The sequence below is a fragment of the Martes martes genome (genome assembly GCF_963455335.1).
Source record: "Martes martes genome assembly, chromosome: 2".
Classification (NCBI taxonomy): Eukaryota; Metazoa; Chordata; class Mammalia; order Carnivora; family Mustelidae; genus Martes; species Martes martes.
In genome coordinates, this window is record NC_137889.1 from 69,802,884 (window position 1) to 69,874,972 (window position 72,089).

General features: G+C 43.4%; 1 protein-coding gene across 1 annotated transcript; it reads left to right on the top strand.

Moving 5' to 3' along the window:
• The first annotated feature begins 2,646 nt into the window (after window positions 1-2,646).
• TRIM2 (tripartite motif containing 2) lies at window positions 2,647-52,091 on the top strand. The gene is made up of 11 exons (XM_080796797.1): window positions 2,647-2,826; window positions 6,463-6,700; window positions 19,317-19,468; window positions 20,650-20,830; window positions 21,914-22,637; window positions 34,827-34,930; window positions 35,157-35,324; window positions 41,034-41,202; window positions 42,291-42,361; window positions 46,623-46,763; window positions 50,456-52,091. Exons 1-11 carry the CDS (start codon window positions 2,693-2,695, stop codon window positions 50,606-50,608), a joined length of 2,235 nt encoding a protein of 744 aa, XP_080652923.1. The 5' UTR covers window positions 2,647-2,692; the 3' UTR covers window positions 50,609-52,091.
• The last annotated feature ends 19,998 nt before the right edge of the window (window positions 52,092-72,089 follow it).

Sequence of the window (72,089 nt, forward strand, 5' to 3'; positions counted from 1 at the left end):
ATGACTGATGATTTCAAAGGGCAATATGAAACTCAAAGGGCGATATGAAACTTTTCAAAAGCTATTAAAATTAAAATTATTTTTAATTGATTTTAACTGAAAAGTTTATATGCTTTTTTTTTTTAAAATGTGAAATACTTCACAAATTTGGGCATCATCCTTGCTCAGGGGCCAAGCCAATCTTCTGTATCATTCCAGTTTTAGTGCTACTGCAGTGAGCACCCCATAATTTTTATCTCTCTCTCTCTCACACACACACACAAACACACACACACCATACTGGAAAGTGTTAAACTTGTTTAAGATTAGGTATCAGATAAGGCATAAGACTTGAAATCTGAGCTTCTGGATTCACTGATTTTACTGGATGAACTTGGGTAAGTCATTTAAACCCTCAGCTTGGGTTTCCTTATCTTAAAGACAGACAAATCCATTCCTTCCCTTTCTTATTCTTTTTTTTTTTTTTTAAGATTTTTATTTACTTATTTGACAGAGATACAGCGAGAGAGAGGGAACACAAACAGGGGGAGTGGGAAAGGGAGGAGTAGGCTTCCCTCTGAGCAGGGAGCCTGATGTGGGGCTCGATCCCAGGATCCCTGGATCATGACCTGAGCAAAAGGCAGACGCTTAATGCCCGAGTCACCCAGGTGCCCTCCCTTCCCTATTCTGATGTCACAGGGATGTGGTTAAAGAAAAGCAGATGATGTGTCAACATTTTGAGCTCCTGAGAGATGAGCCACATTTAATCCAATCAATGAATATCATTCTCTATGCTATTTCTTTAGGGAGACAGTTTATGAAAGAGCTAGCAGATAATGCAGGCTAATTAGATATGTCACACACTGTTTTAACAAATGCAGAGAGTTCTACTTGAACGTGACACTCTTGTATAGCAGGTGCTTTCACAAGGTTCTGTTTATTAATCATGCTCTTTAATGAGCTTATCTAGAAACATAGAGTTGGAAAATGGGTGTGTCGCACATGTAATTATACTCAAATACATATAAATAGTAGAATTTTCTTAATAAAAGTTGACATGCTTTTTAAAAAATTGGTGATTTGGTGGGGAGAAAGAACTACCACTCACATTTGAAAAGAGTTTCCATTAAAAAGTGTAGAATTGTTGATTCTGTAAATGTGATTGATGGATTGCCCAGTTTTAAACACAGGGTCCAGACCACACTTAAATTCTATCACTGAAGCCTGTGAATTAAACTGACAAAAAGACTATCAGGAGAAAAAGGTGTACACATTTTATTGGTAGTTCATTTTTCCAAAATAGCATATATACTGTATTCTATGGATGCTTATTAATTTAATATTTTTAATGTTACATGCATGCGGGCCTCACAGAAAGGAAGTGAAAACCCAAAGAGGCAGTTCGACCTGGGAGCTTATGTACTGTTTTAACAAAGGATGACAAATTGTGGAGAAGTGGCCAGACAAAGGGAAGGGGGGTTTAGGAGCAGTACATTGTGGGATAGCGACCAGGAAATGTATGGTACATAAGGGTGGTTTGGTAAGGTTTGTTACGCAGACTCCCCTCCCGTGCTATCTCTTGGGATGATTAGTCTCCTCTTTTTCATTTGCGAGAGTGGGGCTTCCTTTACAAATGGGAAGTCTATGCTCTGTTTTTAGGAAGATGGGAGAGGCAGAGTACCCCCCCTTCCCCCGCCCACCAACCCCTCCGGTCACCCCCTCATGTCCCCACCATGTCTGCTGATTTCCAATCGCTCTCAGCTCAAAATAATCCTTGTGTCAAGATGGCGTATTCCAGAGTGACATTTTGATCCTCTCTAAGCACAATAGTCGGGAAAACATTTTATCTTAATGAGACTATACTATTCAATATAGACCATATATTTTTTAACATTTTATTTATTTATTTATTTATTCATCAGGGAAAGTAGGAGAGTGAGCAAGCGCAAGCAAGGGGAATGGCAGGCAGAGGGAGAGGGAGAAGCAGGCTCCCTGCTTAGCGGGGAGCCTGATGTAGGAATCCAAGTGGGGCTGGATCCCAAGATATGACCTGAGCCAAAGGTAAACGCTTACAGGACTAAGCCACCCAGGTTTCCCTAATATAGAATATATATATAAGATTTTATTTATTTATTTGACACACACACACACACACACACAGAGAGAAGGAGAGAGCAAGCGCAAGCAGGGAGGGTGGCAGGCAGGGGAGAACCAGGCTCTCCACTGAGCAAGGAGATCGATGTTGGGCTCGATCCCGGGATCATGACCTGAGCCGAAGGCAGCCGCTTAATCAACTGAGCCACCCAGGTGCCTCACAGACTATATTTTAATAAGACTGTAGGCATATAGTCAAATATAGTCATGAATGAAGACATGAACCGGCAGAGCTATATAAGTATTTATCCCCTCAACTGTGTCTGCTTTGAAACCCGGCAAACATTCCTCTTTAGACAACACACTTCTTCTAATTTGTTTCCTTTGCATGGTGAGCATGTGACCATTTTACTGATTTACAAAATCAACAGGCATTGAGGGTTGGTTATGGTCATTTTGAGGTCACCGGCATGGACTTCTCCCTGTATTCATAGCACAACGCCTATAGGGAATGGACCAATGATTGATGTGTACTTACAAGTTATTATGTATATTTCCTGTCTGACAGCAGCAGCGTGCAGGGTCAAAGACAGCCGGCCTCCCATGTCAGTGGTCTAGGATGGCCAGTGAAGCCACCAACATCCCAAGTCCTGTGGTGCGCCAGATTGACAAGCAGTTTCTGATCTGCAGTATATGCCTGGAACGGTACAAGAATCCCAAGGTTCTCCCCTGTCTGCACACTTTCTGCGAGAGGTAAGCCTCCTTTGTACCCAGAGAAGAGAGGTTCACAGATCGATCTCTTACAACCCACTAAAGAGTTCTTTCCAGAATTCTCCTTTTACCTGGGGGCACAATAAGTCTTTTGTGCTTATGATAGACATCTAGAAACATAATCATGAGTTGCCAATAATTTACTCTATTTTAAATGATTATAAGTGAGAGAAAGTAATCCAGTAGCTATAGATTCATCTCCCCAGGACATGGAGCATTAAATATTTTAAGATTTAAAAATTTAAGATTTTTCCTTTGTTCTTTGTCAAACAATTTTTGCTGAGCACAGTTCCCTCACAGAGGATCTTTGGCGAGGGCCAACTAAAAATCTGTTATTTCCTTCCAAAGAACACATCAGTAAGATACCTAGGTATTGAGGAGTTAGTTAAAAGGGAGCACTTCGGGCGCCTGGGTGGCTCAGTGGGTTAAGCCACTGCCTTCGGCTCAGGTCATGATCTCAGGGTCCTGGGATCGAGTCCCGCATCGGGCTCTCTGCTCAGCAGGGAGCCTGCTTCCCTCTCTCTCTGCCTGCCTCTCTGTCTACTGTGATCTCTCTCTGTCAAATAAATAAATAAAATCTTTAAAAAAAAAAAAAGGGAGCACTTCCTCTCAAAGATACTTCAGAAGATATATACTAAGGAACATAGGATGTTTCGGATGAAGAAAAGACTGTGTGTATGAAATAATTGTAAATTACCTGAATATGCAATTTGCTATGTGTGAAAACACATTTCTTTATCCTTCTTGAATAGTTTTTTCCATTGAGTTACTCAGTTATCAAAATACATCTTTACCTTCTTATTTAACTTAGCATGTAAACAATTAAGCATATAAAGTTTGTAGGTAATAAGGTTGTATTTTTTTTCCTTAAAAACAAATATGGTAATTATGTTTATAGCATCTTGTTAAATACATTTTCTATTACTATTAAACAGACATAATTAAAACTCGTTAATTATTATTATAGAAGAGGAAATTGGCATTTCCAATGGCTTTAAATCACTGCTAATTACATTTGCCATCAATTTCATATACATTTGTTAAAGGTGATTTACTTTGGAAGATGTCAGTTGCAACAGAATAACCATACCTTCCAGGCCATGGATAGAGGGAGAAGGTGGATTTGTTCCTGGTCATTGTGGTTTTTTGTCTGTTTGCTTTTTAGAGGGTTATTTTGGTGTGTGTGTGTGTGTGTGTGTGTGTGTAGAGTTTTGTTTGTTTTAGTGGTGTTATTTAGGACACTAGCGCCTTTTACTTTATTCATTTTGTACTTTGATGTATGTATGTTGTAATTCATATTCCAAAATGACTAAATGGAGAGTGATTTTTCTCCTCCCCACTTAATGGGTATATGTAAAACATGAACACCAGCTAAATGTCCCTCTGCCCCTGGGCTTACTTGGTACGATCATTATTTGATGTGCAGCAGTCGGCCTCTTTCTATACAGCACTGAGGGCCACTCGGTCTGAGCTTGTCTGAGCTGCCTCTCTGCCCTTGCTCAATGCCCAGACAGGCAGTTGTTTGACTCCCATTTACTTGATCTGAGAGGTAAGAAGCAACACTTCTGGGCTGTCCTGGGTCTGCCCCCAGCCTTCTTGGTTGGGTCTAGCCCCATCCACTTCGGTTCCTCCATCTGATGGCCGGTGGTGGAGATTTTCAAGATCCTATCGCAAGTCCCTATGTAATATGCGGAATGAGTTTTGAGAAGGTCACTCTGGTTGCAATATGGAGAAAGGTTAGAGGATTTGAGGGTGGGTGACAGTACAGAACTATTCCAAAAACCCAGGAAAGGATGGTGTAAATCAGATGATAAGAACTGGAAACATTGGAAGGTATTTAGGCATTTCCAGCCCGGTAGGTTGGATGTGGAAAACGGACACTAAGGAAATGACTGTTTTCAGCTCGGCTCCCAGTACCTGCTTTGCCTAGTTGAATGGATGGAGGTACTGCTCATTGAGAGAGGAAGAGGACCTGGTTTGGGGGTAGAACATAGCTTTGGGTTTGGACATACCAAGTTTTAGGACCCGTGAGACATCTAAGAGGAAATGCCAAGAAAGCTGTTGGCGTAGAGATCAGGGGCTCAGAGGAGACGTCTGTGGAAGAAATAGAAATATGGGAGTGTTGTACGTATGGCCGTGGATATGATGTCCCTGCGAGACACACAGAGACTGTGTGGCTCAGCAGGAAAGACAGAGCACATCGGAGAACCAAGTACGTGAATTGTCACAAACAAGGGAAGATAAAGTTTCAAAAGAGAATAGCTGGGAGGCAGTGGTCAAGTTTTGATGAGCGCCACTGAGAAAGGAGTAAAAAATGTCTATTGTCTGGATGTAGATGCCCTCAGTGACCTTAGCAAAAGCTGTTTTGTTTCTGGTATTGATTCAGAGATAGCTACTTCTGGGACATAGGAAAGTCAATTAACCTCCTTGATGTCAGTTTCCTTATGTACATAGTAAGGGGAATGAGACTAGATCAGAGGATTTCAAATTCCACTTGGTGGAGCAACAGGGAAACATTGTGCACAGTAGTTATGGAGAGCGTAGGTTCTAATGCCCAGTTGCCTGGATTTGCACTGGGTTTGCCCAGTGCCCTTTTCCACTGGAGTTCTGAAAGCAACTTTGCTTCCCTCTGCCTGTGTTCCTTCATGCGTCTAAAGTACCTACTCCATGGGGTTATTGCAAGTACTTTGAATCTAGCAAGCAGCACATATGTAAGTCATTATTAACAATGCATTTTGCTAATTATATGATTGAGTTAATCAATTGCCTGTTGAGTAGAGGCAAGAAGAGATCATGTTGATGTGTCTCTGGGTGTCCTATCCCTGCTTCAAACACAATATTTTCCCCGGGATATGGTTTTCTTTTCTTTTCTTTCTTTTTTTTTTTTTTTAAAAGATTATTTATTTATTTATTTATTTGAGAGAGTGAGAGAGAGCATGAGAGGGGAGAGGTCAGAAGGAGAAGCAGACTCCCCGCTGAGCAGGGAGCCTGATGCAGGACTCGATCCTGGGACTCCAAGACCATGACCTGAGCAGAAGGCAGTCACTTAACTAACCGAGCCACCCAGGCGCCCCTCGGGATATGTTTTTAACATCTGAGATCTGCTTATGCATTTGTACGTAAAAAAACATTTCAACACTAATGAAAAACTTTGACCCATTTCTCCCCATTGTAAAAGTCCACAAGTCTGTGAACAGGACACTGGATATTCTTGAACAGTGCTTCCCAACCTTTAATTGTGCATAAACCCCCCCGGGGACCTGATTCAAGCAGGCCCGGAGTAGGACCTAAGATTCTGCACTTCTTCCAAACTCCCTGGAGAGGCCAGTGCTGCTTGAGCATGGCGAGGCTCCATGGAACACCACCAGAGTCAATGATATCTTTCTCCTTGAGCATCATCACTAACCGCATCAGCTGATGGTGCCCATGTGAGTACACCTTACCTCTTGGTTCAGGAAATCTTATTTTCCTAGAAAAGGAGACTCGAGTGGGAGTTTCTGCAAAGGAGCCCATACAGATGCAGAGAACATGTGTGCCACCTGTGAAAGGAGGTGGTCCCGTTCTAGCCCGTGAGCCCCTTGTGCTGACAGTCCCCCTGCTTCTGCCCCCCCCCCACAGGTGCCTGCAGAACTACATTCCCGCCCACAGCCTCACCCTCTCCTGCCCTGTGTGCCGTCAGACCTCCATCCTGCCCGAGAAGGGGGTGGCCGCGCTCCAGAACAACTTCTTCATCACGAACCTGATGGACGTGCTGCAGCGAACGCCGGGCAGCGACGCTGAGGAGTCCTCCATCCTGGAGACGGTCACCGCGGTGGCTGCGGGAAAGCCTCTCTCTTGCCCAAACCACGATGGGAATGTAAGTGAGTGCAGCTCGGGCATGGCCTGGCTTCCAGCTGGGTGGGCTTCAGGCGGTCAGAGATTAGGCGCTCAGAACTCCATCCTGAAAATGGGCAGTTAAAAGGTATTCTTCGCAACGCTCAGACTGTTTTGCCTGCTAATGTGCTCTGATCAAATGCATGTAAATAATAAAATCAGTCTTCGTTGGGTCTAATAGCACCCAGGAGACAGACCCATATTTGCGAAGTGGGTATTCTGAGACCCACATAAACATCTGTAGAGTAAATTATGGATAAAGACTCAATAATAGATAAATTCTCCAAATTGAGAATGATGATTAAAATGTTAATTAGTTAGAGTTCTTTGTTTTTCTTATGAGGGAAATGTTTCCCATGCTCCATGAAGCCCTAATCCTTCATAATACATAGAATCTGAAGACATGTGAATCCTTGATAATAGGTTATAGATGATGAATTTCAAACATATTTCCTGCTAGTAGCAAGCATAACTATTAGAAACCTAGGAGGACCCGTGTGTACCATCAAATAACTGATTCACAATAGCTCAGCCCCTTGAAGAGACTGCATTGCCTAAGCACTGGCTTTGGATTCTGATTGCCTGGTTCAAATCCCGCTCTTCGACTTCTTCTCTGTGTCAGTTCTGCCAGGTTTATTAAATTCTCTGTGTCTCACGTCCTCATCTGTAAAAAAGGAAGTAGTAGTAGTATTTACCGCATGGGATTACTTGGAGAATTAGATGTTTAAGGCACAGAAAGCATCATAGTAAGCTCTTGATAAATGTTACCTATTGAAATAATTTCTTATCAATGACTCTATTCCTTTTTTCTTTATAATGGCCACTTCAAAAGTATTAGAAACTGCTTATAATAGAAGGCCTAGAGATAATAAAATCACTATCAAGCAAGCTATCAATTATTATTGTTAGAGCAGAGCAATAATTATTAGCCATAACAATTACTTATTTACTTCATTTCATACCACTCTGTCTGCCCACTACACCCCAGCCTCATTGGCCTAGAACTTGCCAAGTAGTTTCCTATCTTGGGGCTTGACTGTTCTCTCAGCCTTCTGCCTACAGTGCTCCATGTTCCCTGTGTGGCTAGCTCACTCTCATCCTTCATATTTCAGCTCCGATTTCTTCTACACAGAGCAGTCTTCTCTAACTGCCTGTCTGAGGCAGACCACCTCTGACACCCAGTTCCTGGGCCTTACATCACTTTCTTGATTTCCTTCATGCCATTCACTGGGCTCTGCTTGCCTTCATCTGTGTATTTGCTGGCCAGTTGATCCACTGGTGTTACTTTTAGAAAGTGAAATCCAGGGGCGCCTGGGTGGCTCAGTCGGTTAGGTGCCTGCTTTTGGCTCAGGTCATGATGTCAGGGTCCTGGGATCGAGTCCCGCATCCGGCTCCCTGCTCAGTGGGGAGCCTGCTTCTCCCTCTCTTCTCCACCTGCACTGTCACTCTCTCTCTCTTTCTCAAATAAATAATTAAAATCTTGAAAAAATATTAAAAAAGAAAGTGAACTCCGGAAGGGCAGGGAACATGTTCACCGTTATATTCCTAGCACTAAGCACAGTGTCTTATACATGGAAATATAGAACTAAACAGAGGCCGTATATTCTGAACTTGCTATAGCAAAGAGTCAGCCACCACCGCTTGTGTTTTGGCAGAGACTCAAAGGCAGGCAGAGGAATGGGAAAGCTCTACAGTAGACAAAGGGGAAGGCTTTAGGGTTGCTCTGACTGGACTCTGTTGGCATGGGGAAGCTGGAGGCAGGCTAACTAGAAGTGGGGCATTGCATGTGACTGTTTAGGGGTATATATTTGGTTTTCTCTGGTTGATATTAAATGGAAGTGGGGACAAATTTACAGAAGCTCTCCATAATCCATTCCTAGCCATTTGGGGCCAACTGTCAGAGATGTTATTGTTTAGCTTTTTGGATTATTAGTGGAGATAGTATTCTGTAGGAAGTAGCAGGCTGGCTTCCCGGCTTGTTTATTGTAGGTTAAGGGGTCGCTTTCCTGGACAGGATGTGGGTTAGGGTTCTATTTTTTTTTTTTTTTTAAAGATTTTATTTATTTATTTGTCAGAGAGAGTGAGCACAGGCAGACAGAGAGGCAGGCAGAGGCAGAGGGAGAAGCAGGCTCCCTGCTGAGCAAGGAGCCCGATGTGGGACTCGATCCCAGGACGCTGGGATCATGACCTGAGCCGAAGGCAGCCGCTTAACCAACTGAGCCACCCAGGCGTCCCAAGGGTTCTATTTTTATATATGATCTGGCCTTTGTCCATGTGTGAATTCAGTCTCTTAGAAGTCAGTCGGTACATATTTGTTGAATGAATGTGCCAGATACCATGCTTGACTTTGTGCACACCCCTCGGCAAAGTAGGTATTAGTTACCTTCATTTTATTTATTTATTTATCTGGTTGTCTGTTTATTTCTTTTTATTTACCTCCATTTTATAGACCAAGAAACTGAAGTTTGAACAGTTTTAAGTCCCAAAGCTGATTGACACATCGTAAAAGCTAGACCAGGAAGCAATAAAATCCTGAGCTTTTAGGTACCCAGAATAAGAGAGACATTGCAGATTCCATATCTTTCATTATTTAATTGAAAGCACATCAGGCTGTCAATAACCGTGGTTTTCTATGCAATGTTCTCCAAGGGAGAATTACCATGTAAGTTTTGTAAAAGGAACTTTAAAAGGTGCCTTCAATTAGTTTGAGTATTTTTTTTTAAGATTTTATTTATTTATTTATTTGGCAGAGAGAGAGAGAGAGAGAGAGAAGGAACACAAGCAGGGGGAGTGGGAGAGGGAGAAGCAGGCTTCCCTCGGAGCAGGGAGCCCAATGCAGGGCTCAATCCCAGGACCCCAGGATCATGAGCTGAATTAAAGGCAGATGCTTAACGACTGAGCCACCCAGGTGCCCCTGTTTAAGTTTTCTTCTTATGACTGTCTCTCACAATGGCTCCTGCTGAAGCCGTCTCCTCCTAGAGCTCACATTCTAAATACTAGACTGTGAGGGCATTTCTACCAGGTACAAGAGTTGTCTTGAAGTTAGTCCAGGCATGAAGCTCTCTGGAAATCTGCTTTGATAGAGGAGCGAAGTTTTAGGACTATTAGGAGATCTACTCTAGACACGTCTAAATTTGGGATGTAGAGAGCAATTGTATAGAATGAGAAATATTGACAACTGTAAAGATTACATCAATAAGTGAAGGTAGGGGCGCCTGGGTGGCTCAGTGGGTTAAGTCTCTGCCTTCGGCTCATGTCATGATCCCAGGGTCCTGGGATTGAGCCCCGCATCGGGCTCTCTGCTCAGCAGGGAGCTTGCTTCCCCCTCTCCCTCTGCCTGCCTCTCTGCCTACTTGCGATCTCTCTCTCTCTCTGTCAAATAAATTAAAAAATAATAATAAAAATAAGTGAAGGTAAGAGGGTCATGAATTCAGGCAACAGCCTGTAGCTCCTTGCAGTGAGAGCATGGAGATGGGCGCTGGGGGTGGGAGCATAGGTGAGTTGAAGGATACTGGGAGGAGCCTAGAAAGACAACTGGGGAGAGATTGTGAAAGCTATGAATATCATGGAGGAAATGTTTGACCTAAATTTCGTATGCAATAGAGAAACATGAAAACCTTTTAAGTAGGAGATGGATATTTTCCTGGACTTATGGAGTAGCAGAGATGCAAGGCTGCAACAGCAATTTTGAGTTTATTGAGTGGTCCAGATAAGAGATGCTGAGGGGTGGGAGAATGACATCAATGGACCTGGAGAAGAGAGGATGAATTTCAGAGAAGACAGTACTCTTTCACTTGAGAATCTGCCTCCCACAAATAAAACGTCATATGCTAAAATCTGTTCAACTAAGCCGTTAAGACTATGAGAATTTGAGCCATTAAAATTGGTTGTAAACTAGGTCACCAAAATCCATCAGTATTTTTTCCCTTGTGTAGACCAAGTTCATATACCACAATGCACTGAAGTTGCATTAGTAACATACATTATAGAAAAACCCCAGACCTTTATTAAAAGCTCATAATTATTTAGTCAAAAAAACCTGCAAAATTAGACGATTTACAACATAGTGAAAGTGAAAACCTTATCTATTAAATGTATAGGGTAAAGTCCAATCTGTACTCAGGAAATTTTATAGGTTTATTTTCCTTTATTTAAAAAGTTCAATTCAAAGAATTAGGGAAAACAAAGTAAGTATATGGAACCAAAGAGCAAGAAAATAATAAAGATAAACTTAGTTTGAAGATAATAAAACAATTGAGTTAATAAATCGATGAGCTGTTTTTTTTTAATTAATGAAATAATTTGACACCTGATAAACCAACAAAAGGGAAATGTGCCTATATCAAATTAGGACTAATAAAGAGATACCAGTACAGCTAAAAGGATTTTTTAAAGAGTTATTTATTTATTTGAGAGAGAGAGCTAGTACATGAGAAGAAGGAGGGGCAGAGGGAGAGGGACAAGCAGACTCCCTGCTAAGTGGGAAGCCGAACCTGGGGCTTGACTCAGCACCCTGAGATCATGACCAGAGCCACCCAGGCACCCCAACAGTAACTGTAAAATTCTTAATTAAAATGCCCCAGCAAATTCATATTATGTAAGAATTAATAATTAAAGAAAATTATGAATATCACGAGAGAAAATGGGCAAAGAACTCAGAAAATTCGCAGAGGATAGAAAATGGCTAATTATCATATGAGAAAAATGTCAAACTTCACAAATAATCACATCTTTTCAAATTAGGTACAGGTTTTTAAAGATAATAGGTAGTGCTGATGAGGATAGGGGAGACATGTTCCTATGCCGTTGGGGGGAGCTCACATTCTAAGTACTAGACGGGAGCTCACATTGAATTGCTCTACAGAAAGTTTGTGTCAATTTGTCAAACTGCAATGAGTGTTTTATGCAACTTCCTATCCTTTCATTCAGTAATTCCACGAATAGAAATATTTCTGAGGAAACTGCTGGAGAAGAGAATGAAGATAGAAGAATGTTAATTGAAAATTTTATGTGATAGCAAAATTGGAAATAATCTGAACGTGCAATATTAGGGAAATGGTTACGTCATGGTTAAGTCCCTATAACTGGTTATTGGGTAGCCACTGAAATTGATGTTATGGTAACAAGTGACATTTTTCCAATATGTGAGTATGATCGTGTGTTTATATAGACCTTTGTTTTTAATTAGTAAGAACACCCTGTATATGCAGTATAGAAAGGAGAAGGATATTCTGTGCCGCCTGAGGTACAAACAGAATTTCTAAAGATGTATTTCCTGAGCACAGCTCAGCAAATGAGACCCTTGGATCCCGCAAGCTGCTAAGCAGAATCACTCTTAGAGATGCTGATTCCAGCAAAGTTAAAGAATCCTTTAGGTTAAAACTTTGTCTTGTCCCTCTACAAAAAACGCATCACATCAAATCCACTAAAAAATCTCTCTAGAGTTTGAACCTCCTTGAGGTAGATGATGCTATTTAAAGCATGTTTTGGCAGCGCCTGGGTGGCTCAGCTGGTTAAGCGTCTGCCTTTAGGTTTCGCCTCAGGTCAAGATCCCAGGGTCCCAAGATCAAGTCCCAGCAGACTCCCTGGAGTCTGCTTCTCCCTCTGGCCCTCTCCCCTCTCATGCTCTCTCTCATTCTCTCTCTCTCTCAAATAAATAAATAAAATCTTTTTTAAAAAGTTTAAAAAATAAATAAAGCATTGTTTGGGTGCTTTCTCTGTGCTGGAATCATGTAATTTATAAACCAGCAAGAGGCCTTGGAAATTAACAGCATGTGTCTTGAATCATTCTATTGTTTCATCAAAGATTGTAGGAGTTCACTGCTGCTGCTTTGAAACAGGGGTCCTCATTGCATATTCAAGTCAAATACATGCAGTATTGCAGATAAATTGCTGCAGCTAATTGCCATGGGTAAATCTTTAAAAACAATTCAAGCATCTGAAGGTTAATAAAATCAGGTAATTAACAATAAAGCAGGATGTTGCCCTCATAACTGCCTGGTGCTGATTAGCACACGTGGATGAAAGCCTGTCATTTGCTTTAAGTGCTGTGACACTATCTGTCTTCTAATTAAACTGTCATGGCTGTATTGTCCAATACAAAGAAGAATGGGAATAGTGGTCAGGGGTTTAAGAGGTTCTTTGCACGTAAAGCAGACATTTGCACTCATGCTCGTGGTCCCTGGAACACAAATGATCATTAAACCCTGTTATGGCTTGCTTAGGCACCTTACTAACGAGGATGTTAAGAGGTGCAAAGGAGAGAGCCTCATTAAGAATGCCGTGCCCACTAACAAGTCCCCACTTCCACAAGCCCCAGTGTGGCCATAAGGCCCTGACCACCCTTCCCAGTATGTTAGTAATGCATACTTCTTGCCTTGTCATTTTCACAAATGGTAACTACCTGTCAACAAAAATAAGCTAGTCCTAGTCTCTGGCCCATCCACCCTGGGAACACCAGCATCATATCACTCAAAATGGATGAGTTCCGCTGAGTCTCACACTTCAAACAGTGACCTCTCAGTCAAAGAGGTCAGAACGTGAGCACAAGCATTTGAGAATAACTGGTTGTTCACATTTCAGAATGATTCTAGGGCCTTTGTTTCCAAGAAACACTTAGGAGACCGAACGGGGGACAATTACCCAGGTACACTGCTGTCTCTTCAAAGATACGTTTCTTTTTTAATTAAGGGAAAATTCACATAACATAAGATTAAACAGCCACTTCAAGTTATACAACTCAGGCCGGCTCTTGATTTTGGCTCAGGTCATGATCTCAGGGTCCTGAGATCGAGCCCCACCCATGTCAGGATCTTCATTGGGCATGGAGCCTGCCTCTTCCCTCTGCCTCTTCTCCCCGCCCCGCTCCCACCCGCTTACTCTCCCTCTGTAAAAAAAAATAATTAAATAATTAAATAATAATAATAATAATAAATATTATATAATAAATAAAATTATATATTAATATATAATATATATTATATATTATATAACATGCATATAATATGTATTATATATAATTATATATAATAATAATAATAATTAAATAATAATTTAAAAAATTAAAATGTACAGTTCAGTGGTTTTTAGTATATTCATTCAACAGTTTGTGCAAATATCACCACTAATTCCAAAACTTTTTCATCAAGTCACTCCCCATTCTCTCTTTCCCCTAACCCCTGGCGACCACCAGTGTGCATTCTATCTCTATAGATGTGTCCGTTATAGACATTTGATATAAATCTGTCATAAGTTAAGGGCCCTTTTGAATCTGGATTCTGTCACTTAGCATAATGTTTCCAAAGTTCATCTACATTGTAGTATGTAGAACTTTGTGCCTTTTTTATGGATAAATAATATTTCATCATCTGGATATACCACAATTCATTTGTCCACTCATCAGTTGTTAGAGATTAGGGTTGTTCCCACTTTGGGGCTATTGTGAAAAATGCTTTGAACATTCATGTACAAGTTTTCGTGTGGATGTATGTTTTCAGTTTTCTTGGGTACATACCTAGGAGTGGAATTCCTGGGTCACATAATCATTCTGTACTTAGCTTTGAGGAGGCATCAAATTGTTTTCATAGTGACTTCTCCATTTTACATTCCCGCCAGCAAAGTAGGAGAGTTCTGATTTTTCCACATTTTCACCAACACTCGTTATTATCTGACTTTTTGAGTCTAGCCATCCTAGTTGGTATGGAGTATCTCTTCATGGTTTTGATTTGGATTTCCATAGTGATTAATAATGTTGAGCATATTTTTTTGTGCAAATTGGCCATTTGTATATTTTCTTTGGAGAAATGTCTCTCCAAGTCCTTTGCCAATTTTTGAATTGGGTTGTTGAGTTGTAGGGATTCTTTATGTGTTCTGGGTACTTCATCCTATCAGATATATGGCAAGCAAATATTTCTTCCTATTCTTTTCACTCTCTCTTTTTTTTTTAAAGCTTTTATTTTTAAGCAATCTCTGTACCCAATGTGGCGCTCAAACTCACAAGCCCGAGATGGAGAGTCACATCCTCTCTTGACTGAGCCAGCCAGGTGCCCCTCTTTTTACTTTCTTGATCGTATCTTAACAGTGCCCTTGATGCACCAGATTTTTTTTTTTATTAACATATAATGTATTATTAGCCCCAGGGGTACAGGTCTGTGAATCATCAGGCTTACACATTTCACAGCACTCACCATAGCACATCCCTCCCCAATGTGATGCACAAGATTTTTTGATGAGGTACAATTTATCAGCTTTTTGTTATTGTTACTTGTGCTGTTGGTGTCATATCTAGGAAACTGCTGCGAAATCGTAAGTCGTAAAGATTTACTCCTATTTTTTGTTCTAGGAGTTCTATAGTTTTAGCTTATATGTTTAGGCCATTAATCTATTTTGAGATAATTTTTGTAGATAGAGCAAAGTAAAGGTTCCACTTCATTCTTTTACCTGTGGATATCCAGTGGTCTTGGTATCATTTGCGGAAAAGGCTATTTTTTTCCTCCATCATGTGGTCTTGGCACCCTTGTCAAGAATCAGTTGACTATAAACACATGGTTTTATTTCTGGACTCACGGTTCTACTCCATTGTTCAATATGTCTAGCCTTATGTCAGTAACATAGTATTTTGATTATTCTAGGTTGGTACTAAGTTTTGAAATTGGGAAGTCTGAATCTTCCAAATTTTTTCCCCCAAGATTGTTTTGGCTGTTCAGGGTCCCATGTAATTCCATCTGAATTTTAGGAACAGCTTGTTCACTTCTGTGAAAAGAGATGCTTGAATTTTGATAGATATTTCACTAAATCAATAGATCAATTTGGGGCATGTTGCCCTCTTAACAATTTTAAGTCTTTGAGTTCATGAGCATGAATTATTTTTCCATTAATTTCCATTATTTAGGTATTCTTTCATTCTTTCAACAATGTTCTGTAGTTTTCAGTGTACAAGTCTTAAACCTTCTTGGTTAAATTTATTCTTAAGTATTTCCTGTTCCTTTGATGCTAGTATAAATGGAATTATTTTCTTGATTTCATTTTTGGATTGTTCATTGCAAAGTATTTAGAAATACAACTGATTTTTGTTTGTTGATCTTGTATCCTACAGCTTTGCTGAATTCATGTGTTAGTCCTAATAGTTTTGTGGGGGAGGGAGGCCTGGGTGGAGGGTGTATTCTTTAGGGCTTTCTATATATAAGATCAGATCATCTCGGAATGGAGAAATTCTTACTTCTTTCTTTCCAAAGTGTGTGCATTTTATTGCTTTTTCTTGCCTAAATGCCCTGGCTCGAACTTTTAGTACATTGCTGAGTAGAAATGGCAAGAGTGGTCATCCTTGCCTTGTTCCTTATCTTAGGGGATCACCATAAGGTATGATGTTAGTTGTAGGATTTTTGTAGAAACCTCTTATCAAGTTGAGAAGTATTCTTCTATTTCTAGTTTGGTAGGTGTTTTTAGCATGAAATGGTATTAGATATTGTCAATTTTTTTTTTCAGCATCAATTAAGATGACCATGTGGGTTCCCCCAACTTTATTCTATTAGTGTGGTGTATTACATAGACTAATTTTTGTATGTGAACCAACTTTGCAGTCCTGGGTTAAACTCCACTTGTTCATACTGTATAATCCTTTTAATATACAGCTTGATTCAGTTTACTGGTATTTAGTTAAGGATTTTTGCCTCTATATTCATAAGGGATATGAACTTTTCTTGTGATGTCTTTTGCTTTGGTGTTGGGGGTTGTTGGCCTAATAGAACAAGTTAGGGTATGTTCTCTCATCTTCTATTTTTTTAAGAGCTTGGAAAGATTGGTGTTAATTCTTCTTTAAATGTTTGGTAGAATTCATCAGTGAAGCCATCTGGACTTTTCTTTGTTGAAAGTTTTTTGAATACTGATTCAATATCCAATTATAGGTCTGTTCAAGTTTTCTATTTCTTCTTTGGGTCAGTTTTGGTAGTTTGTGTGTTTCTAAGAATTTATCCATTTTATCGATATTATTCAATTCGTTGGCATACAACTGTCCCTAGTATCCTGTTTGTCAATGTTGTTGATCTTTACAAAGAACCAACTTTTGGTTTCATTGATTCTCTCTATTGTATTTCCATTTTCTGTTTTATTTATCTCCACTTTCATCTTTTATTATTTTCTTTCTTCTTCTTGCTTTGGGTTTAATTTGTTCTTCTTTTACTAGTTCTTTAAGGTTGAAACTTAGATTATTGATTTGAGATCTTTCTTCTTTTTAAAGTAGGTATTTATAACTAACATTTTGCTCTGAGTGCTGTCTCGTAAGTTTCGGTATATTGGGTTTTCATTTTTACTCATCTCAAAGTATATTCTAATTTCCCTTGTGATTTCTTCTTTGACTCATTGTTCAAGAGTAAGTTATTTAATTTTCCAGGTTTCCTTCTGTTACAGATTTCTAATTTAATTCCATTGTGGCCAGAGAAGATACTTGTGTGATTTTAATCTTTTTAAATTTATCAAGACTTTTGTGACCTAATATATGGTCTATTCTGGAGAACCTTCCATGTGTACTTGACAAAAATGTGTGTTCTATTATTGAATAGAGCGTTCTATAGATGGCTGTTAGGCCTAGTTGCTTTATTGATCTTCCATCTAAGTGTTAGATCATTAATGAAAGTGGGTTATTGAAATCTCCAGCTATTGTTGGACTGTTCATTTCTCCCTTCAGTTCTGTCCATTTTTACTTCATGTATTTTGGGGCTCTGTTGTTGGGTACACATTTGCTTGTAATTGTCATATCTTCTTAATAAATTTATCATCTAATCATAATATAATGTCCTTCTTTATCTTTTGTAACAGCTTTTGTCTTAAAGTTTATTTTGTCTGATATTAGAATAGCCACTCCAGTTCCCTTTCTCTTTCTCTCTGTCTCTTTTTGGGGGAGGGGGAAGCGGGGAGAGGCAGAAGGAGAGGAAGAGAGAGAGAATCCTCAGCAGGCTCCACACCTAGGGCGGAGCTTACCGACCCAGGACTTCATCTCACAACCCTGAGTTCATGACCTGAGCTGAAATCAAGCATCCTGCGCTTAACTGAACCACCCAGGCACCCCACTCCTGCTCTCCTCTGATTACTCTTTGCATGGAATATTTTTTCACCCTTTTAATTTCAATCTATTTGTGTCTTTGACTCTAAAACGAGACTCTTATAGACAGCATACAGTTCATTCAAAGAGCAATTTTTGAATACTTACTTTGTGCAAGCAATTACTTAGGCTCTGGGTAAGAGACTTCCTGTGTTCAGGAACTTAATATCTTATAAATATTTCATAAAATGGGGTATAAATAAAGGTGCTTTGGTGGGAACATTCACTTTGTGAAAATCCACCAGTCTTTAGGAAGACTTTTGCCCTTTTCTGTATGTGTCTTATACTTTAAGAAAAAGTTCCCTCCAAGAAGCACTTCGAGAATTCAAAATTGGAAGAAGTTATTTTCAGCTGAGAGAATAGGGGAATGCCTTCACCCGGAAACTGACTTTTGAAAGGCTTTATGTTATATTGTTACTGAGAGTTCGTCATAATCAGGATAAGTGGCTTTATTTTCATGGAAGCAGATGATACCACCATCTTCATCTTCATCTTCATTATCATCATCATCATCATATCGTCAGTGCTGCTGCTTCATCATGCCAGTACCAAGCATCATCTACTTCTTCGTGCATATTAACCTACTGAATTCTCAAAGGAGCCCTAGGAAGTAGGTTACTATTATTGTCTTTATTTGACAGAGGAAAACTTGAGACACAGTGAAGTTACCTAAGTGGTAGAGCCAGAGTACAAATTGCTCCATACAGCTTATCTCTTATAGAAAGAGTATTAGTTCTCAAAGTATGGTTCAGGAACCCTTTGGGACTCAAGACCCTTTGTGGGGAGGGCAGTCCACAGATCAAAACTATATTTATAATAATACTAAGGCATTATATGCCTTTTTCACTCTCATTCTCTCAGGAGTGTACAGTGCAATTTTCCAGAGACAATATGATCTGTGCTATCACAAAAGATTGAATGCAGAAGCAGATATGAGAATCCAGTTGTCTTCTATTAAGCCAGACACTGAAGGAAATTTTACAAGTGGGAAACAATACCACTCTTCTCACATTTTTTTGTTTTGCCAAATAGAGTTATCTTTCATGAATTGTATTGTTCATGTTAACATTTAGTGGGCTTATAATATTGCTTTTAATAAATTAATAAATACTTAAAATTCTTGTTTCAGTTTTTCAGATAAATATCTATAGATACAATTCACATACATAAAAGCACTTTGGAATCCTCAGGCATTTATAAAGAGTGGGAAAGTGTCCTAAGATCACAGAGTTTGAGCATCACAGTCCCACGCTGTTCAGCTCTCAGGTAATAGCCACGGAAGAGCTGGTTTTGTGAGGACAGCAGCAGCTTTGGAGTCTGGCCCACCTCTGTTTGAGACCTGCACAGACAGTTTACCCTTCCTTTACTTCTGTGACACCGGACATACTGCCTACATCCTGGGGAAGCCATGAGCATTCCATGAGAAGGCCGACTAAAGGCCTAGCATATAGTAAGCACCCGATTAGTGGCATTGAACCAGACCTTGTTTTTGCGCTACCCACAGGTGATGGACTTCTACTGCCAGTCTTGCGAGACCGCCATGTGTCGGGAGTGCACTGAGGGGGAGCATGCGGAACACCCCACAGTCCCCCTCAAGGACGTGGTGGAGCAGCACAAGGCCTCGCTCCAGGTCCAGCTGGACGCCGTCAACAAAAGGTGCACACGCCTCCCCCAGACTCACGACTGGCTGAGCAGGAGGCTTGGCCTCTGGATCTCCGGCCTCAGTGGGATAATAGGTTCACGCTACCTAAATAAATTCTCCTTTGATGGTGGATCTGTAGTCATAAACTAGTGAGTGATAGGGTCATCCCCTGCCCCTTGGTAAAATTTCAACCTCCTTATGTTATGAGTGGTGGCATTTTTGTTTTAGTACCTTTGAATGACTAAATGAATAAAATACTTTCAGGGAAAATGCTCCCGGGAGATCCCTGAAATCTGTGCCTGAAATCAGGCTCTCTGAGTTTTTCTTAGTTGCTCTTTCTGACATATACTGGTATACTGGACCATTGTGTTGACTGTCACTAGCTTGTCTCTGTTTGAGCCCAGCAAAATAGTACCAACCAGTGATTGTTCAATTTTCCTTATGTTTCCCTGCTTCCAGCCTTACTCTTTGGCATGGAAATGAGGGGACAGGGTAGTTGTGCGATACATGAGAAAGACCAAAGAAAGGAAGTAAACAACCAGCTGAAAATCTGTCATCACCAACAGTTGTAGTGAGAAAAGTATGGTTATTCTATAATAATTAAAGGAACTTGGAAGCTTGCAAATGTTCCCAGGGAACTCAGAGTCTGGGTAAGTTTTTCATATGATTAGGTGAAAAGATACAGCTATATATTTAGAACAATGGTTCTCGATTGTGGGCAGTTATACCCTTGGAGGAATTTGGCAATGACCTGGAGACAGTTTGGTGTCACAGTTGCGTGTGGGGGTGCTGTTGGCATCTGGCAGAGGACAGGATGCTGTTAAACATCTTATAACACACAGGATAGTCCCCTGCAACAAAGAAGCACGTGGCCTACAATGTTATAGTGTCAAGTTGGAGAAGGCTTGCTTCAGAATGAGGAGAAGCCATGGTGTTTAGAGAGCCTCAAGACTTTGTACCATCAATTATTAAAATTAGATGATTGATTAGATAAAGTAGATGTGGACCCTCAAAGTCTCTTCTCTCAAAAGCAGTTAATTATGTCATGTCTTATTTATTCTGTTCTTCCGCTATTACTTTTTTGAAGATGATGAAAGGCAAAGAAAATGTTTTTTGACAAAACATAGTGTTTAGATAGATGTTTCTCTGTTTCTGGGTTGATGTTAAATAATGATCTTTAATGACTGTCCTCCAGGCTCCCAGAAATAGATTCTGCCCTTCAGTTCATCTCAGAAATCATTCATCAGTTAACCAACCAAAAGACCAGCATTGTGGATGACATCCATTCTACCTTTGATGAGCTCCAGAAGACTCTGAACGTGCGCAAAAGTGTGCTGCTTATGGAACTGGAAGTCAACTATGGCCTCAAACATAAAGTAAGATTCCAGCCATTCTCATAGATACACAGTAAGAGTCATGGTATCCTGGGCACCTCTCTGCACTAGCTTACTGTGTTCTAATAATAGCAAAGGGGACTCAGATGGGTCCTTAATGTCACTGTTGCATAGTAAACAGTAGTTTTCTTTTTTAAACAATTTACTTACTTATTTTAGAGAGCAAGAGAACGAGCAGAGCGGGGGAGGGACAGAGAGAGAAAGAGAGAAGGCTCTGTGTTGAGCTGGGAGCCTGAAGCCAGCTTGATCCTGGGATCCCAGGATCATGACCCCAGCTGAAGGCAGATACTTAATCAACTGAGCCACCCTGGTGCCCCAATAGTAGTTTTCATTTAATGGCACATCCAGCTCTTTTTATCTTCCTCTTTCAGGAAAGTTCTATGATTCTGTAACCATAAGGTCCAATTTATAATTTGACACAAGACAAGATTGAATATAAAGTCATGTTTTCAGGATTTAGGTTTAAGCTGGATTATTTTCCTTCCTTGATTATAACGTCTAATAGTCTCTTAATTGCTCTCTCATCTACACCAACCTGTTAGTCAACTTCCAAAAGAACCCTGACTGCGGCCTTTAACATGTCCAATCACAAAAACAGGGATCAAAAGCTTCTGCTATTAGGGTGTGGAGGGTTTTCATTAGTCTGGTTTCTGTTCCTTTAGGTGGCAACAAGGGATTTGGGGACTTCACGGAGAGATACTGAATAATGAATATTTCGGATGCCGGGCATAGCAATTTGTTTTCCCGGCTCCCAGTGGTGACGTTTCCGCTCGCCCCATCAAAAACACATGACCCAAGAAATATGTGTGTGGGAGAGTCTGGGAGAGGGGAAGGGAAAGAGGAGGTACCGGGAACGCAATTCAGAATCAGGCTTTAGAAGCCGGTTCGCTGGGCCGGATTAAGTACCCCCCGGGAGAGCCAGCGGCGCGGGCAGGTGCAGGACCCCGTGGTGGCCCGCGGAGGGCAGTGCCCCCGCGCGCCGGCGCGCAGCGTTCGATGTGCTGAGCTCGAGCGCCGCGGCAAGCGCTCACCCGACCTCGCTTCCCCCCACCCCCACCCCCGCAGGTCCTTCAGTCGCAGCTGGATACTCTGCTCGAGGGGCAGGAGAGTATAAAGAGCTGCAGCAACTTCACGGCGCAGGCCCTCAACCATGGCACGGAGACGGAGGTGCTGCTCGTGAAGAAGCAGATGAGCGAGAAGCTGAACGAACTGGCCGACCAGGACTTCCCGCTGCACCCGCGTGAAAACGATCAGCTGGATTTTATCGTGGAGACCGAGGGGCTCAAGAAGTCCATCCACAACCTCGGGACGATTTTAACCACCAACGCCGTCGCCTCCGAGACGGTGGCCACGGGCGAGGGGCTGCGGCAGACCATCATCGGGCAGCCCATGTCCGTTACCATAACGACCAAGGACAAAGACGGCGAGCTGTGCAAGACGGGCAACGCCTACATCACCGCCGAGCTGAGCACGCCCGACGGCAGCGTGGCGGACGGGGAGATCCTCGACAACAAGAACGGCACCTACGAGTTTTTGTACACTGTCCAGAAGGAAGGGGACTTCACCCTGTCGCTGCGGCTCTATGACCAGCACATCCGAGGCAGCCCGTTCAAGCTGAAAGTGATCCGGTCGGCCGACGTGTCTCCCACCACCGAGGGCGTGAAGAGGCGCGTGAAATCCCCGGGGAGCGGCCATGTAAAGCAGAAAGCGGTGAAGAGACCCGCCAGCATGTACAGCACTGGGAAACGAAAAGAGAATCCCATCGAAGACGATCTGATCTTTCGAGTGGGTAAGGAGAAGGCGCCGCCACGCCCCATTGTCTGAGCGCTGCTCTGGTTAAGGGGCGCCGGGGAAAGGGTTGCGGCAAATGGGAACCTTGCGGGTCGGGACTTGGACCTGTAGGCGCTGGGGGACACTGGGGTATTTTATTAGGTGAGTTTAGGCAGTCTTCTCCGGAAATTTTAGGATTTATTTCCCCCCTTTCCTCCCTCCTCCTCCTCCTTCCTTCTCCTCTTCCCTCCCTTCCTCTTCGCCCGTCAGCCTCTCTCCCCTCTGTCCTCCTCCTTCCCCCCAAGTCCTCCCCACCCTCCGCCCCCCATCTCTCCAATTCCCCTCTCTCTGGTTTCCATCCCTCCCTCCCTCTTTTCCCTTCTCTCCCCCCTTTCCCTTCCCCCCCCCACTTCTCCTTGTGCTCTCCTCTCTCCGCGTTTCCTCGCTGCCCCTTCCCCGCCTCCTCCTTTGTAACGCAAGTGCTGCATATTCATTGTGGAAAATTAGAAACGGAAAATAAGCAAAAAGAGAAAATAGAAAAAAATTACAGCACTCAACCCGAAATTTTGAAGGACATGTTGACCAACTCACCGCCCCCTGACCCCCCACTCCCGCCAAAGGAATGTCTTTAGCAGTAACTAAAGGCAGAGCGGTTGTTATTTGAGATCACTCCATTGTTTCTCTGAATCTGTCGGCTCCGGCTGCACTGTGGGCGGAGGGCCTAATGCCTCCCTCTCACCGCTTCTGTACCATAGGGCTGGGGATGGGGGACACGGAGCAGTACAAGTCGTGGTCACTTCCAGGTGTGTGTAGCTGGAGAGCAGCCCCAGAGAGGGGAGGGTGGGTGGAAAATACGGAGAATGGAATGGGGCTGGGGCGGAAACCCGGCGATGAGCCAATAGATTGGAGAATGCAAATCTCAAATTCCCTTGTCTGCTTTATTGCCTCTGATTTTAACTGTTTATTCTCTCAGTAGAAAGCAAACTAAAGGTAAATATCAATGGACTTTGTCTTCAGGACAAAGCCTGCCTTTTGGTTAAAGTTTCCAAAAGTACCTTTATCTTTATTATCCTGCATATCTTTCTGCCTCTTAAGTCCTGTGTTGCAGAATCTCTGAAAGGGCATTGCGTGGAGCCTGGGGTTCAAATAGATTGGGGAGACCTTAGCTTCAGTTAAGGAAAGTTGTTGTTGTTGTTGTTGTTGTTGTTGTTGTTGTTGTTGTTTTAACCCCAGAATCTTTAGAATCTGCCAGTGTGCCCTGTAAGTCTCCCAAGGCAGGAGAGGGATAACAGGCAGCACTTCCACAAAGCTTTCCTAAGCAGAGAACTTTTTCCATAGCAATCCTGGGAAACAAAGGCTCCTTGGAACCTCCTTGGCCAGCTGCTGCTCTTGTGTTAATACTGCATCTTGTAAAGGCCATGATGGGACATGTAACTTGTCCACTCACAGCCCAGAGGCCCTCCTCCCTTCACTGGCCGTATGTGCCACATGTGTGCAGAAGTTGTAGACCTGCCTGCTGAAAGGGGATGGAGGAACTGGGTGAGGACCTGGGCAGGTGCAGGAGTGGGAACCTCCCAGGTCTGCTGCTCCGGTTCTGCCACTTAACTTGAACTTTAGGCAGGTCTCTCAGCTTCTCTGAGCTCCAGTTTCCATGTCTATAAAATAAGAATAGAAAAATATCTGCCTCGCGGAGCTGATGAAGTTCTAGAATATAGGTGAGGTTCGGTGGGGTGAGGTCCGAAGCCAATGACCAAGAAAGAAATCTTGAGACATCTCTGGTGCAAAATGGTGATTTATTAAAGCACGGTGGCAGGACCCGAGGGCAGTAAGAGCTGCTGCTCCGGGGTTTTGAGGGGTGGCAGGTTATGTACCATGGGGGTGGGGAAAGGAAAAGGGAGGTTTCAATAGAACTTTCATATGCTAAAGAGGACCTGCAGGATACCAGATACCAGAGGCCTTTCCATTGCCAAGGTCGTTTTGCCCTTTTTAGCAAGCTATTAAGATAGTTGGGAGATTCCTAAAGAATGTCACATGTCCCACCCAGGAGTGGGGGTGGGGGAAGATTGCAGGGTGTCAGCCTTTTGCTTTGTCCTCAGCCAGCCTTCTGTTCTCTCAGAGCCGTTGTGAGCTTCAAGCTTAATGCCTGGTATGCTGTAGGAGTTAAATAAATGAGAACTATTGGTTTGCACAGGCAATGAAGGTCCTTAGATTTTCCCTACTCCCTTTTCTTCTAAAAAAATTTTTTTTTTTACCTTCCTGCTCCCCACTGATCTCCTGCATTGAGAACAAGCTCAGTGGGTCTCCTGCTCAACCCTTTCGCCCACCTCCTCTCCTGACCTCCCCCCCCCCGCCAGGTGATCCCAGCCTATTTCTCCAGGCAGTATGCCAAGTGGAAAAGGGCAAAGATCTGGGTCTGAATTCTAATTCTCCTTAACAGCTGGGCAGGTAGCTTACCTTTTCTGAACCCAGTGCTCAATTACGGGTAGCTGTTATTTTCCTGTTGCTATTAATTTTAATCTCCATCATCACCACCGGTGATTCTCACCTGACATACCTCTTCGGGTGTTTCACCCCACCATATTGATTTTGAATCCCCAGCTCCCACCAGAGAAGGGGGTGTACGCTTTTCCCTCCTGCCCATTGCGAATTCACTGGTGATTCACTGGCACAGGTGGAAAGGTGTTTAAATGTTTAAACATCCGTAAAGAACTTAGAAGAGTGCCTGGCATATGGCACTGTGTCTGAGCTTATTCATGAAGTAAAGATGCTGTCTTAATTTGCTAGGGCTGTCGTAACAAAATACCATAGACTAGGTGGCTTAAACAAAGGAAATTTATTTTCTCACAATTCTGGAGACTGGAAGTCCAAGATCAAGGTGGTGCCAGAGTTGGTTTCCTATAAGGCCTTTCTCCTGGTCTTCTAGGTGGCGGTCGTTCTTCTTGCTGCTTTGTCCTTACAGGGTTGTCCCTCTGTGTATGCAGAACCCCTGGTGTTTTTTTCTCTTCTTGTAAGAGATTAGGGCCTCACCATAATGGCCTTATTTTAACTTGATGTCTTCTTTTAAGACCTTCTCTCCAAATGCAGTTACATTCTGAGGTACTGGAGGTTGGTACATGAATTTTGGGGGTTCAGCCCAGACAGAAGGGCAGAAAGGAAAGCATCTTTCAGGCCTGTTTCCCCTTAACTTTATGTTTTAATCCAGAGCTAGCCAAAAGACACCACTCATGGTGCAATAATTTGGCTCAAAAAGCGTTTCTAGAGCACCTGGTGCCCTCTGCCCACTATGCCAGGTGATGAGAATCTAGAGATGAAAGAAGCGAGATCTCGCTCAAGGAGCTTACAGTCTGGGTGATAGATGCATGACTGCTTGACTAAATGTGGTGTCTCTCCAGTCTCTCCATCAGATGCGCAGGAGGTGAGAGAATTCACCAGAGGCAGAACAAGGGAGAAAGAAATTTTTGGATTGGTGGGCGGGTCAGCAGAGGAGAGACTGAGGCAGTGGGTGGGATTCATTTTTAAAGAGGAAAGCTGAGGAGGTACAGGGATGTATGAACTCTTCCTTTTTTGGGGAGCCAGGCCGAGTTGTAAGTAGCCCATTGGTCAGTTGGGGCCTCCAGCTGTTTTGAGGCTATGGGTCGTCTGAGGGGCGTGTCTGTATTCAGCCCGGTGCTCACTGGGGCCCTTTCTGCCTTCCACTGCTCAAGCCTGTTGCCTAAAAGTGGCCTCTACCTTTAATACCATGGGTTAGGGGGTGGAAAGCTAGGAAAATGAGAAAGAATTTAAAGAAGGACTACGAACAAAGAGGAGGAGTTATCCAGGTTGACAGGTGGAAGTAGCACTCCAGGTTGAAGGACCAGTGCAAGGAGGAAGGGCATGGTGAAGAGGAGTGAACTTCAGCGAGGTTTCTGAGCAACACAGCCTGTGAGAAGATACAGGGGAGCAAAGGTCGGCGCCATGGAACGTGGGGAAGGCACTGGCTGGAGATGAGGCTGGACAAGTCAGTGTTGGAGCCCACTGCTCCCTGAACACCCTCTGGGCTTCCATACCAGGCACCTGATCTCTGAATTCTTTCCCCAATTTTATCTTTTCCCCAAGTTCCACCTTCTCCTTTGGAGTCTGCTGTGATGATTACTCTTCATGCATGGGCCTCATTTCCCAATAAGATTACAAATTGCTTGAGGTCAAAGATGATGTCCAACAATACCCCAAAGAATACTTGGCATAAGTACTTTATTCGCTTGAATAGGATCCAGTTGTGACTTTCCGCGTGATTTAACTTCCCTCTCACCACTGTCAGGCCTCAGTGTTGAGGTCCAAGAACACACAGACCAGACAACCCGGCGCTAAGCCCGAGGCTAGTCATTCACATGTATCCCCATGTCTGGAACTGTGCTACGCAATGTCAGGCAAACAGTGCTGGCCTTCTAAGAACTTGTCTTCTTGATGTCTGTACTGTAGGCTACAGCAGGTAGAGTTTATATTAATAATTAGAAGACTTTCAATTTTTTTTTGCAGTTGTAACTTTATTATTTTTTAAAAAGATTTTATTCATTTATTTGCCAGAGAGAGTATGCACAAGCAAGGGGAGTGGCAGGCAGAGAGAAACAGAGTCCTCATTGAGCAAGAATCATGACCTGAGCCAAAGGCAGACACTTAACTGACTGAGCCTCCCAGGCATCCCTATAATTTTGTTTTCAAACTTTAAGTATCTCTGTACAATTCAGCTTTTAGGTGCATAACAATAGAACATGCACAGTTTGGGGGGCGCCTGGGTTGGCTTGGTTGGTTAAGCATACAGCCTAGGACTCTTTGACTGGGTCAAGATCTCTGGGTCAAGGGATGGAGCCCTGCTTTGGGCTCCACACTCAGCTGGGAGTCTGCCTCTCTCCCTCTGCCCTTCCCCCCAGTCACGGTCTCTCTCTTTCTCAAAGAAATAAATCTTCAAAAAAAAACAAGATAAAATACACCTTTAAAATGTTATTTAAAAAAAAAAACAAAACAAAACCGCACAGTTTGACCAGTCCCTTTGTGCTGTGTTGAAGCCTGCCACACGTAACCCAAAATTCACTGCAATTCAGCTATACACCTGGCAGGGTAACCACGGTTCTACTGTTCCCTCAACTGGTCTCACACATACTCAAGGCACTCAATTTGTGCTTCAGGATGTATAGTTATCATAATACATGTATGAGAGTTCATTCAACAACCATAAATAACGTGCTGATTCTGTGTACTCATGAGTGAATCCTCACTTTCTGGGTGATGGAAGGGATTTTTCAGGGCTAAATCTGACTCCCATTTTCACCCTCCTCACCAGTTATCCAGCCCCCAGGTTAGATGGAACTGTGCTGTTGAGCTCTTACTTTGTGCCAGATACTTGGCTGGGTCGCGGTGCAAAGAGGGATGAGATTCTGACTGTGACTTAGAGGAGGTGACCGTCCAAAGGAGACAGACGTGTACCTTCAGCTTCAATCAAGACACAGACGCTGGAGTGGCAAGGAGTCCCGGAAGGTTCCCAGAGATAGCCTCTAAGCCTGAGCTGTCTCTGAAAGGGAGTGTCAGATGTAAGGGAAGAAAGGGTGCTTCAGATGAAGGGAGAGCAGGTGCAAAGGCAGGAAGGTGAGAAACTGAGCAGTTCAAGGACCGTAAATGATGCCATCCTCTTGGAGTCTCAAATGAAATAGAAGCAGAGAGAAGGTTGTGTTTTCCTTGATAAGGAGCTTGAACTTTGGTCTCAGTCTCTGGGGAGGGCCAGGGAGATGGTTTCTGTAAGCCACAGTGATGCTTATGCTCACTGGGGTTTGAGACGCATAGCCAGGTCTCTGGGGAGGCCCTGAACTGGGTGATATAGTGTGGTGGCTTACTAAGTTGTTTATTTCCAGAGAGCCTGGAGGCATTGTAGGTCATGTGACGTCTCCCTCAGGAGGCAGTAGTCCACTTGAGCTAATACAATTGCCAGTGTTCAGAGTGTTTCAATGCAGTTGAGAGGAAATGGCCAATTTATAAAGGCTCAGGAAGGGGTTCCTGGGGGCTCAGATCCTTCTTTAAATGACTGCCTTCTGCTCCGGTCATGATCCCAGGTCATGATCCTGGAGTGCCAGGATGGAGTCCTGCAGCGGACTCCCTGCTCAGCAGGGAGTCTGGTTCTCCCTCTGACCTTTTCCCCCACCCACTGTGCTCTCTCTCATTCTCTCTCTCTCAAGTAAATAAAATCTTAAAAATAAATAAATAAATACGCAAACATAAATACGTGCATGCTCAGGACGGAGAGGGCAAGGCTCTGGGACCAGACTGAATTCTCGGTGTGCGACTTGCATGCTGTAGGGACATGAGCGGGTAGAGTGAGTGGCAGTTAAGGCTGTGCACTCTGAAGCTGGCGGCCCTGGGTCCCAGCCCCAGCACTGCTACTTCCTCATCTGTGCAGTCCTGGCTAACTTTCTTCTCTCAGTGCCTCAGTGTCCTCCATAAAATGGGTAGGAGAAGAACCACCTGGCTCCTAGGGGCTTCTAATAACGACTGGTACTGAATGACATGCAGTCCACTTTAGAGAGGCAAAGGGAGGTAATACTAATTCACATCTTATTCGTAGCTGTAGTATAGAAGTAAGAGTTAACCTAAGTCTTGAAGAACAGTCAAGAACTGAAAAGACTGACTCCCTCATTTAAATCCCAGCCTGCTATTGATTAGCTATATGATTTAGGGGAAGTTATGTAACCTTCTGTGCCTCAGTTCCTTTATCTATAAAATAGGGATGGTATTAAGGTGTACTTGATCTAGAAAGGATTAAAATAACATATGTAAAATGTATTCAAAGAGTACAGGTGCATAGTAAGGACTCAATAAATGTTGGCTGTTGTTGTTACTATTATCATCATCAACCCAGGTAAGGATAGTCAGGAAAGGGGGCGGATTTCAGTTTTGATCAACCAGGCTGAAGTGTACCCTCGGCACTTTAGAGCGTAGGTTTGGAGCTCAGCAAAGAAACCAGGGCTAGAGATCCTTTTGGGAGTGAAACGTATAAGGAAGTTACTTTAAATCATGAGCTTCAGTGTGGTTCAGGAGGGATGGATGGGGAGCAGAATAGAAGGAAGAACTAAGCGTTCTCTGAGCCAGGCTTTGTGCAGTCCATTTCTGTATGGTGTCTTACTAAAAATCTTACTTAAAATCTTTGGTAAGGATGACACCCTTCCAGTTCCTAATGCCCCCACAGCAGAGAATACCTACCACAACATAGGAGGCACATGCTGCCATACACACCACCTCCTAACTCTGGGCTCTGTGATTTCATGTTAGCAAGCCGGACATCAGCCTTGAGGGGAGCATTTACACTACAGAAGTGGGCAAGAGCTACAAATCAGAGCTCTTCCCATGGTTCCCGCCCCTCAAGAGCCAAATTACCACAACATATAATTATCCCTCCTCCTGAAGAAATCGGGGCTCCGAGAGCTTTAGGGCAGGACCCAAGCCTCTGATGCACCTGCCTTTACTTATTTTTTATTTATAAGATTTTATTTATTTGACATAGAGAGATCACAAGTAGGCAGAGAGGCTGGCAGAGAGAGTGGGGGAAGTGCTGAGCAGGGAGCCCGTTGAGGGGCTCAATCCCAGGACTCTGAGATCATGACCTGAGCCGAAGGCAGAGGCTTAACCTACTGAGCCACCCAGGCGCCCCAACCCCTGCCTTTTTAATCGTATGACGATTCCTCTTCATCTTAAATGTCTTTTAACTACCGTGGTTTTCCAAAGTTGAGAGATTTGATACCTCCTACGCCTGAAAACTGAATTATATGCCTGCTGTGAATGAGTTACTGTGCTAACTCTGATACTGTGCTGGAAAACAATCCTGAATGAGTTTAGGGAGGTAGCTTAGAGCATCTGTTGATGAAACACCGGGATTATTTTCCCCTGCACTGTTAGAGTTTGCTGACTAGAAGCGGTGAGCTGGTTTTGTCAGCTACTAAAGAAAATCATTAAACAAAAGGGAAGCCAGAAGACGTGGGAGGGAGTGAAAGAATCACAGCTGAATTGTTTCAAATTATGTAATTCATACACCATACCTTAATGTGTCATTGAGAAGAAAGGAATGAAACACTCCTTTGTACTCTTCGTATTCTAGTGGGCTTTCTTATAATGTAAGAGGGATGTCCTGAGTGCTAGGCGCTGTGCTGGGGTATGGGGTGCAGCAGCAAACAGGACAGATGTTGCCCCTGTCCTCAGAGAACTAACGCTTAGAGAGAGACAGTTAAACAGTTAAAATGCCATGTGCTAAGGGATGGAGTTCCTAAGGGTTTTAGAGAGAAAGCATGAACCATATGAGCTCAGAGAGAATGCATGAGCCATATGAGCCCAGAGGTAATCAGGAGCCTGGTATTCTAAAGTCTAATTAGAACCTGGTATGCTAAAGTCTAATTAGAAAAAAGCAGGGGTGCTAGGGCACCTGGGGTGCTCATTCCGTTGAGCGGCTGATGCTTGGCTTTGGCTGATGCTTGGCTTTGGCTCGGGTTGTGATCTCAGGGTCCTGAGATCAAGCCCTGCATAGGAGTTCTCGCTCAGCAGGGAGTCTCCTTAAGTTAGTTTGTCCCTTTCCCTCTGCCCCTTCCCCCCACCTGGCTCTTTCTGTCTCTCTGTCACTCTCTCTAAAATAATAAATCTTTAAAAAGGCAAACGGGAGAGAGTCCTGACTGGCCCAGTCAGTAAAACATACAAGCCTTGATCTTGATCTTGGGGTCATGAGTTCAAGCCCCATGTTGGGTGTAGAGATCACTTAAAAAAAAAAAAAAAAAAAAAAAGGAAGGATGTGTATAAGAGCAGGAGACCTGAGTTTTTTATTCTTTTCTCAGTCTTTACTACCTTTGTGATGTGTCTAGGTTCATTTTCTCATCTATAAAGTGGAACAGTAATATTTGTCCTGCTAACTCTTGGGATTGTTCCAGGGAGTGCACTAGAGAATAGACTATGAAAATGCTGTAAATATTATTGAACATTTTGTTTTTCCATGATGTAACGTGGGGTGTAATTTACTCCGTTGCTAATAATTCGTCCGTGCACTCACTCATTCGACAAATATTTGCTAAGCACTTACTTGTTTGAAGAGCCTGTGTTAGACCCTGTTTTTTGCTTGAGTTCATCCTCTTGCATTATCCCATTCAGAGTATCTAGATTTGTTTAGCGTTAATTCTCCTATTACATTGGAGTGGGGGTGGGAGGAAATTTGCAGTTCTGGATCCCTATTTCAGTCCAGGGGCTTTCCTTGAGTGATCTTCCTGGGGGCATGGGTGGAGGTGGCCCGGAGGAGCACAGATGAGAAGCTGTTGGCTTAAATATTCATTTCATGCTTCATGGGCTAGTTTAACATCTGGGAAAAACCAGTTTAATTATCTTATGGAATTGTTGCCAAATTGTTTATAATTACTTTTAAGACTGGTGTTACTCATTTTACTAGCCAAAACATAACCACCAAATGAAATCTTGTACATCAACTTAGTCAGGAAAAGATTTTATAAGTACTATGTGTGTATATGTTACATTTATATTCATTACAAAAGAACTAGTTTTCATTACATAGAATACTTTGGAGGGGGGACTTTTCTGTAGTCCAGACAGAATATACTAAAAATCTTGAAGAGTAAAGCATGATCCCAAATTATTTCTAACTTCTGGAATTTATTTTGTTTTGGTCCCAACATACTTTATAAACAGCTGGATTGTGGGCATTTCAGCATGATAATATGCTATAGTTCCATGTTATTACACACCATCAATATTTTTGAAGTTCAACTGCTAGTGAAGATAGCGTTAGCTATTCCTCAAGAATATGCTCGTAGTTTTCTTTGATCTTCAGGAATAACACTGTGATCCTGCTATGCTTAAAAACTCAAATAGATTTTTTTAGAAAAACGGTCAATACTTTCCGACAAGATGAAAGATACCCTTAAGAATCAGAAGGTATTATGTCATGCCAACCCCAGCTGTTTGAATACTCAGCCACGTGTCTTAAAAAGATTTTTAAAAATAAACATAAAATTGAAATGGCAGTGTCTGCTCTATCTAGCTTTTTCAAAAATATGTAGTCAAGGGGTGTCTGGGTGGCTCAGTTGGGTAAGTGTCTGCCATTGGCTCAGGTCATGCTCTCAGGGTCCTGGGATGGAGCCCCAAGTTGGGCTCCCTGCTTCTCCCTCTCCCTCTCCTCCTCCCTACTGCTTGTGCTATCTCCCCGTCTCTCTCAAATAATTAGATAAAATCTTAAAAAATACACACACACACACCTGGACTAATAGGTGTTCTTCCGACCCAGTGATTTTATTTATTCGTGGGGCAGCAGACTCAAGCTCTAGTTAACTTGAGACCAAGAATAAGAGCTGGGCCAGCATGTGGCACTGGAGCTTAGTAGAGCTGTGGAGTCTTTCCAGCAGCGTGGTCTTTGGCAACAAGTTTCCATTGCTCTCATGACCGGGTATTGATAGGCACTGAGCATCTCCGTTCATTTCACGCTGGGCAGAGTCTTCCTTCTCCTTGTTCCAGGCGGTATTGACATGGAGCCCAAAGAAATGTCTTCCCAAGTTTCACCTACGCTCAGAAATGTATATTCATTTCTGCAAAGATAAAAGTGTTAGTATTTTTTGCTCATGTACATTCTCTCCTTCAACATTTGCAGAAGGAAAATGAAATCTTTTTGACTAAGGCACCCCCTTAGCTTCTGCTAAAGCTCTATTCTCCCCATGGTTTTTCCCTTCCTTTCAAACATCAACCTGCGGCCTGCAGAGCCTTCTCTGAGTAGAATAATAGGCTTTGTCCTGAGCAGGTCAGACAAACGGTTAGATAAAAGAGGGCAGCAGGCAGGTTTCTGTCCCTCTTGGGCCAGAAGGACAGCACCAGAATCCATCTACCTGTTCAGGTGTTTCTTATTCCCCTCCCCATTTTCAGTATTTCTTTCCCCTTCCAGTGTGTCCTCCAAGCCATGGGTGCCCTTCCCATTTTACATAAGGAAGGACCTAGAACAACCTGGGGTTTCTTTATGGAGGCACTTCTTTTGTTTATGTTCCAATCTGAGCTGTAGGACCTTGCTTTTTTATTGTGTTTCTTTACTTGGTCCTTAGTTCTTCCTCTTGCTCATAAAAACATTTGTTTTTTATCAAATGTTCCTGACAAAGTCTCATTCTTGAGAAACTCTTGACCTTGCCCCCACTACCTTTAAAAAAGTATGTATTTGGGGCACCTGGATGGCTTAGTCGTTAGGTGTCTGTCTTCCAGCTCAGGTCATGATCCCAGGGTCATGGGATCGATTCCTACGGCAAGGAGCCTGCTTCTCCCACCTGCCACTCCCCCTGAAATGCAGGGTGAAATGAAATGATAAAAGTGCCCGCAAAAAAGCTGAGATGTAGCTTTTTCCCTCGAATTGTGAAAATCAAAACTTCCTTCTTCGTCCTTTCTGAGTAAAGTTCAGTCTGTTTCTGTCCCTTAATATTTACATGGTCCTATTGAAATAAGTTACAAATACTTGTTTTGAAACAAAAAGAGACATCTGTTAACCCATAGATGTACTGGCTTTTTTCTTCCTCCGGCCTCATCTCTCATTGAAAAGCCTAGTATGGATGAGAGTATTATTGGATTAATTAACTTTCTTCCCCTTTTGTATTTACTTAATCCAGAAAGCGCTATGAGATACTGAGTTTTTGAAAATAATGAATAAGTTAATCATTACATGACCATCAGCCTGCTAGTTTTATCACATCTGAGGCCCTGTGGTTTGTTAAATGTACTGAAAGCTTCTTCTTAGAAGCTTCTTCAAGTCAGGTTTCTTCCAGAAGCTGCTGAGTGAGAGGGTGGGGTTTCAGCAAAACTCTAAAATAAGGCCCTTTACTGTTGCATATCATCGATTGTAGTATTAGTTTTTTTATTGTTTGTGAAATCTTACACATATTTTAATACGATTATTAATGTAATATTAAAATAATATGTAGTTACAGCTTAAGACAAGATTGCATTTGCCTAAAAAAAGTGATTTTTACAAAAACTTTATTGGTCTGGAAGAGATGTTCAGGAGCCTATGCATTAGGTCATGGTAGGAGAGGTGCTTTTTTTAAAGTATAATTTAAAAAAATACATTCTCAGGTTACCTACCTATGGAAGCCTGGCTAATTCTCTTGAAGAAACGGGAAGATCTAATTCTCTGTTGCTTAATCTCTGTGGTTTTATAATTTGTTTCTAGGTACCAAAGGAAGAAATAAAGGAGAATTTACAAATCTCCAAGGGGTTGCTGCGTCTACAAGTGGAAAGATACTAATTGCAGATAGCAACAACCAATGTGTACAGGTATGGCCCTCATTATATACCTTTCTGTGCGTATTTTCCTACTTAAGACTTCAGATCTACGGTACAAAGAAAGGAAGAGAAGCCTACAATTGTGTATAGGCTTTTCTTCAAATGGGATTTGCCTGTCCTGGCCTGTAGTACATATGACGGGCGTGTTCTTGAACTGTTTCTTCCTCACTCATTTCTGTGCAAGTTCACGTTCCAGGGAATGTCATCTGTTTTGCAGATATTTTCCAATGACGGCCAGTTCAAAAGTCGGTTTGGCATACGAGGGCGCTCTCCTGGGCAGCTGCAGCGGCCCACAGGAGTGGCTGTGCATCCCAGCGGGGACATAATCATCGCAGACTATGATAATAAATGGGTTAGCATTTTCTCTTCTGATGGCAAGTTTAAGGTAAGATTAAGCTGCCAGATGGCTGCTAAACGGTAGAGAGAAGAAATAGGAATTATAAAGATGAACTTCGACAAGTTCTCATTTACAAAGACCTGTTCACATTGTTCCATCTAACTTTTATGGAGAGGAACAGTGATATTGTCATAAATGTTATATATAGGAAATAGCGGCTTCATTTCGTCAAGCCATTAGGTTGCTCAGTCACTTTCTTTTTACGTATGATCATATTTACCTAAATGCAATGAAGAATAGCCGTTAGAAAAGGGTATCGAAGGGGCCATTGATATCTCCCCAATTAACCCACAAATTGGCATGTATGAAGTTGCCTTCTACTGTCTCAGGCCTGTGATAGAGGATGATATGGGAGAACCAGAATTGTAAGACCTGGTTTGTATCTTTGAAAAACCTAAGAGCCTCTTGAGGAAAAACGACACCAGAATGACACAAAACAATTTGTGTCAGCCTCGAATCAGTCATACATTGTTTGGTGCAATCTGAAAACCTAGTGGTGAAATGTGTAAATAGGAATTGGGAGGACAAGAAAATGGCAGCTGGCAGCACAGAGAAAAGGGGAGTTTAGTTGTACTTTGTGGGGGGGGGTCCCATCACTTGACATATTTGCTATTGTCCCCAGCATCATCTCTTTCTTCAGCAAGTCACTGAAGAGTAGAGAGCCCGCTAGGGGTACCAGGAATCTCTCTTGTAAGGTGTCCTCAAAGAATGTTATCATACAGCCTGTTTTCTGTTCTCACGAAGATTATGAGACACTTTGTCAAACATGTTTTTGAAGTCTGGAAGCACTGTGCCTCCTGTATCGCCCTGTCCAGCCTGCTAGAGGCTTGTCATGAACTTTCACTCAGATAAATCAACCCTTTGGAATCCCAGGTCTGCAACTTAAGAACTACTGATATAAGTTCCCTGAGCCTTGATAGTCTCCTATGTCAAAATTGGATTAAAAAAATATATATTTTATGGGATTTGGGTAAGGATTACAGATTTATTTTTGGATTTTATGTTGCCTGGTATGCAAAAGGCATCTGCATCCAGAAACCCTGTCCAAAAAATGAAGTCTGTTTGATCAGCTGTGATTTGGACTTCAGGACTTGCCAGCACTTGGTCAGAACTTCCTTTTCCATCTGTTCAGAGATTGATGCTCTTCATCATCTATTTTGGAATCCTGACGATTACACGAAGTTCACTCAATAGTTTCTTTTTGGAGGAATTTATATTTCCCTTTTTAAAGTTGTTGGATCACTACAGTCACCCCCTCATTTTTATTAAAACGAGTTACTTCCATTATTACTAACCCTCAGATGGGAGCCTCTGTTTTATGTGGGGCAGCATCTTTTCAGTCTAGGAGACTCAAAAGCTGTAGTTTCTAATTCCACCATATTCTTCAGTTCAAATGCCACACAATTCTTCAGCTGCCCATGAGGTTTTTTTTTCTTGTTCCACTATAAATTTGATGACTCCATATGATGGCCATGTACACAGAAAGGTCTCTTGCCTTTCTAGATCTCTAACTTCCTCCCCTTCTTTTGTGTTTTTGTAATTGTATTTGTAGTAAGACATACTCAAATACAACAGCCTTAACATGAACAGAAGGAAAACTATTCCGCAACATCCATCTAATTTGGAGACAGCCCATTTCCTTGTGTTACATACTCTAGCAAAATCATGACCTGTCTCTAACTTCATGAACGAATGCTAAAACAAGTATAAAGGGAGCAGTTTTATGTCTAATATACTGAAATATTTTATATCTACTATATTAAGACATTTTGAAACTGGAGTTTTATATTTAGGAGAGAAGGGCTTCCTGAATTACGCATTTTTCATTCAATTGTTCGATAGTCTATATGTAATAGACACTAACTTGGGAGATCCAGATCCTCACAGTTGGAATACTGTTGTAGTAACTGGAATAAACAAGAACACTAGTGCCCTCTAGAGGATGGATAAGGTAGAGTTTCAGCATACCCTTTTATTTTCCGTAGGAGTTGATTGGGGGTGAAAGGATAGCAAGTAAAAATGCTTTAATACTGTAATGGGAGCTCATCCAACTGACCATTTGCTTGACCATTTACTGAAGGATACTTATTTTCTTTTCATGGTGTTCAGTAAAATTAAACACGTGCTCAGAAAGACAAACCCTCAACACAAAGGTGGGTTCTTTGTGTTTGTTCCCAGTTAGTTCTAGAGACAACCGCTTATCCCCTTTTCTTTCTTCCATTCACCAAATTCTTAGCCCTAATTTTCATTCCTCTCTGCTTCTGAATTTTTCCTTGCCATCTTTTCTGTCGATGTACATCTTTCAGCCCATCCCAGGAGCCTTTTGTAACCCTAGAGCAGACACAGAGGCCCCAGCATATCCTAAAATATCTCATCTCTTCCTTCTTCAATTTAAGGATCTACTTGTTGAGTTAAATACTTCTATTTACCTGTTTCAAAGTCAGGGTCTAAAATAACCTCTGCTCACTATTGGGTTTAAGCCGGGGACATGTTGTCAGGCCAAATGCAGTAACTCTTAGTTTCACATTAACATGTGAATGTTAGTTTCACATTCACACTAACATGGTAAAATCTGGTGCAGCTACGCTGGGAGTGATAAAGGGAAAGTGGAAGAAAAAGAGGTTTGCACTCAACATCTCAGGTTTTCTGCCCTTTTTTTTTTTTAAGACCTGCTTTAGCTCTTACCGCATGATGGAATGGCAACAGTCCTTTATTTTCTGTCTTTGTTCTACGTAATTGCCATCTATTTGGTATTATATGACTGAGTCATTCTAAAGTACAGCTAGTGTTCAAGGGTTAGGTGTTAATAATATTCTTGCTGTAATAATCAGAGGGTCCTCACTTCCTTTTGATCTCTACTGACATATCTTCCATTACAACATGAAAGAATACAGTTTCTTTACATATCATCATGGTACAGCCTCTTTGATCTCTGAGCTAATTTACAAAGTCAGAATCAAATTTATATAACAGATTCCCTTGGAAGAATCCCATTGTTTCCTTTCTAAGTAAGTGTGTCTCTTTGTACTCAAGACAGCAAATCTGAATCTCATCTATAAGTTTATAAGAATGAAAAATCACACACGGTCTGAACTCCCACTACGAAAAAGTCCTTATCCCTCTCTCCATACCCTCTTTCTGCACATACCTGCATGTCTCTGTTAACACTTGAGCGGCAGGTATGACAACAACGGAATGGGTGGAGAAAAGGAGATTTTGTGCCATCTGCTGTGCTTGGCGCACTGTCCTTCAGAATCTGCATGACCCAGGAGGTAAATGCAATAGCTACCATTTTATAGATGAGAAAACTGAGGTTCCAACTGGTAAAAGAGTAAATTTGGCTCTGAAGTTTTGATCCTGGGTTTGAATGAACTGTGGTATCATAAAAGGAACTAGGAAATCAGGAGATGCTAATTTTTTTTTTTTAAGTGCTGGAAATGAGATAAATTTGGCTTAATACTGGTTGAGTTTAGGGTAATAACTTATAAAATAGGTCAGGATTAAAGATACGGATTTGAGACTCTTATACACAGAGGTGAAAGTTGATGCCATTGCATAAATGAGGTCTTAGAAGAAGTGTAGAGAATTACGCTGTCCACTAGCCACAGTGGATGCCAAGTTCTTGAAATGGAACTGGTCTGAACTGAGCTGTGCTATGCATGTGAAATACACACTGGATTTTAAAGACTTAGGAAAAAAAATGTAAAATATGTCATCAGTAATTTTAATATTGACTACCCTCTGAAATGATAACTGTTAGATATGTTAGGTCAAATACAATATGTGATTTACATACTTTTCCCTTTTTTTCCTTAGTTTTTCCGATGTTGGTTACTAGAAAAATCTTAATTACAGATATGGCTCATGTTATATTTCTACCAGGCAGAGAGAGAAAATAAGAGGACTAAAACAGAACCCATGGAAATGTAAATTTGGCAGGATTAAAAATTTTAATTTAAAAAGTAATGCATGCAGATAGGTTTTTAAAAAAATAACCCTATAGATGAGCATCAAATGAAAAGTAAGAGTTTCTCCTGCCACCAGTAATACCGCTGGCTTCTTACTTTTTCTTCCAGGAATACATATACAGACATAAACCCATTTAAATCAGATGGGCTCAGACTGTACCTACTGTTCAGGACCTTGGTTTGTTTAAAAATACGTTTGAGGAAGCATTTATAAAAACACACAGAGATCTACTCTACCCTCTAAGCTTTGGTGCCCAGGAGAGCGGCGGCTCCTGCCTCCTCTGTCACTGGGCACCCGGCCTGGCTGCTCCCTCCCCTTGGGTGCTCCTTCTTCCTTGTCTGTAGTGACCCATCCTATTAAGTTTTTGTTCTCTTTGGCTTCTGACATCGCCTGTTTGAATTCTCCCCAATCTCCCAGTCTCCCAAATCAAACACTCAATACCAGGCACTTTAAAAAGGACCCAGTGACCGTATTTTTCCCTGTAATGTGACGGAGACATCCTCCAGGGTAGGGGCTGGTCTTGGTTGCCTACTCAGTGCCTGCAACCCTCAGCCACAGAGTTGGTGTCCATTAACGTTCATAGCATAAGTAAATAAATGGGTGCGTGAGTAAAATATTTCTTTATAATGTTGCTATCAAAGTATGTAAACAGGCATTTATATAGTCTACTCAGAAAAATGAACAAGATTTAAAATGAATATGGTATGTGTTTGAGAGAAATCAAATACTTTTCTCCCATCTTAAAATACTGAAAACTGGAACTATTCAATCATCATGGTTACCCTAAATAATACTAGGCTCTTGAAGTCAATATATTCAGCAAATATTTGTTGAGTCCCTGTTGGGCACCAGGAAGTACTCTAGGCTCTAAGTACACGGTGGTGGATAAAACGGACATGATTCCTGCCTTCATGGAACTTAACACTGGTGAAGTCCAGTGCCAGAGGCTTGGTGATTTTGATATTAATTATGATCCCAACAATGACAATGATAGCTTCCCTTTAACGACTGCCTAATACAGGCTATATTATATACACTAAATACCTTTTGACATTGTTTTGCTTGTACATATTCCAAAAATGCCACTCATAGTTACTGAAGTCTTTTTTTTTTTTAAGCTTTTTTTTTTTTTTTAAAGATTTTATTTATTTATTTGACAGACAGATCACAAGTAGGCAGAGAGGCAGGCAGAGAGAGAAGGGAGGAAGCAGACTCCCTGCTGAGCAGAGAGCCCGATGCGGGGCTCGATCCCAGGACGCCGGGATCATGACCTGAGCCGAAGGCAGCGGCTTTAACCCACTGAGCCACCCAGGCGCCCCTGAAGTCTTTTTTTTTTAATACACTTTTTGATGTATAAGGAATCCAAAGCTTGAGGAAATCAAATGTACTTGTGCTATTCTAGGTGTGTCGAAAGCAAGCAACAGGTGTAGAGAATGTCTCCTTCCTCCTGATCCTGTGATCTTTTGCTAGACCACACTGCATCTCTACAAGGGAGCTGTGACCTCAGCTAGGGGGATTCAAGAACATTTTTGGTGGTGATCCCCTTAAAAAGTAAGGATTTCACATAAATCTTAGTAGCAGATAATGGACGTGACAAAAACAGAAGCCCGTGACCTATAAGTAGGTCACGGAACATTTGAGTATTCAGGTACATTCGCACTGAAACCGATGTCTTCCTTCATGTTCCGTAGTGTTTTAAACCTTCTTCTCTGTACTTGTTTCTAACAGACAAAAATTGGATCCGGAAAGTTGATGGGGCCCAAGGGAGTCTCTGTGGACCGCAACGGGCACATCATCGTGGTGGACAACAAGGCGTGCTGCGTGTTTATCTTCCAGCCAAATGGGAAGATAGTCACCAGGTTTGGTAGCCGAGGAAATGGGGACAGGCAGTTTGCAGGTACACTCGATGGTAATATGTAAACCCCCTTTTTTATGCTTCTTCTGCTCACATTTGCATGATGTTGGAGCATGTGGAAGATGCCTCAATCCCCAGTGTGTTTGCCGGCTTTGGGAAAGACACTGGGGATGAAATCTAAGGGAAAGCATGGTGGGATGCTTCTCAATGACTCTACCCGCAGTAAGTCGGGCTGCAGGCCATGTGTGGTTTCTGTTGGCAGCCGCGTGCAACTCAGAAGTCTGATCTTTGAATATTAATATTAAGTAAAACATAAATTTTAAGATAAATATTTTAAAAATAAAGATGTTTGACGAATAGTAGTGTTCCTTCTAATTCTCCCTAGCTGTAGCTTTGTCTAAAGAGCTTCTGGATGAGAATTTTTTTCACCTTCTTAGGTGATGATAGGAGAGCAGGACTTCAGAATGTTCAGGAAGGGCAGTTCTGTTACCTCTTTTTTTGGCGTAGCCCTTTTGCAAGCACAAGCTGCTTAGTTTTTCACATCTGCAAGAAGAGGCTGAAAGCAGTTTATTATGTTTTCTTTTTGAAAGGATGCTTTTGGCATTTGACAACAATTTGCCTCATCTTTTTTTGTGTGTGTGCTTTGTCTCCAGTGCTGCCAGGTTCTGAATGTCACCCCAAATTACCGAGTATGGATTTCTGCTCTACTTTTTAAAAAATATTAAATATTGGAGTCTTTTTCCAAGGACTGAGAATCACCACATCTTTCCTCAGGGGGACCTGAGGGCCCTGAAAGGATTAAAGTGTCCTCAGGGAAGCTGGCAGATAGGACTTTCAGATGGTGGCTTGGAGGATGAATTCTGATGCTTACTGCTCATTCCACTTCATTAGGGCTGCTGGTGCTCTCAGCTTGCTCCAAAAGAAGCCAGAGTGGACAGTCCCAAGTGTAGAAGGGTAGAGGACCCAGGGGATCTCGAGCCAGAGTTCTGGCTGAATGATCTTTCAAGAATGGAGACTGTGATTCTTTGTTCTTTCTTAAGTATCAAATAGGTTAAATTGTGTCACTGCTGTGTTGCTATAATAATTTTTATCGTTATAGTTGTCACTTATTTTTTTCACCTTTATTGCAGGTCCCCATTTTGCCGCTGTAAATAGCAATAATGAGATTATTGTTACGGATTTCCATAATCATTCTGTCAAGGTACTATCAGCACATCAATTATTGTTATCTTTTAACTGCTTTTATTGGGAAATCAATCAGAGAAAATAATATAATAATGATATATATGCACAGGAACTAAAAGAGTTAACCTCAAAGAGTAGATTTTGCTTCTCCCTGAGGTGCAGGTTTTAATTTGGACATCCAGACTTCGGAGAGTCAGAAAATTGAACAAAATAGGGTGGTTGGTGAGTTTCTTAATTTGAAACAGGCATAAATGGTCATGACTACAGAATGAAGTTTGAAAAAGCAGTTGCTTGGACTTAGGCAGAACTTTCTGAAGCTTCATATTTTGTGGCTATTCGATAATTAAAACTAGATCATTTTTTTAATTATCTGCACCATAATGCCTTTCAAACAAAATTAGATATTAGAATTCTGCTACAACCAGAGTTGGGGAGGGAAATAGCCCTAGTATACATTCCTACAGCTGTATCATACTTAGAATGCCCTCACACAGTGTGGGTGTTCCCCAGAATACAATGCCCATTCAGCTCCCTGGAACAGTGTGGTACATCTTCCTTACTAGGTATGGAGGGGGGAGGAAAAATTTGATGTTTGTTATGATCCAATCAGGACCTATAAAAATGAATGAGAACAGATTTGTCATTTTACTGAAATGAGGAAATGTTTTGTCACATTCTAGACCACGATTCTCAAGGTGTGGTGCATGTTCCCCTGAAGGGACGCCAGGTGGCACGGACCATGCACTGGCAGGCATTTTTATTTGGAGAGTTAAATGTTTATTTTTAGGGTTACCTTCTGTTTACATCAAGTGGTACTGGTTTACTCTTACAGGAATGATAGGAAGTTTTCCTTGTAAGTAAATTCATTTACATTTTTTTTAAGTGAGGCTTTTTTTTTTTTTTTAAAGCTTTTATTTATTTATTTGTCAGGGAGAGAGAGAGCACGCACACGAGCATAAGCAGGGGGAGCGACAGATCGAGGGAGAAACAGGCTCCCCGCTGAGCAGGGAGCTCATTGTGGGAGTCGATCCCAGGACCCTGAGATCATGACCTGAGCCGAAGGCAAACGCTTAAGCAGCCTAGCTACCCAGGCACCCCTAAAGTGAGGCATTTTTAAAGGAAGGATAATAAGGAAACAGCAGAGGTGATACAGGCCAGTGACTGAAGTTTGCATTTAGAGACAACCATTGGGCAACCGAAGTGAAAAATAGTTTGTTCTTGTTGATAACTGGAATGAATAGCTATGTAGGGATGAGATTTCAACACCCATCTCCTGAGTCCTTCACTGCTCCAGTTCCCCAGTTTGCCCCGAAGGCATCTTTAACCTGAGTAAAATGGAAAGGTTTTGAGCTTTTTGGGGTGGGTACCAAGTCCTTGTGTAAAAACTAGAGCCGGGTGGGCTGTGGTGATGGGGCTGGAGGAGGAGAAGGGACCCCCACCATTGCTTACTTCTCAGGCTGCCTCCTGTGTGTTGTCTCTCCCGAGTTGCTGCCGCAGTGGTAGACCTCTGTCCACACTCCCCCCACCACCCTCAGTCTCTCTCTCTGCAGGACCTCTCGGTAAAAGGAAGAGGACTGTGAGAAAAGTAGTGGGGAGGAGGGAGACCTCAAAGGGGCCGTAGGGACTGGGCTCTAGGCTGGCCTCCCAGAGGGCTGTAACAGTCCTGTGTGAGAAGAGTAACGAGAGGAGTCATGCTTCCAGCCTTCCCTCTCTTTGTAGAGGAATCATTAACTAGTGGGCATTTAAGCAGAAGATGACTGGTGTAGATGAGCAAAGGCCAGCAAACGCCTGGCATAGATGCTGCCCACCCCCCCGCCGAAGACAGTCCTATTAATCAAGTTGCTCTTTTCTACTAAGCGCAACTGTGGCCTCAGAGCCTTTCCGTCCCAGTGCTCCAGGCAGCCTCTATGAACCAACTGGCATTGGTATGTGGGAGGACTCCTATTTACCAGCCCTGGCTGACAATGTAGAAGGAAATAAAACAGATGTAAGTAATCAACATGCAAGGCAGGTAGCAATAAGCGATTTCTTTAAAAGAGGTACATATAAAGTTCTCTAAGTATCCAGAAGAAAACAAAGAGCAGATTTCTGTGACTAAGACTTATCAGGGAAGACTTCCAAGCAGAGGTGGTATTTAAGGTGAATGGAATTTTGAAATCAGGAAAAGATTATGAAAGTTATCAAAAAACTTGCCATTATATCACTGCTGTGAAAACTATTTCAGCTCACACATCTGCCTCTTAATATGTTTTCATCTGAATAATTTATAAGCAATTAATTGATGTCTTAGGCGGGAAAAATAAACTATGAGAAATTTATAATTCCTAAGATTCTGATAATACTTCAAGTTTTCAGTACAATAGAGGTAGACTATTTTAGTAATTTAAATTCAGTTTTCATCGCATTTAAGAAAACCAGTCTATTTTGTTTTTTCTCTTCTCTTTGATAGCCGTTGCCATGTAGCTTTTATGGAATAGTTGGGCTTTCGTTTCCCATGTAACACGTGGCAGTTAGAAGAGGTTCTGGATTCCAGGCACTTCTCTGGTGGTCAGTGTGAAAACTGTGCCTATAGGTCAGGGCTGACAAATGGTCTAGTTCTTTAGCTACCTTCAGCATGCGTTCTCTTTTCATTGGAAAACAAGTAAGACTCAATTTGTCATTCTCCGTCATTTCAAAATAGAGCAGAAGTGTTTGAGCCATTTGGATCATGCCAAGGAAAACATACTTACTCAGAGAGATCGGTACAAACAAACGAAAAGATTATTGGTAGGACTTAATAAGGGAAAGACGAGAGAATAATAGATTGTGTCCTCACCAGCAAACACTCTCACTGGTCTTTAAAACAAGAATGTTTTGTGTGAAATGAGATAAAAGTAGTCAGGAAAGATTTTTAAGCTATAACATCTTAGTAAAAGCTGGTTCTTGTCTTATTCTTTGCAAAGAACCAAAGAGGTGGCTTGCTTACTTGGCAAGTTAGGTAATTCAAGAAGCAGTCATGCTTCTTTCTCATCTTAAATTTAAATTTAATTTAAATTTAAGATGAGATTTAATTTCTCATCTTAAAGTTTTAGCCTTTAGAGATGAAGTGTCTCACTTCACTTTCCCAGTACATATAACTAAAAGGAAGAGTCGTTTTCATCTTTCATGATCACAGAGGTGGCAACAGGAGAATCTGTAAAAGACCCTGAGATCATTTTCCAATTAGATCTGCACTCAGGTGTAGTGAAATCCCTCACCACATTTTAGGAACCGTTACTCTCCATGGTGCTTTGCATGTAATACTTTTTCATTTGTTAATGAGTATTTTTACGCATGTAAGCTAGATGACAATGGAAGCTTAAAATAATGTCCTAGAGATATTTCACAACCATTAACTATCGTCTGAATCATCAAGATACAAATTGTGCTTGCTCTATCTTATATTTAAACACATATTAAAAATTTAGTTCTCTCCAAATCAATAATCTGTATTTGGTACATATACAGTAACACTCCATTAATAAGAATATTTAATTAACCACAACAACCCATTGCTTTTCCATATCAGATATTAGAGAATTTGCCAAAGAATTCTGTTTTTTGCCCACTTCTGTCAACCCGCCTCCCCTCGGTATACTCCATCCAGCAAAGCCTTATGGTCATATAAACTCTTTATTTTAGCTGAGTATATATTTTGAAAAAATATGTTAAAAGCCTTTCTTTTGATTCCTCACCTTTGCCATTAAGCACAGACACACGCGCATGTGCACACCTGTACATTTCCCCTGGTATAGGTGTGAAGTCCAGCCTACTCTTCTCTCACATCGACTTTCCAAAATGGTAATAAAATCTGAGCATCCGGCCTAACGAAAACTCCTAGGTCCTGATCCAGTGTTGATCATCCATCCTTTAGAAACACGATGCCTGTCCTTGAGACTAGCTATTTAATTAAAGGCAGAAAGAATTATATGGTTGAAAATTACAGCTCCACTTTCTCATCCTACCCTATACTTGTATATATTTTATAGTTTATAACAAAAGCGTTTTTCATATAAGTATTCAAAAACCAGATGTTAAGTGAGAAATAAGTGATTTAACAAATAATAAATCAAATTTATATAGCAAATTGGGGAAGCATAAATGATGTGGGGGTCTACTTTGTAGATTTTTTTTTAAGAATGTCTTAAATCATAGGGCTTGTTATAAAAAACCTGCTCGATACGTATTTTTTATAACTCATAATGTCGGCTCAGCTGTTCTCAATTTAAAATAAAACCATTTAAAAATATCTCATTCAGGTGTTTAATCAGGAGGGAGAATTCATGTTGAAGTTCGGCTCAAATGGAGAAGGAAATGGGCAGTTTAATGCTCCAACAGGTGTAGCCGTGGATTCCAATGGAAACATCATTGTGGCGGACTGGGGAAACAGCAGGATCCAGGTAACTGGAAATGCTAATGTATCTGTGGAGAGGGATCGTTACTTGTTGAAAGTGAAGAATTGGCTCTCTCCCAGCCGGAATGTGTTCCATTCCTCATGGGTTAGGTTCTCCATAGACCACAGGTGATCTCACCGGAAGTGCTGAACTAAGGAAAGTAGAGTAGAAAAAACATCGACAGGTTACCAGAGTGAAACCCTTGGAATTGGGCATTTTTAACCTGAATCCCATGGACCCCCCCACAAAGTGTGTAGTGGATAGAACTCAAGAGGTCCATTGAACCAAAATATTATATTACTATTTCTACTAGCTTCTAACTAAAAACTATCATTTTCTTTAACAATGAATACAGGCAACAGTCACGGGAGTTTTAGTAATACCTATAACTTTGTCACCACGAGGAATCACAGAAATTTCCATATTACAGTTGCAAGATCTCAAATTACCATTTGTGCTCATCACTCTTTGAAAATAGTCAATATTAGACCCATCACTATTTCTTGTTACCTTATTGTGTTAAGAAAGTACACATATTACTATATTGCCATTTTGTAAAATTTTGATAACTATATTTTAATATCATGGTTTTCCTTTATAACCCCATGTATTTTGTTTTAATCATTTAAAAACATTATTCTGCTGAATAACCTGAATCGAAGGGGAAGTCTCAAGGAAAAACTTAAAAATACATCGAACTGAAGGAAAACGCAGATAACAGCGTATCGAAGTTTGTGGAGTGCAGCTAGGACAGTCCTGAGAGGGAGATTTTTTTCCCCAGCTTTATTGAGATATAATTGACATACAACACTGTGTAAATTAAAGGTGTACAACATGTTGATTTGATATGTATCGCAAAACGATTACCACTATAGCTTTAGTTAACACCTCCATCACCATCCCATTGTTAGCATTTCTTTTTTGTGGTGACAACGTAAAGATCTCCTCTCTCAGCAACTTTCAAGTACCTGGTACAGTTTTATTAACTACAATTCCCCCACTGTGCATTGATCCCCAGAACGTAATCATCTTCTAACTGGAAATTTATACCCTTTGATCAGTTTCTCCCCATTTCCCTCACTCCTCAGCTCTGGTAACCACCATTCTACATGTGAGGGAAATTAATAGCACTAAATGCTTACCTTAGAAAGTCAGAAATCAATATTCTGAGCTCCTACCTCAAGAAGCTGGAAAGCAAGGAGCAAAACAAGCTAAACGCAAGCAGAGGGAAGGAAATGGGGAAGATAGGATCAGAAATCAATGAAATGCAAGGCAGACAATACGGAAAATCAGTGAAACAGAAAGTTGGTTCACTGAAAAGATCAATAAAATTGAAAACCTCTGGCAAGATTAATAAAGGAAAAGACACAGAACACTAATACCATTACAGACTCTGCAGCCATACAGAAATTCTGTGAACAACTCTACAGGCATAAATTTGACAATTTAAATTCCTCAAAAAGTACAAATCCCACAACTCACCCAATATAAAATACTTTGAATACCCCAAAAACTACTAAGGACATTTATTTCACAATTTTAAAACTCCCCAAGAAGAAATCTCCAGACTCAAATGGTTTTACTGGAGTGTTCTAAACCAGGTGAAAGGTACACAGGATTTCTCTGTACTATCAGTGCAGATTCCTGTGTCCTGTGAATCTATAATTTTTTCAAAATTAAAAGTTAACAAAAACAGGGCACCAGACTACGGGGTCTGTAGTCTTTGCTAGACAAAAAAATGTATGTTTTTTTTAAAAATTAAGAACAGGGGTGCCTGGGTGGCTCAGTGGGTTAGGCCTCTGCCTTCGGCTCAGGTCATGATCTCAGGGTCCTGGGATCGAGCCCCGCATCAGGCTCTCTGCTCGGCAGGGAGCCTGCTTCCCTTCCTCTTTCTCTGCCTGCCTCTCTGCCTAATTGTCATCTCTCTGTCAAATAAATAAATAAAATCTTTAAAAAAAAAAATTAAGAACAAAGATTTTGAATCCTCAGACTAAAGAAAGATTATTCTTTCCCCCCATTTCTCTGTGTAAACACCTCCATGAATCGAAACATAGCATCTGCAGACGGGCCTATTTATCCTTGCTAATGTGGCCCTGTGCAGAGCTCCTAGGACCTCAGAATGCACTGGTTAAATCTAATAGCATCCAGATGTCTTTGTGAAGACAGCAGTAGTCAGCAGTTTGAATCTGATACAGGTATTTACCTCCCAGAAAAAGGATTGAGGGGCACCTGGCTGATTCAGCCACTAGAGCATGCAACTCTTGATCTCGGGGTTGTGAGTTCAAGCCCCGCATTAGGTGTAGAGATTACTTTAAAAAAAAAAAAATCTTAAAAAAGAAGGAAGAAGAAAGATTGAGGCTATAAATGAAACTCTTAATGTTTTTATTTCTGTTATATTTACCTTGCTTAATTATGCCAGCTGACATCTACATTTGAAAGAGGCATTCTCTATGTGATGGAAAGCCAGAAGCCAGACAGGGAACTAAGTTCACAAAGCAGTTCAGTATAAGACCACAGATGGTAAACTGTTTGGATTGTGGCCCTCATAAGCACCTGCCTCATCATACTGCCTTTTAAAACACCTATGGGCCTAACAGAATGATCAAAAGAAACAAGCCTGGGCCTTACGAAAGAGAAGGGTTCCTTTTATTTCATCATGGCAGAAGCTTACAGACCAAAAGAAGACTACTTCATATCCAGATATACATGGGGCGCCTGGGTGGCTCAGTCGGTTGAGCTTTTGACGCTTGATTTCGGCTCCACTCATTATCTCAGGGTTGTGAGATCGAGCCCCATATGGAGCTCCGCACTGGGCATGGAGCCTGCTTAAGATTCTCTCCCTCTCTTTCTGCCTCTCTCCCCCTAAAACTAAACAAAGCAAAACAAATGGACATGTTGTGGGATGTCCCCCTGGCTCAGTTGTTAGAGCATGTGACTCTTGATCTTGGGGTTGTGAGTTCAAGCTCTATGTTGGGTGTAGAGATTACTTAAAAATAAAATCTTAAAAAAAAAAAACAACCTCACAAATGTACATAGTAAACCATTGACTTCTTAAAACTCCTCTTTTCTGAAAAGGAAAAAAAAATGATCTTCTCATGGTATACTATGACAACCATACTTCTATTGCTGGTTTTTCTGTTATGATTGGGAATAAAAAAGGGATGTGAGGCTGGAAGGAGGGAAAGTGAAAGCTAAGAGAAAGAAACAAGGGTCATTCATTTTCAGGTACTATCGAAGGCTACTCCCCTCAGACTGACCACTGTAAGAATGTAAGTGAAATCTGTTGGCCAGTGGCATCCTCCTTGTCAGTGACTCTGGGGCGTAGAGAATTAGAGGAGAAAAAGCAAGGTTAAGTAGAGAGAAAGAGTGGATATGTGATAGTGACCTAAACAAATCTGTGGGCTTATGTGCATAGTTTTTCTAAAGATTTATTTTTATTTATTTTGGAGAGTGAGGGAGGGGCAGAGGAAGAGAAAGTCTTAAGCACCTGTGCTGTGTGCGGAGCTCCACCCGGGGCTGGATCTCATGACCCTGAGATCACCACCTGAGCCAAAACCAAGATTTGGTTGCCTAACTGACATGCCCCTTAACACACATGCTTTTATACTGGAAAGATTAGCATCAAGGGTTTTCTAATTCCTCTATTTCATCATATTACTATAACTTCTATAGCACTCTGACTTTTTATTTTTTTACAGGTTTTTGATGGAAGCGGATCATTTTTGTCCTATATTAACACATCTGCTGACCCACTCTATGGCCCCCAAGGCCTGGCCCTGACTTCAGATGGCCATGTCGTGGTTGCAGACTCTGGAAACCACTGTTTCAAGGTGTACCGGTACTTACAGTAATGACGGGCAGCCGGACAGCCCCTTACAAAGGTCTTGCACTATAAACTGGAATGGATTTCTCGACGCGGGACCAGATTACACTAGACTTTCCATGCTAGGAAGGAATCATTGGTGAACTTTTCAAGGTTATTTCTGAATGTAACTATTTCCTTAAAAACTGCATATCTGATTTCTGTAATTCACCTTTTAGGGTTTAAAGAAAAGAAATCCCTTCTACTGAATCTATGGAAACTTGCAAAGTTTTACACCTGTGAACTATGGCTTATTGGACAGGGATTTATGTAGTTGAACTGATTTTGCAAATAGAACAGACACTAAAACACAAAACAAAACTAGACTATTTAAAGGTATTCGTTAATCCTGTGAATGGTAGCTTTTGTGCAGAGCTTCCAAAAACAAAACAAAATGAAAACAAAATCTGTTGTGGTTACATACTTTACTTAACTTCAGTTACAAGACCCGGGGGATCTTCTAACTTCACTTTTACCTTAGGTATTACTCATGTGACATTTTTTGGGTTATCGGTAATTACACATACATTAGGAAAAAAACAAGACTGTCTTGCAGAATCCTCCCAACTGTGATTAGGCAGTCCTCTTGAGTGTAGCACTTGAAAACCACTGCAAGTTTCCCATCCTTTTTGGGTTAGAGCCAAGATCCTTTTTGTGTGTTCTTTCCCCCTTTTTCTCCCACTCACCCTGTATCAAAAAACAAAGTCCATTTTCAGGGAAACCTGAAATTCCCAGTGCTTTGAAAAGCATATTACAATAGCAAATGCTACCTTTTAGTAAACAAACAGCCCCCTCAACTCCAGACTAATGCACTAGAATGTAATCAAGAAAAAATTAGCCACGTTTTATGTGCCAATGTTCTCACGTGTCTCTCCTCTTCCACTTCCTGAAAGCGAAAGCTTTACCTCCTGCAAAATGTCAGCACATGTAGTAGGACACCAGTATCCTAGGACAGAGAGCCATAAGTAGCCCTTTGGAGGACTGATGGTGTCAACCAAAGGCATGTGAATGATTAATGGTTTCCCCTTAGAAAGCAAGTGTTACCAAAGTTGTGTTATCCCAAGAGCATTACAGGTAAGGGCATGTTATGGTTATTTATCATTGTCTAATGAATAGTAGAGGCATTAAAGGACTATGTATACATGATTAGGGTAAGATAGAATGTATCATATATATATATATATATACACACACACACACACACATATATATATATATATATACATACATACATACACACACATATATATATATGGCTGAATCTTTGGTGTATTGAAATAGGCAGCACTCTGAAAGACAGAAGCATTGTCCAGCACATTCCTTTACTGCACAATTTAAAGCCGTCCTCATAGAGTAAGCCTGAAAACAGGTTTAACTTTCACCATTTTCCAGTAATGATGATACAGGCTAACTTTTATAGCCAGAAAACAGCCTTCTGTGCTTTCAAAAACAGAACAAAACAAAAACTGGTCAAAAGAAAAAGAAACGTTGAATTGAGTTACATTTAAGTATACATGCGTTTGGAGAGATGTGAAGAATTTAGTCAGTTGTTAATCTGTCACTGATACTGTAACATAAGATGTGGTCTGTTTCCACTGTTTAATTTTCTACTCAGTTCTACCAAATAGGATGTCATGTTTCGCATTTTTGAAATGACTTTGGGATCTTTTTCACTGAAAGCACCTTAGAACTGTACTATAAGAAAACATTTCCCATATGTATAATGACGTTATGTTTATTGCTTATTAATTTATAATTCAGTCTTTCTCTTATATAGGACTTTTTAAAGTTAGAAGGGAAAACTAGCTACTTCCAGTTGTCTATCAAATTTATTATGCCCAAATCAACCTCTGAAAGAAAATTTTTCAGGAAGATTTATATTTAGGTTTACTTTTTTTTTTTTTTTTTAGTTAGAGCTTTCAAAATATTTGAGGCTATGACAAAATTATAAAATTCAATAACGTTTTTAGAATATTAAACTAAGATACTGTTTCCTAACATCAGCAAACTAAGTCTGAATTGAAACAAAGCATTTTGTATTTACTGAGTGCTTCCTAGGTGCTGGGCACCCTTCTGGGCACTGGGGAAATAGACATGGATGAAACCAACAGAAATCCCTGCCCATTTGGAGCTTCCACTCTAGGGAGGAATTTCCTTTTGCCACTTACTAATATTCTGCATTCAAGATAAGCTAGACTCCTGATAGCTCCTAGACTGTTTAAAACTTTTTATATTGGTTCAGTTAATTTTGGTTTATTTTCACAAGTAAAAATGGCTTCTTATTTAGATTCTGTCACAGGTTGTTGGTCTTAAGACTAGTTTACTTTAAAAAAGATGTTTGTTTGTTTTCACAGCATTGAAATTGTATTTGTGAATTTAGAAATTAACCAACCATCATACCAGAACAGGTTGGCTATCTCAATAATAGATTGAATACAAGACTAATTGTTTTTTTTAATCTGTCAATATTGACACAAACTGGAATGGAAGACTAGATACTTTGATTCAGACCTTTTCCACCATCTGTTGCTAAAACATTTGTGATGGGCACTCCAAGAAACACTGATTTTTCCCCCCCAAAATATGTAATTGTGTATGTTAAAGTATAGATAACATTTCACATTTGGATACATAGGAGCATTTACTGCATTCCTTAGTAAGCATATTGGGTGGAGGGAAGTGCTGCTGATAAGATACGAATAGACAAGATTTAAATGAAATTTTGTCAACATTCTATGGAAAAGGGTTTCTGGTAAACTGAGAAGGATATTAAAATAAGTGACTTTTTTCCCTGAGCTATCGTTATTGTTTGCTTTCTCTTTGTCAAGTGTACAGAACCTGTCATACATTCATGATAAGTAGCACTGAAAAATTACCCATTCAAATGTCCCCTGGGCACTTAACGGCAAAAGATTGCCAGTTCGAATGTAGAGGTCAGTGACAATGCATTCCTGCCAGATACAGACCTCCCCTGCGGGACTCTGGGGATGTAGTCACTTGACCATCCAGAAACACATGAATAAAAAGCCTTTATGACTGTTCACCATCGATTTAATGGTACTTAGTATTTCGATCAAACTTTTGTCTCCAGTAACAAAACAAGTCCCTGAGTTTCCTTATTTTCATTTACTCTTTGACTAGATTCGAGACAAAGAAATACTACAGGTCATGCAACTAGAAGGCACTTGCTTCTACTACCAAATATACAGGGTATGTCCTTACTTGGAGTTAACTGGAATAGTAGTACAGAAGCAAGTGTCTCTGGAGCCTTCCCAGGGAAGGATTCATGTAAATGCTTTGGTGTAATACCTACTGAGGAATTGGAGGAAATAGTAAACAAACATTAGGTACTGTGCAGATTACTTCAAACAGGAAATACCTTTTTGTACATTAGGACTCTATAGTATCCTCCCTATTCACCAGCTTCTGAAGAGGGGGGAGTATTTTTAGTTTAATAATCTAAAAAGAGGACCTTTCCAGGTAGGATAAAATTGAAGCTCTTTGCTGCAAACATCATCTAATTTGCTTAAAGTTGAACGTCGTAATACTGTTGCATTCTGTCAATGTTGCAGGGTTTTAAACTTTACAATTATTTTAATATTTTTGATAACTAGGAATCTAGTATTGCCATAAAGAAAACTAAGTGCCCATTAAAGATTTGTTTGGTATAAATAAATGATTTTTTTTGTTTTGTTTTAAATGACAGTAAGCTACAAATCATGATGTTAATCTTAAAACGTTCTGAAGATGAACTGTGTGGCAGTGATTGTGTGGTCTGTTTGTGGAGAATGTATGAAAGCTATTCATATTCTAAAATAGATTAATAAATCGGCTATGTTGTCCCAATGAATGTACAGCACGTCCATTAACTTTCGAAAGCAACACAGCCTTAAACTCAATGCTTTTGCTTTATGACATGGGAATGTTCTGTCATCAACAGAGTGTATTCTTGTAATAGAATTCTTTATATCATCCTCAATTCTATTGCCTTTCAGTCCTATGTATGAGTATTAAGGGTTTTTGCTTCCTTTTTTTTTTTTCTTTTTAAATTTTGTACATTCCATCTTTCTAGGTCTGTTGCATACGTTTTATGTATAGAACACTAAGTCTTGCACTCTCTGGCATTGATACTGATATAATCTCATTTGTTCTTTTATGAATCGAAATGCTGACTGCCTATTTAAAGAAAAGAATGAACGCTGTGCATCAAAGTGTTTGTATGTTCGTAGCTGCATACGTACCACAGTATTTTGGATGCTTTAGTCTACAATAAAACTTTAAATTAATTCTGTCTTAAAACCTAGGAGAAACAAGATTCGTGTGTATATCTTTACCATGCACAAAATCTCAAATCATTATAATAAAGCTTGTTTTCTCCATTTCCAGGGTGAATGTTTGTTTATTCTACATATTGTTTGCTTTTGTAGTAACGGGGAATGAAGAAATGTTCTAGAATATGTGGGCAGGTATCAGTGCCTCAACTAAACTGTTAAATTTGTAAAATTTTTGTCGTTTATGATACCAATAATTTGGAAGACCATGACAGGTATGCCTAGCAATGTTTAGAAAGTCAAATAGACCAAAATCACTATGCTTAAAGAATCACAAGCGGGACCTTCAGAAAATCATGGCAGTCACATGGAGCACGTTCTCGCAAGGTTTGGCCGTGACTGTGCAGGACCATAGCCGGGGCCCAGGCGGCTACCCTGAGAGCCAGGGCCGTGGGAAGCAAGTTCACTAGGAGTTTCCAGCCAATTCTCACGAGCATTCTGTACAAATCAATAGGCGGAAATCTCGTGAGAATTGGTGCGCCCGCGAACTAGGAAAGGACTGCGTCGTAACTACTGTCTTTAGTAGTAGTGCGCGTGCGCAGTCGGAATCGCCTCAGAATGTCGGCCAATTCTCACGATATCCTTTCGGGTAGAAGGCTCCTGAGAATAGGCTGGACACCCGGGCAAACTCTTCAAACGGCAGGGACCCTCAGGGGAGCCGCCTGGGCCCCACCAGTGGTCCCTTGTGGTCGTGGCCTGAACCTCGCAACAAAGCGCTCCAAACCTGTGGCTCAAATTGCTATAGGACGACCGCCAGTTCTCACAACTTTCTGCCCAAATACATATCGATTTGGATAGAAAGCTCCTGAGAATTGCCCCGTGTTTTCTGGCAATTCAGGCCTTGCGGAGTTTGGAACGAGTTCCCCGAGGTTTGGGCAGAGGCCTGGCGTGATTATGGCCGGAGCCTGCACGATACCCCTGAGTGACCCCGCCATTGGAAGCGAGTTTGTCGGAGGTTTCCAGCTAATTCTCACGAGCCTTCTATCAATTTGGGTAGAAAGCTGGTGAGAATTGGTTCGGTGAGAATTGGTTCATGTTGTCCGGCAATTTGGGCCTTATGTGCTCAGCGTTTGGAATGAGTTCTCTCAAGGTTTGGGCCAAGACCTGGTATAATTATGGACCAAGCCTGTGCGATTCCCCTGAAGGCTCCTGCCCCCCACCCCCATCTGAAGTGAGTTCGCTGGAGGATTCCAGCCAATTCTCATCGACAAATCGATGTCGATTTGTGTAGAAAGCTGGTGAGAATTGGCCTACATTGTCTGGTGATTCAGGCCGCATACAGTCGGGGTTTGGAAGGAGGTCTTGTGAGATTTGGGCCAAGAACTCACTGGGTTCCCTTGTATCCAAGTTTTCGCATCCGAGAGACCACCAAGGAGCCAACACCAATGCAATCACACGAGGGTTTATTTAACAGGCTTAAGCTTGGGCCTAAGTATACCCGACGCAGCGGAGTAGGGACTTGGACACCGAGCTTAGTTAAGGCAGGGGTATATAGGGGTTCCTGTTATTAAAGCAGGGTGGGGGTCTCTGTAACCAAAGCAGGGTGTGGCTTCCTGTTATTAAAGCAGGGTGGGGGTCTCTGGAACTAAAGCAGGGTGGGGCTTCCTGGAACCAAAGCAGGGTTGCGCTTACTAAAGCAGGGTGGGGGAAAGTTCAGCCCTTGGGCACAGGGGTCTGAGATGGCTGCTGGAGCTAAGATGGCTGTACTTATGCTAAGGCTAAACCTGAGGTGGGATGGCCTTAATTTTTCTCGGCCTCCACACCGTGAGCTACACCACAGGACTCTGACGGCCCCCCAGAAGGAAACCACGCCATTTGGAGCTGCACAAAACCCTTAGAGTGGGAGAAATCTGCATACCCCCCCGAGGCCATCCCAACATTTCATCCCAACGTTTGGCGGCCCCCTGGAAACAAACCCACAGCCTGATACTCAACGTGTCCCGTGCCCTCTACTCAGACCCCGGGGAGCACGCCTCAGTGCCAGCAGACTGGACCTGCCATGCCCTTAGGCCCTAACCCTAACCCTAGGTTGGGTTTTCAAACTTCCATCCCCAGAGGCCTGACCCCCAAGCCCTCCAGATTGGGGACCCCTGAGCCACACCACAAGAATCCATCTACCCCCCCAAAGGAAACTGCCATTCAGACCTGTGCAAAACCCTCAGAGTAGGGGAAACCTGCATGCTCCCCTGAGGCCACCCCCACTCTTGGTAGCCCCCACTGGATACAAACCCACAGCCTGACTCTCAGCCAGATGCCTGCCCTCAACTCAGCACCCTGGAGAGCTTGCCTCAGTGCTGGCAGATCGGGCCTCTCATGACCCTAGGCACTACCCTCACCCTAGGTTGAGTTTTCAGGCTTCTGTCCCCAGAGGCCCAGTCCCCCAAGGCCTCCAGATTGGAGACACCTGAGACATACCACAGGACTCCAACTACCACCAAGAAGGAAACAGTGCTATTTGGAACTGTACAAAACCCTCAGAGCAGGAGAAACTTGTATGCCGCCCTTAGGCCACCCCCACCACTGATGGCCTCCCTGGACACAAACCTGCAGCCTGATACTCAGACGCACTGCCGCCCTCAACTCAGCCCCCCAGGGAGCTTGCCTCAGTACCAGCAGATCAGGCCGGTCATGCCCCTAGGCCTTAACTGTAATCCTGGGTTGGATTTTCATGTTTCCATCCCCAGAGGCTTGGCCCCCGTGCCCTCCAGACTGGGGATACCTGAGCCACACCACAGGACACTGCTTGCTCCCCAGAAGAAACTGTGCAATTTGGAGCTGCACAAAAACCTCAGAGCGGGAGAAACCTGCATGCCCCACAGAGGCCACCCCCATATTCAGCGGCCCCCTGGGCACAAACCCACAGCCTGTCACTCAGCCTGACCCACGCCCTCAACCCACCCCACCCCACCCCCACCCTGCCCCAGGGAGCTCGCCTCTGGACCAGTAGATCAGGCCTGCCATGCCCCTTGGCCCTAACCCTAACCCTAGGTCAGGTTTTCAGGCTTCCATCCCCCGAGGCCTGGCCCCCAAGCCCTCCAAATTGGGTACCCCTGAGCCACAGCACAAGACTCCACCTGCTCTCCAGAAGAAACTGCACCATTTGCAGCTGCGGAAAAACCCTCAGAGCAGGAGAAACATGCATGCCCCACTGAGGCCACCCCATCGAGACCTCACAGGATTACCGGCCTGGCCAGGCGATTTGCCTGAGGGCCCCCGCTGTCAGAAATGAGTTCACCAGAGGTTTCTGGTCAATTCTCACAAGACTTTATACCCAAATGATATCGATTTGGGTAGAAAAGATCGTGAGAATTGGCCCGTGTTGTCCCTCGAATCGGGTGGTGCCCTCTTGGCATTCGGAAAGAGCTCTTACGAGGTTCAGGCCAAGACCTCACAGGATTATGGGCCAAGTCTGCATGATTCCCCTGACGGTCCCTTGCCCTAATGTATATTTTTAAGATTTTATTTATTAGAGAGAGAGAGAGCAGGAGCAGGGAGAAAGGGAGAAGCAGACTCCCCGTTGAGCAGGAAGCCTGATGTGGGGTTAGATCCTCAAACCCTGGGATCATGACCTGAGTCAAAGGCAGACGCTTAACCAACTGAGCCACTCAGGTACCCTGTTTTCCCTAATTCTTGTGTGTGTGTGTGTGTGTGTGAACTTTGTGCTTTTTATTTTTTAATTAACATATAATGTATTATTTGCCCCAGGGGTACAGGTCTGTGAATCTTCAGGCTTACACATTTCAAAGCACTCACCATAGCACATACCCTCCCCAATGTCCATAACCCCGACACCCTATCCCAACCCCCACCCCCCAGCAACCCTCATTTTGTTTCATGAGATTAAGAATCTCTTATGGTTTGTCTCCCTCCAGATCTCATCTTGTTTCATTTTCCCCCTCCTTCCCCCCACAACCCCCCACCCTGCCTCTCAAATTCCTCATATCAGAGAGATCCTATGATAATTGACTTTCTCTAATAATTGACTTATTTCACTTAGCATAATACCCTCTAGTTCCATCAACATCATTGCAAATCCACTTGCCCTAATTCTTTTATTTTTATTTATTTATTTTTTTTTATTTGACAGACAGAGATCACAAGTAGGCAGAGAGGCAGGCAGAGAGAGAGGAGAAAGCAGGCTCTCCAGAGTGGAGAGCCCGATGCGGGGCTCGATCCCAGGACCCTGGGATCATGACCTGAGCTGAAGGCAGAGGCTTTAACCTGCTGAGCCACCCAGGCGCCCCTCACTTGCCCTAATTCTTAATAAGGCCCCCTTTCACTCAAAAGTGCCTCATTTTGGAAGGTATGTTATATGGTTGACTGTTGGAACACAACCTAGATCCTAGCCAATGTGACTGGGGTTGTGTAGAATCCTGTGAGAAAACTCCAGGAAATGGAGGGTAAGAGTCTTCCTGGGCTGATGCACGGATTAAACATGGGAGGATCCCTGGAGTGTTTTCAGGTCCTCCTTTAGATGGGTCTGATAAGTGTGGAGAATCCTTAACTTGTTCTTGTCATTTAAAGCTAAAAGATGGGCGCCTGGGTGGCTCAGTGGGTTAAAGCCTCTGCTTTCAGCTCAGGTCATGATCCCAGGGTCCTGGGATCGAGCCCCGCATCGGGCTCTCTGCTCAGCAGGGAGCCTGCTTCCTCCTCTCTCTCTGCCTGCCTCTCTGCCTACTTGTGATCTCTGTCTGTCAAATAAATAAATAAAATATTTAAAAAAAAATAAAGCTAAAAGATATTGTCATTTAAAGCTAAGAGATAATCGTTGTTGTTCACTTGTCTCACTTGATTGCCTGCATGTAAATCACATCTCACACGTAGCCCACGCCCGGCACACAAATCTATATCCTCTTTGTAATCAGATCTTGTGCAAGGTATAAAATAAGTGATTGTAAGTAATAAAGTCATCTACTGATCATCAGTCAGTTGTCCCCCCATCATTTCAGCTCTGATCACCAGGATCCCCACCTCGCAAAGGTGACAGTCGCCCTAGTCAGAACCAGATGTGCCTTGGGTTGGATTGGGTTGGTGTAGACAAAAATGGTGAGCTTGGAGGAGTAACAGATGGAAGGTACTTGGGCCACTGAATCACAGCATCAAGGAGCACCCCCTGTGGCTCCAGACCCCTGTTCAGGACTCTGCATGAATGAGACATAAACTGCCAAAGGGGTCACTGGGTGCCAAAGGTGCCAAAGGGCCCTGACACAGTGTGTTACAGCAGTTAGCATTACCCTGAAATTAGTTATGAGCAGACATTAGAAATCATCCTGGTTTACAAAACTGAGAATAAGGGTATCAGTGTCAGGAATCTGAGCCCATTTGCTTTCTACCTACAGACCCCTAAATCATGTGAATCCATGGTCAGTGTCATGCAATTTCTATGAACAAGTAAATTTTGTTTTTTTTTTTTTTAAACCACATATCCTGCATGTGGACAATGTTTCTGCCAGCTTTCTTCCCAGTTCTTGCTTTAAAAGATCAAATGTGCTTGTGACAGCGGATTCTTATATTTTAAAGGAAAAAGAAGGAAAAAAAAAAAAAACCTCATCGTGTATTCAAGACTGTGGACTTTGGGAATCAGATGGGCTTAGTATGAATTCAGATGGAGATATTCCCTAGCTGTGTGTCCTGCCCAGGGAAACATCACCAAACCTTTCTGTGTCCCAGGTTCCTTACCTTTGAAATAGCAGTAACAACACTGATTTTCCTCTTCTTTTTCTTCCTCCTCCTCCTCCTCTGTCCACTTGATAAAATTTTGACAAGTGAATCCATGCACGTGTGTGAAACACGAGGTCCCAAAGTGCATACATTAATGGTAAGTGTGTGGGGGGAACTTTCAGTCTTCACCTTGAAGCTGGGCTCTCTCTCATGCAGAAAAGCAGTGCTGTGGAGAGGCTATGGGTTCAGGACCATATCCTGGTGTCTGTCCCCCCTCCCCCCCTTCGTCCACCTCTGATATCATCTATCGCCTGAGGGGTAGCTCATGAAGCACAGAGTGAGTGGTTAGCCCAGCGGGTGGGAGGAGGGCTGGCCAGGCCTGACTCCATCACTACCCAGATCTCAGGATCTGAGGTCAAAGGAGAGAGGCAAGCACTTGACAGGCCTGGAATCTGACCAGTACACCCCGTACCTCCCTCCTAGAAGTGCTGGGGTACGTTAGGGAAGTTTGGTGAGCAAGTCTCGCTGTAGAATCCTTTAAGAAAAGCCAGGTGAGATCATGTTTGTGAAACTGCTTTATGAATACTTAAGCGTAATGTACAGGACAGATACCCTTTTAAAAGAAATGGAGAGAACTCTACTTATAACTCCAGGGAAGTTTTATGGATCAGAACTCTCTTTCCTGGAAGCTGATCGCTCAGAGTGTGAAGGGTGCTAATTATGTGAAATGGGGAAAACCTTCTTCCACATATAGAATAAGCTGGGAGATATTTTTCCACTCAGTTTTTCCTGTGGACCAGGCAGATGGAATCATCTCTCTGAAAGCTCCCCCATTGGGTTGTCGGAGCACATTGGTTGCCTGGAGAGGCAGGCCTATTGATGGCCAGGGAGTTCACCTCCTATGCTGCCCAGCAACCCACAGGAGACAGAAGCCCCCAAGAATTTATGAGACAGCCGGCTGTAGCTATAAACTGTGTCTACAGTAAGCTGGGGGCTGAGGGAATCACAGGGGAAGGGAGGTTGCCAAAGGAACCAGAGTTATTCCTTCCTTCCTCCCCCCCCCCGACTTTACCTGAAAATAAAAGACCACCATTGACCTATGAATCATAATGTGGCACTGAGCATGAAGCCTGTGGTGCGAAGGTGCTGGAAGATGAATCAGTGCAGCCTGTTGGCACTGAGGACAGTGGTGAGCATTGTGCCCCATGTCCCCGGGTATGGCAGTAATGGGCTGTCAGGATGATGCAGGAGGGACCTGAACAAAACTGGACTGAACAAAAACTGGAGGAAATATGGGACTAGATACTTTCCAAAGATGGCAAACAGGTGGCCAACAGACACAGAAAAAGTTGTTCAACATCATTAACTGTCCTCAGGGAAACAGAAGTCAAAACCGCCATCAGCTATCACCTCACAAAAGTTGGAATGCTAATTGTCTCAGATACAGACACCAGGTGTGGCCAAGGGTGTGTAGACAAGGGGACCCCGTGCACTGTTGGCGGGAATGGAAATTGGTGCAGCCACTGTGACAAACACTATGCAGGTTCCAGAAAATATGAATACAACTACCACACGACCCAGTCACTGTTCTACTGAGTATTTCTTTGGAGAACACCAAAACACTGCCTACAAAAGAGAGATGCACTCCCACGTTCGTGGCAGCATTATTCACAATAACCAGACGTGGAAACATCGACCTTGGGAGCCTTATGCTAAGTCACTCAGACACAGAAAGACAAACACCAGAGGCTCTCATGGACATTCCATATGGAATCTGCAAAGTACTGAATGCATACATACTGACAACAGATTGGTGGTTGCCAGATTCAGGGAAGGGGGAAAGAGGTGAAGGTGGTCCAAGGTGCCATGTTTGAGTGATAAAATCCGCAAGGCATGGAATGTTCTGTGCGGCATGGAGAGGAAAGCAAACCCTGCAGGATGGGGTAGGGCCTCGCCTGCTATTTGAAAGTACAGTGTTCCTAGGAAACCTTTCACAGCAGAAATGGTGTAAACTGAAAAGGGAATGACCATCCATTTCTACAGAAAAATGAGTGGGCATACTCAGACACCAAAAGTTCCTTCTCTTTGGCCCTTCTTAGGCCTCAGGACACACATTCTAATGGATGCCCAGAATAAATGGAGATAAAGCACAGCAGACGCTCACAGACACAATTCAAAGCGCTGGTGGCTGGACGTGAAGAGCAGGACCCAGGAAGGAGCTGACTGGGGTGCACGCCGCCTCTGTAGTGGTTCCCCACAAAACAGATGTTGACTGCGATGTCCACTTTTTGACTTTTTCCCAAGAGGGAAATCCTCTTCAGGTCTCTTCCTGCTACTGGAGCTGGGTAATAATGTAGATCTTTCCAAAAAGCCAAGTGTCTTACCATGAGCCTTGAGAAAAGCGGGGGAGCCATGTACTTGAAAGCTGCTGAGGGGGTAGAAGTTCCGAGTTCTCCCAGACACAAACATCAGCAGGGCCACTGTGAAAAGCACCTTCCTCAGCAGGTGGAACACGGAACACCTCCTACCCCAGAAACCTCCTCCTTCACCTCACTCGGGACAACCCACAAGAATTGGGAGTTACCTCAATTGCTCCCTTCCCCCATTCCCAATATCGAGCCCATTGGCAAATCCTGTGAGCTCCATCTTCAATAGGTACCCAGCATAGCACTAAACCCTCCTTGCAAGGCCACCTGTCTGGTCCACCCTGGAGCCCATCTCTTGCCTGAGTTTCTGGAAAAGCTTCATCATTGACCTCCCTTGCCCACCCTGTTCTCTGTGTCATCTGTTCTCCACACTGTGACCAGGATGGCCCAGTGAAACAGGGTCCCATGGAGTCACGGCCCTGCGACGGCTTTCTGTCACCCTACTGTCACCTCCCTGACGTCATGTCCTAAGCGGTCTCCTGCGGCCACAAGGCCTTCTCGCTGCTCCTGGACATACCTGGTATGCTCCTGCCCCAGGGCCTTTGCATATGCTTTCCCTTATGTTTAGAAGGCCTTGGTGAGACATCACTCACCACCTTCTTCTTCTTCTTCTTCTTCTTCTTCTTCTTCTTCTTCTTCTTCTTTTAAAGATTTTATTTATTTATTTGACAGACAGAGATCACAAGTAGGCAGAGAGGCAGGCAGAGAGAGAGAGGAGGAAGCAGGTTCCCTGCCGAGCAGAGAGCCCGATGTGGGGCTCGATCCCAGGACCCTGGGATCATGACCTGAGCCGAAGGCAGAGGCTTTAACCCACTGAGCCACCCAGGCGCCCCGCACTCACCTTCTTTAGAACTTGACTCAAGCATCGCCTTCCTAGTGAAGTCCCACCTGGCCCCTAGGTGAACAGCAGACACCACTGCCACCCCCCCCTTCAGGACCCCAGCACTGTCTCCTACTTTCTATTTCCAGAGCAGTTATCCCAGTCACCAGGCAATCTCGACGAGGGTGAAACGGAGGACTACTCAGATGGTTTCACCACTTGCACAGCCAGGATGCCTGGGACAATGGGTCCAACCACGACACCCTGAAGACCATCAGGAAAACGACCCCTAAGAGGAGTGCACTTGATATGAAACCTGAGGCCAGACACCTTCCTCGGGTCCAGGTGAGCACACACACTTCCTCCCCTTGCCCGATGTGCTCATCTGAGAAAGCTGAGCAGAGAAGCATCCCAGGGTCCAAATCTTCCTCCGGCCAATGGAGGGATGCCTGGGAAACAGACATCTCTCCTCCCTGCACCAGCCACCTGGGACTGGCGTCTGGCATCCTCCTGGGGTGTGTGTTAGAATGGTGCACCTGTCCCTCTTTCCTGGGATGTCCTCACAAACCAGGCTTTGCTGCACACTCTTCAGGAAGGAGCCTGCAGCAGCCGCAGCAGCAGGCCACCCACGTTCGGTCTCAGTCTCGCTCGTCAGGCCCCATGCGGAATGAGAGCTTCAAGGAGACCGCTGAGCTATGCGGTCTTGGCACCTAACGGCAGGAACTGGGATTTCAGCTCCAGATGAAAACTGGCCTCTTTCACACAGCACAGGAAAGGGGAGGATTTCTCAGGGCTGTGGCTCTGGAAGAAGTGCTTCTGCTGGCTGAATTCACAGGCACCAGGCAGAGGACACCTGCGGTGCCTCATCTGAGGAAGCAAGGGGCACACTGGGCAAGAATCCATAATGTTGCCTGTGGGCTGCTTCCCACCAAGCCCCCTGCTGGGACGAGGCCTAGAGAACCCAACAGGAAGCAAGTTTCCTATCACATCTGCAGCAGGAGGGCTGGCTGGGCAGCAGAGCCCTGTCCCTGGACAAGCTGGCCTGCCCATCAAGAGCCATGGCCCACCACCACGGCCTCACAATCTCCCGGCTCTCTGATCTGACTCCCCGGCCAGGCTTGCACCTGCCGACGCGGTGACTCCTAAGACCCAGAGACTGCTTTCCTCCCCAGCTCAATGCTGCTCAGAGAGAAGCAAACTCCAGCCTCAATAATGTGTTCATCATTAGCTCCGGAATTCCCTGGGTTTGTCTACACTGGCTCACCCAGGTGTCCCTTCCAGGTCATTCCTCCAGTGCCCTAGGGTTTTAAGCCACTTTCAAGCTACCCTTCAAAAGGCAGGAACGAGTCCATTTAGGCAGACCAGCCAAGGGACTCTGTGTGTGGGAAACTCGGACAACATCCTCCCTGAACACCAACACTTCCAAGTCCAACTTCAGACCTTCACTCACTGGGCACGGAGCACCACATCAGCATGAACACTGCTCTTTCAAATCTCTTGTCTCCCATTCCTTCAAATCAGAAACCAAGCTCCAGTCACCGCTCTGTTTTCCCCTCAGAGAAATATGGGAAAAGGATAGAATAAAACAGTACATGTGCACAGCACACTTCTATCCAAATAGAATTCCTTGTTCTTTCTCATACGGGCAGCCCGACATCGCCCATACTAATCAAAGGCACCACAAGTTCAGTCCTCATACGTATACTTGACCTTATGTTTTACCTTTTGGTATTTGGATCTCGAAGTCAATGTCTCAACTGGTTTCTTAAAATAACAAGAATAATAATGACACGGTCACATAAAGGCCCTTGATCCCCATAAACAGACAACACGGCTCTGGTTCAGAAAAGCACGAAGACACAACCTCTTCCCAGGAAGCAAAACCCACATCCTCAGGGATCCTGACACACTTCACGGGCGATGAGTTCCTGTGCTCCATGGAGTTGTCCGAGTGCAAAGGATACAGGCACCCTCCAGGGTTCGTTCTATTCTCTTCCTAAATTCCCCAGTCCAAGTCATAAGTGATTCACCAGTCAGGTTTCAGAGCCCAGGATGGGCCACCGGGTGAGCACCACCCTCACTCCCAAGGAAAGCTAACAGGGGCTTATATTCCATTGGAGCACAGTGAGCCACTCCCCAAGCTCCTAAACAACCTACACTCCTCCTCAATTCTCCCCCGCACAAAGGGCATGACACCCTGTTACAGCTCTGAAGCTGTTATTTACTTTAAAAAATAATTTCTTTTTTTTTAAAAAGATTTTGTTTATATTTGACAGAGAGGGACATGGCAAGAGAGGGTAGACAAGCAGGGGAAGTGGCAGACGGAGAAGCAGGCTTCCCGCTGAGCAAGGCCCCCCCCCCCCCCAATGCATGGCTCAATCCTAGGACTTTGGGATCATGACCTGAGCTGAAGGCAGATGCTGAACGACTAAGCCACCCAGGCGCACCTCAAAAATAATTTCAAATATCAGAAAGCGGTTCATGGAAGAGAAAAATATGAATCCCCACAAAGGATTCTTTGACTATTTCAGAAGACTGTTTCCCCATTGTTTAATGAGAACAGGAAAGAAAAACACACAGGTTACCCCTTCCACTAGCAGGTCTGATCCATTTCACTGATTGAAAGAAGAGCAGGAAATTAAAGAGGAACAGATGTTCTGATGACCTGTAATTTCCACCAGGTAACTTTTGAAACTTCACCCATATGCAAAGAACGATGCACAAACCAACATCCTGGCCTGGCAATGTGGAGAAGTCTGAATTGGAGGGACAGGGAGAGACAATGAGGCTGTGTGTGTTGGGTAAGGCTGGTAGCACAGAAAAAGGTGCTCTGTCAGCTTTCCACCTGTGCTCACCTGTCCTTAGCCAGGAACCTGTTCACCGCCCTGACCTGTCACAACTGCCACACAGGGACACACAGCCGCTACCCTTGGAGCCAGTCCTGCCCACAACCTCTTGCAGAATGCACTCCGCTCTCCTCTGGGACCCCTGTCAGCTCTACCCAGACTTGGAACTCCCCTGTCTGCTGCAAAGCTCCAGGATCCTCTCCCACTCCTTCTTCCAAAATTACACTGGCCCAAGGCTTTCATGAGAAAGGGAGAGGACTACCTCATGAGTAGTTAACACCTACTTTCCTCTTCTGTCGTATTTCTCTCCACTTATCTTTCTACCTGGGCAAACTGTAAGTAACATAGCCATGGAATTGAACATGCTCTGAGATCTGAATCTTTCATTGCAGCTTTCCTAGGACTCCTTATGCAATCAGAAACTAGCCTATCCTACCACAGTGTGTTTGAAAGCTATTATCTACAGAATAAGAGAGTGAAAATCACTCCATTTTTACCTCACTCTTCATGAAGCAGAACATCTTCTTTTTCTTTTCTTCATTGACTTAAATTCCAGTTAGTTTCCAGGCAGTGTTAATTCCTTTGCTTCGGGGGTAGGATTTTGTGATTCCTCACCTGCACACAACAGCCGGTGCTCATCACAACAAGTGCCCTCCCTAATAGCCACCACCCATTTACCCCTTCCCCCCAATGTACCTGCCCTCCAGCACCCCTCGGTTTGGGCTCTGAGGTGGAGTCTGTTTCCTCATTTGCCTAGCTTCCTCCCCCAACTCTGTTCACCCATGTTCTTTCTGAAATGCCAGAGGAGTGAAGTCAGTGGGTATTTGTCTTTCCTTACAGATTTTGCTTAGCTTAATCCACTCTGATGCATCCACATCCTTGCAGATGGTAAGAATCCATTCTTTGTGAAGCTGGGTCCTATTCCATAGTATATATATCTCCCACATCTTCTTTCTCCATTCATCAGTGAACAGACACTGGGACTCTCTCCACAGTTTCACTATTGTTGATAATGCTGCTACAAACATCACGGTGTTTGTACCCCATTGAATGTGCATTTTTGTGTCCTTTGGGTAAATACCTAGGAGGGCAATTGCTGGATCCTAATGTTGTTCAATTCTTAGCTTTTGGAGGAACCACCATACCCTGTTCCAGAGTGGCTGCAGCAGCCCGCATGCCCACCCACAGTGCGGGAGGGTTCCGCTTTAAGCACAACATTGCCTGCCAGCAATTTCCTAAGAAGGAAATGGAAAACCTGGGACTGGTCCAGCGTCAGGCAAGAAGGTATGGAAATTCACGCAGCGTTCCTGATGCCAAGCCCCTTGAAGCCACCAGCATGCCTCTATCCAGGAAAATTCCCAAAGACTCTCCTTCTGACTTTACCACCAATGAAACTACAGAGAAAATGTGGCAATGTCCAACTGTCTAGATGATCCATTTAGTGAAACGAGAAAGTCAAGCTTCACTTTTAAATCGTCAAAGGCTTCTTGGAATCATTTTGCATTTTCCCTCTGTCCTCATTGTAACTCTTTGATGAAAAGACTAATCAATTAGGAAACATCACCTTGGACAAATGACAAGGCATCATCCAAGTCTCTATCTGACCACAAACAGTCACATAACTCTAGATGCTGGCCACTCCACCACAACTCAGGCCCAATGGAATAAACACTGTTAGATGAAGGAACACGTTCTATGTTAAAAACACACACTGATGGGGTGCCTGAGTGGCTCAGAGGGTTAAGCCTCTGCCTTGGGCTCAGGTCATGATCTTGGGGTCCTGGGATTGAGGCCCGTATCGGGCTCTCTGCTCAGCAGGGAGCCTGCTTCCCCCTCTCTCTCTGCCTGCCTCTCTGCCTACTTGTGATCTCTCTCTCTGTCAAAAACAAAACAAAACAAAACAAAAAAACCACACACACCAAGTCAATCTCATCTTCCCTTTCAAATCCAAATGACTGCGTAGGAAAGAGATGTTCCATATAACTTCATAACGCAGAAATGAACAGAAAAAATGGGACCCACTGCCAGGTGCTCCCTGCAGGGAAACTCAGGAACTCTGGCACCCACTCTCGACTACTGACAGCTGCTTCAGTGTGACTTTGTGGCTCCACTGGAAACAAGAGAAAAGCCCAGGAGGTTTGGGATGAAAGAAGTTTTACCTCCCATCCTGACATTGTGTCCAATGTACCTGCTGATTTCTCTGAATGTTGATGTCCTGTGACAAGATGCATGACTGACTCAGACACTGATGTTCAAAGCTTTGGGTCTCATGGAGCCAGAGTGGAGAATTGTTGTCAGGTGGGGATAAGCAGACATCTCCGACCTAAGGCCTACACACCTGCTCCAGTTCCTGGGAGAAGGGGAGACACATATTTGTTTCTTAAGTAGTAATTACCTTCATTCTAAAGTTGACCAATGTCATTGTCCTTTCTGGAGAAGTGAAGATACTCTTCCAAAAAATGCTCAACTTGGGGCGCCTGTGTGGCTCAGTGGGTTAAAGCCGCTGCTTTCGGCTCAGGTCATGATCCCAGGGTCCTGGGATCGAGCCCCACATCGGGCTCTCTGCTCAGCAGGGAGCCTGCTTCCCCTCCTTTCTCTGCCTGCCTCTCTGCCTACTTGTGATCTCTGTCTGTCAAGTAAATAAATAAAATCTTAAAAAAAAAAAAAAAGCTCAACTTATCGGTTCCAAGTGCAACACGAGTCGAGTCTGGTTTCCCTCTGACTCCAGACCCTCACCTGGAGGCCCTCCTACCCCAACCTGACAGCAAATTACCACCAAACCTGGGGACACGGAGCATAAGTTGGTGGATGGCTCTAGGGGTTGTTACCATCGCTCCTGAGCCTGGGGAAACAGAGGCTATTAAGCTCACCACTGCCTTCTGGAGAAACAAGCTGCAGCGCGTCGCCTTTCAGGGCCTCTCACCCAGCACCTCACCACTGCCTTCAGTGCGGACAGGCTGCACAGACTCATCTTCTAGCGTCTTTCACACTGCAGCTTGCCACTGCCTCCAGTAGTGGCAAGCAGCATTGCCATGTCTTCCAGTGATTCTCCCTCTGCAGCTCACCACTCCCTCCAGTGATGCAAACCTGAACTGCCGGGTCTTCCAGTCTCTTGCAATGCAGCTTGCAACTGCCACCATTGGTTTAAGCCACACTGGTCTTCCGCTGTCACTCAGACTGCAACTCAGCACTGCCTCCAGTGGTGGAAAACCGCATTGCCTCTCCTTCCCACGCCTTGCACTGTATCTCTCTACTGCATCCATTGTCAGGAAGCACCAGTGGCACGTCTTAAAGTGTCTCACCCACTGCAGCTCAGCACTGCTGCCCTGGCGGCAAGCTACACAGCCCCTCTTTCAGCATCTGTTGCACTAGAGTTCAGCACTGCCTCCAATAGTGGAAAGCTGAATTATTGGGGAGGGGGTTGCTGCTCACCCGGTGGCCCATCCTGGGCTCTGAAACCTGACTGGTGAATCACTTATGACTTGGACTGGGGAATTTAGGAAGAGAATAGAACGAACCCTGGAGGGTGCCTGTATCCTTTGCACTCGGACAACTCCATGGAGCACAGGAACTCATCGCCCGTGAAGTGTGTCAGGATCCCTGAGGATGTGGGTTTTGCTTCCTGGGAAGAGGTTGTGTCTTCGTGCTTTTCTGAACCAGAGCCGTGTTGTCTGTTTATGGGGATCAAGGGCCTTTATGTGACCGTGTCATTATTATTCTTGTTATTTTAAGAAACCAGTTGAGACATTGACTTCGAGATCCAAATACCAAAAGGTAAAACATAAGGTCAAGTATACGTATGAGGACTGAACTTGTGGTGCCTTTGATTAGTATGGGCGATGTCAGGCTGCCCGTATGAGAAAGAACAAGGAATTCTATTTGGATAGAAGTGTGCTGTGCACATGTACTGTTTTATTCTATCCTTTTCCCATATTTCTCTGAGGGGAAAACAGAGCGGTGACTGGAGCTTGGTTTCTGATTTGAAGGAATGGGAGACAAGAGATTTGAAAGAGCAGTGTTCATGCTGATGTGGTGCTCCGTGCCCAGTGAGTGAAGGTCTGAAGTTGGACTTGGAAGTGTTGGTGTTCAGGGAGGATGTTGTCCGAGTTTCCCACACACAGAGTCCCTTGGCTGGTCTGCCTAAATGGACTCGTTCCTGCCTTTTGAAGGGTAGCTTGAAAGTGGCTTAAAACCCTAGGGCACTGGAGGAATGACCTGGAAGGGACACCTGGGTGAGCCAGTGTAGACAAACCCAGGGAATTCCGGAGCTAATGATGAACACATTATTGAGGCTGGAGTTTGCTTCTCTCTGAGCAGCATTGAGCTGGGGAGGAAAGCAGTCTCTGGGTCTTAGGAGTCACCGCGTCGGCAGGTGCAAGCCTGGCCGGGGAGTCAGATCAGAGAGCCGGGAGATTGTGAGGCCGTGGTGGTGGGCCATGGCTCTTGATGGGCAGGCCAGCTTGTCCAGGGACAGGGCTCTGCTGCCCAGCCAGCCCTCCTGCTGCAGATGTGATAGGAAACTTGCTTCCTGTTGGGTTCTCTAGGCCTCGTCCCAGCAGGGGGCTTGGTGGGAAGCAGCCCACAGGCAACATTATGGATTCTTGCCCAGTGTGCCCCTTGCTTCCTCAGATGAGGCACCGCAGGTGTCCTCTGCCTGGTGCCTGTGAATTCAGCCAGCAGAAGCACTTCTTCCAGAGCCACAGCCCTGAGAAATCCTCCCCTTTCCTGTGCTGTGTGAAAGAGGCCAGTTTTCATCTGGAGCTGAAATCCCAGTTCCTGCCGTTAGGTGCCAAGACCGCATAGCTCAGCGGTCTCCTTGAAGCTCTCATTCCGCATGGGGCCTGACGAGCGAGACTGAGACCGAACGTGGGTGGCCTGCTGCTGCGGCTGCTGCAGGCTCCTTCCTGAAGAGTGTGCAGCAAAGCCTGGTTTGTGAGGACATCCCAGGAAAGAGGGACAGGTGCACCATTCTAACACACACCCCAGGAGGATGCCAGACGCCAGTCCCAGGTGGCTGGTGCAGGGAGGAGAGATGTCTGTTTCCCAGGCATCCCTCCATTGGCCGGAGGAAGATTTGGACCCTGGGATGCTTCTCTGCTCAGCTTTCTCAGATGAGCACATCGGGCAAGGGGAGGAAGTGTGTGTGCTCACCTGGACCCGAGGAAGGTGTCTGGCCTCAGGTTTCATATCAAGTGCACTCCTCTTAGGGGTCGTTTTCCTGATGGTCTTCAGGGTGTCGTGGTTGGACCCATTGTCCCAGGCATCCTGGCTGTGCAAGTGGTGAAACCATCTGAGTAGTCCTCCGTTTCACCCTCGTCGAGATTGCCTGGTGACTGGGATAACTGCTCTGGAAATAGAAAGTAGGAGACAGTGCTGGGGTCCTGAA

Coding starts and splice junctions, on each gene's coding strand:
- TRIM2 (XM_080796797.1), top strand. CDS start 2,693: ATGGCCAGTGAAGCCACCAACATCCCAAGTCCTGTGGTGCGCCAGATT. Junction 34,931..35,156: donor GCAACAACCAATGTGTACAG/GTATGGCCCTCA, acceptor TCTGTTTTGCAG/ATATTTTCCAATGACGGCCA. Junction 35,325..41,033: donor CTTCTGATGGCAAGTTTAAG/GTAAGATTAAGC, acceptor TGTTTCTAACAG/ACAAAAATTGGATCCGGAAA.